This window comes from Eucyclogobius newberryi, unplaced genomic scaffold (genome assembly GCF_026437365.1).
Source record: "Eucyclogobius newberryi isolate DKJ021-1_F unplaced genomic scaffold, fEucNew1.0.hap1 SCAF_12, whole genome shotgun sequence".
Lineage (NCBI taxonomy): Eukaryota > Metazoa > Chordata > Actinopteri > Gobiiformes > Gobiidae > Eucyclogobius > Eucyclogobius newberryi.
In genome coordinates, this window is record NW_027315746.1 from 29,466,695 (window position 1) to 29,538,783 (window position 72,089).

The 72,089-nt window shown below is 40.3% G+C and overlaps 3 protein-coding genes across 6 annotated transcripts; 1 reads left to right on the forward strand and 2 right to left on the reverse strand.

Moving 5' to 3' along the window:
• Positions 1-10,503: 10,503 nt before the first annotated feature.
• Positions 10,504-46,986, reverse strand: kdm4ab (lysine (K)-specific demethylase 4A, genome duplicate b). 4 transcript variants are annotated; one of them, XM_072441865.1, is made up of 23 exons: positions 46,835-46,986; positions 43,032-43,194; positions 41,703-41,878; positions 40,813-40,927; positions 40,536-40,729; positions 39,633-39,682; positions 39,452-39,555; positions 39,235-39,372; positions 38,401-38,606; positions 38,105-38,274; positions 36,654-37,174; positions 33,878-33,979; positions 33,627-33,741; positions 32,925-33,082; positions 31,550-31,751; positions 31,190-31,269; positions 28,960-29,015; positions 25,426-25,534; positions 22,376-22,567; positions 13,520-13,690; positions 13,319-13,438; positions 12,559-12,651; positions 10,504-12,184 (listed from the first exon to the last, which is right to left on the reverse strand). In XM_072441865.1, the coding sequence occupies exons 2-23, from the start codon at positions 43,167-43,169 to the stop codon at positions 12,047-12,049; spliced, it is 3,348 nt and encodes a 1,115-aa protein (XP_072297966.1). In that variant the 5' UTR covers positions 43,170-43,194; positions 46,835-46,986; the 3' UTR covers positions 10,504-12,046. The 4 variants fall into 4 exon arrangements, with proteins under 4 accessions (XP_072297966.1, XP_072297965.1, XP_072297968.1 ...); XM_072441864.1 differs by having other exon boundaries at positions 33,627-33,744; XM_072441867.1 differs by lacking the exon at positions 33,878-33,979.
• A 3,793-nt stretch (positions 46,987-50,779) lies between these two features.
• Positions 50,780-56,992, reverse strand: LOC140356714 (protein ABHD8-like). The gene is made up of 5 exons (XM_072441888.1): positions 56,891-56,992; positions 55,076-55,741; positions 53,824-53,994; positions 52,806-53,022; positions 50,780-51,918 (listed from the first exon to the last, which is right to left on the reverse strand). The coding sequence occupies exons 1-5, from the start codon at positions 56,983-56,985 to the stop codon at positions 51,700-51,702; spliced, it is 1,368 nt and encodes a 455-aa protein (XP_072297989.1). The 5' UTR covers positions 56,986-56,992; the 3' UTR covers positions 50,780-51,699.
• Positions 56,993-68,833: 11,841 nt separating this feature from the next.
• Positions 68,834-71,055, forward strand: mrpl34 (mitochondrial ribosomal protein L34). The gene is made up of 2 exons (XM_072440433.1): positions 68,834-68,971; positions 70,522-71,055. Exons 1-2 carry the CDS (start codon positions 68,916-68,918, stop codon positions 70,832-70,834), a joined length of 369 nt encoding a protein of 122 aa, XP_072296534.1. The 5' UTR covers positions 68,834-68,915; the 3' UTR covers positions 70,835-71,055.
• Positions 71,056-72,089: the final 1,034 nt, after the last annotated feature.

Genomic DNA, 72,089 nt, shown 5'->3' on the forward strand with positions numbered 1-72,089 from the left:
ACACCTGAAGTAAGGGAGGCCGTCAGACTGAAGAAGGAGGCCTATCAGGCCACTCTGGCTTGTAGGTCTCCGGAGGTCATCGACGGGTATCGGCAGGCCAAGCGAGCCGCGGCTCGTGCTGTCGCAGAGGCAGAAACCCGGGCCTGGGAGGAGTTCGGGGAGGCCATGGAGGAGGACTATCGGTCGGCACCAAAGAAATTCTGGCAAACAGTCCGGCGCTTCAGGAGGGGGAAGCAGTGTCTCACCAACACCGTTTACGGTGCGGGTGGAGGCCTGCTGACCTCGACTGGGGATGTCGTCGGACGGTGGAAGGAATACTTTGAGGATCTCCTTAATCCCTCAGTCACGTCTTCCGAAGAGGAAGTAGAGACCGGGGACTCGGAGGCTGGCTCATCCATCACCCAAGCTGAAGTCACTGAGGTTGTTCACAAACTCCTCGGTGGCAGGGCTCCGGGGGTGGATGAGATCCGCCCTGAGTACCTAAAGTATCTGGATGTTGTAGGACTGTCTTGGTTGACACGTCTCTGCAACATCGCGTGGCGTTCGGGGACCGTGCCTCTGGACTGGCAGACCGGGGTGGTGGTCCCTCTGTTCAAGAAGGGGGACCGGAGGGTGTGTTCCAACTACAGAGGGATCACACTCCTCAGCCTCCCGGGTAAGGTCTATTCCAAGGTACTGGAGAGGAGAATCCGACCGATAGTCGAACCTCGGATTCAGGAGGAGCAGAGTGGTTTTCGTCCCGGTCGTGGAACACTGGACCAGCTCTATACCCTCCATCGGGTGCTCCAGGGTTCATGGGAGTTTGCCCAACCAGTCCACATGTGCTTTGTGGATCTGGAGAAGGCTTTCGACCGTGTCGCTCGGGGTGTCCTTTGGGGGGTGCTCCGGGAGTACGGGGTCCGGGGCCCTTTGCTCAGGGCTGTCCGGTCCCTGTATGACCAGAGCAGGAGCTGTGTTCGCATTGCCGGCAGTAAGTCAGACCTGTTCCCAGTGCATGTTGGACTCCGCCAGGGCTGCCCTTTGTCACCGGTTCTGTTCATAATTTTTATGGACAGAATTTCTAGGCGCAGTCAGGGGTCGGAGGGTGTCTGGTTTGGGGACCACAGGATCTCATCTCTGCTGTTTGCAGACGATGTTGTCCTGATGGCTCCATCAAACCCGGACCTGCAAACGTGCACTGGGACGGTTTGCAGCCGAGTGTGAAGCGGCTGGGATGAGAATCAGCACCTCCAAATCCGAGGCCATGGTTCTCGACCGGAAAAAGGTGGCTTGCCCTCTCCAGGTGGGTGGGGTGTCCTTGCCCCAAGTGGAGGAGTTCAAGTATCTCGGGGTCTTGTTCACGAGTGAGGGAAGGATGGAGCGTGAGATCGACAAGCGGATCGGTGCAGCGGCTGCAGTGATGCAGTCGCTGCATCGGACCGTTGTGGTGAAGAGGGAGCTGAGCCGAAAGGCAAAGCTCTCAATTTACCGGTCGATCTACGTTCCTACCCTCACCTATGGTCATGAGATTTGGGTAGTGACCGAAAGAACAAGATCGCGGATACAAGCGGTCGAAATGAGTTTCCTCCGCCGGGTGGCTGGGCGCTCCCTTAGAGATAAGGTGAGGAGCTCGGCCACACGGGGGGAGCTCGGAGTAGAGCCGCTGCTCCTCCACGTCGAGAGGAGCCAGCTGAGGTGGCTCGGGCATCTGTTCCGGATGCCTCCTGGGCGCCTCCCTCGGGAGGTGTTTCAGGCATGTCCCACCGGAAAGAGGCCCCGGGGAAGACCCAGGACACGCTGGAGAGACTATGTCTCTCGGCTGGCCTGGGAACGCCTCGGGATCCCCCCGGAGGAGTTAGAGGAAGTGTCTGGGGAGAAGGAGGTCTGGGAGTCCCTGCTCAGACTGCTGCCCCCGCGACCCGGCCCCGGATAAAGCGGCAGAAGATGGATGGATGGATGGATGAATCTATGGGGATATTTCTAAGCATACTCGCCATCACCCTGTGTCCATATCCCACTCTTTATTTACACTCGAAATAGGGCGAGGTTGGCACCGCGGTTCCGCTTAGTTGGTAATAAGCAGTCTGCCAGTAAATAATGATAGTACTTGTGGTGTGTTCTTGTTACGTTCTCACTTCCGGTTCTTCTGATTCTGTGTGTGAACCTGTATGTGAATCTGCTAATGACAACGAATGCAGTAGTTTTATGTCCGCATTTTGGCTGATTTGATACTTTGTTTGATACGTAAAGGTCATTTCTGTGGTGGACGCTGGGAACATTTTGATGTTAAAGTGACGTATGGCAGGTTTTTACGATTTTCTCATTTTGACTTCATTTGGTGTATTTATACCTGTTGTACGTATGAATGATAGTTTTACACCAATCGAGTAGGTATTTGTGGAGAAAACTTTGTAAAATCTGTGGACATCGCACTAGGGACACTCATTACAGTCAAAGTTTGTGCATAATTTACACAAAGAAACAGCAATTTTGATTCTCCAAACATGAATTCAACAAAATAAAGTCGCTCTCATATATTTGTTATTTGTCAAATTTAAATTTTTGCCCAGTGTTTGTAGGATATTTTCCTAGTGTCATGTCATCAATTACAAACAGGAAGTGGAATTATAAACATAAAAAATGTGCTATTCTGGGATAACATTTTGATGAAAATATCATGAAATATATTCATCTTAACTGCATTTGAGTTCCAGGAGTAATCTGACCTGTAGGGGGCACTTTAACTGCATTTGAACTTAAAGGAATAATAGAGGAGTTTTGGCCAATTTGAGAACTCAATTGACTGTTAGTCCCTTTTTTAGCTTTTTAGTCCCCTCCTCTTGTTTCCAAGACCTCGTTTCAGAAGCACGCAACAGCCTCGCTGCTACACGCGAGTTTGTTTATTAGTGCGACAGATCGCATTTCCCGTCTCCGCAGATTCCCGTCTGTTCTGAGCTTGAACACAGTCTTTCTCTGTCATCATTTTGTACTGTACATTGAAGGAACTCGCTAAACACACAGCGACATATCAACCAGGCATGCTCAGCCAGTGAAACGTGCTGTTATCCTGGGAACGAGGCTGCAGGTGTGCAGTAGCACGAATGGAATGATTGACATGTGGGAGAACTACTCGGCTGTCAACGCCACGAAAGAATTCAGATTGCTCGCCAAAAATCCTCAATTATTCCTTAAAAAAACTCTTTCCTGTATGAAAATCCTTTATAAGCGTTCGAATTGCAGTCTTTACAAAGGCTGTAGTGGCTGGATTATCAGGGATAATCTCCAAAGTCCGGAGCACCACAGTCTGAGCCCTGTCACCTGAGGAAGCTTTCAGCAGCTGGAGCGGCCAAAAATGTACTCAAGTAAAGGTCCTGTGTTCACCATCCTGTTATCACGCTGTTAATATGCTGTTATCACACTGTTACTATGCTGTTATCAAGCTGTTACTATGCTGTTATCAAGCTGTTACTATGCTGTTATCACGCTGTTATCACGCTGTTAATATGCTGTTATCACGCTGTTACTATGCTGTTATCAAGCTGTTACTATGCTGTTATCACGCTGTTATCACGCTGTTACTATGCTGTTATCAAGCTGTTACTATGCTGTTATCACGCTGTTATCACGCTGTTACTATGCTGTTATCAAGCTGTTACTATGCTGTTATCACGCTGTTATCACGCTGTTACTATGCTGTTATCACGCTGTTAATATGCTGTTATCACGCTGTTACTATGCTGTTATCAAGCTGTTACTATGCTGTTATCACGCTGTTATCACGCTGTTACTATGCTGTTATCAAGCTGTTACTATGCTGTTATCACGCTGTTATCACGCTGTTACTATGCTGTTATCACGCTCTTACTATGCTGTTATCACGCTGTTTATATGCTGTTATCATGTTGTTACTATGCTGTTATCATGTTGTTACTATGCTGTTATCATGCTGTTATCATGCTGTTATCACGCTGTTATCACGCTGTTACTATGCTGTTATCATGTTGTTACTATGCTGTTATCACGCTGTTACCATGCTGTTATTATAGCATAACATCAGACTTATATCTTAGAACTGACAATGGGATAAACAAATGACATGACACTTCTGTACCTGGTATATCTCTAGTAGTAAACAGTACATATCAGAATGGAATACTTGCGTCACAAAGCTACAGTGTCAACAAGGCGACCCAGGACAATACACCGCGCTGAGGGTTCAGAAAGTACATATTTGGATGATATTTCTAACCTCTGCAGTACAGAGAAGAAAATGTTTGTTCTATCCAAGAAAAGAAGACAAATGGGCTTTTTCTAGTTTTCTGTTGCTAGGTTTCAGACATGTACTCCATCCATCCATCCATTTTCTGCCGCTTATCCGGGGCCGGGTCGCGGGGGCAGCAGTCTGAGCAGGGACTCCCAGACTTCCCTCTCCCCAGACACTTCCTCCAACTCCTCCGGGGGGATCCCGAGGCGTTCCCAGGTCAGCCGAGAGACATAGTCTCTCCAGCGTGTCCTGGGTCTTCCCCGGGGCCTCTTCCCGGTAAGACATGCCTGAAACACCTCCCGAGGGAGGCGCCCAGGAGGCATCCGGAACAGATGCCCGAGCCACCTCAGCTGGCTCCTCTCGACGTGGAGGAGCAGCGGCTCTACTCCGAGCTCCCCCCGTGTGGCCGAGCTCCTCACCTTATCTCTAAGGGAGCGCCCAGCCACCCGGCGGAGGAAACTCATTTCGACCGCTTGTATCCGCGATCTTGTTCTTTCGGTCACTACCCAAAGCTCATGACCATAGGTGAGGGTAGGAACGTAGACCGACCGGTAAATAGAGGGCTTTGCCTTTCGACTCAGCTCCCTCTTTACCACAACGGTCTGATGCAGCGACTGCATCACTGCAGCCGCTGCACCGATCCGCCTTTCGATCTCACGCTCCATCCTTCCCTCACAAGACCCCGAGATACTTGAACTCCTCCACTTGGGGCAAGGACACCCCACCCACCTGGAGAGGGCAAGCCACCTTTTTCCGGTCGAGAACCATGGCCTCGGATTTGGAGGTGCTGATTCTCATCCCAGCCGCTTCACACTCGGCTGCAAACCGTCCCAGTGCATGCTGCAAGTCCAGGTTTGATGGAGCCATCAGGACAACATCGTCTGCAAACAGCAGAGATGAGATCCTGTGGTCCCCAAACCGGACACCCTCCGACCCCTGACTGCGCCTAGAAATTCTGTCCATAAAAATTATGAACAGAACCGGTGACAAAGGGCAGCCCTGGCGGAGTCCAACATGCACTGGGAACAGGTCTGACTTACTGCCGGCGATGCGAACACAGCTCCTGCTCCGGTCATACAGGGACCGGACAGCCCTGAGCAAAGGGCCCCGGACCCCGTACTGCCGGAGCACCCCCCCAAAGAACACCCCGAGGGACACGGTCGAAAGCCTTCTCCAGATCCACAAAGCACATGTGGACTGATTGGGCAAACTCCCATGAACCCTCGAGCACCCGATGGAGCTGGTCCAGTGTTCCACGACCGGGACGAAAACCACTCTGCTCCTCCTGAATCCGAGGTTCGACTATCGGTCGGATTCTCCTCTCCAGTACCTTGGAATAGACCTTACCCGGGAGGCTGAGGAGTGTGATCCCTCTGTAGTTGGAACACACCCTCCGGTCCCCCTTCTTGAACAGAGGGACCACCACCCCGGTCTGCCAGTCCAGAGGCACGGTCCCCGAACGCCACGCGATGTTGCAGAGACGTGTCAACCAAGACAGTCCTACAACATCCAGATACTTTAGGTACTCAGGGCGGATCTCATCCACCCCCGGAGCCCTGCCACCGAGGAGTTTGCAAACAACCTCAGTGACTTCAGCTTGGGTGATGGATGAGTCAGCCTCTGAGACCCCGGTCTCTACTTCCTCTTCGGAAGACGTGACTGAGGGATTAAGGAGATCCTCAAAGAATTCCTTCCACCGTCCGACGACATCCCCAGTCGAGGTCAGCAGGCCTCCACCCGCACCGTAAACGGTGTTGGTGAACCACTGCTTCCCCCTCCTGAGGCGCCGGACGGTTTGCCAGAATTTCTTTGGTGCCGACCGATAGTCCTCCTCCATGGCCTCCCCAAACTCCTCCCAGGCCCGGGTTTTTGCCTCTGCGACAGCACGAGCCGCGGCTCGCTTGGCCTGCCGATACCCGTCGATGACCTACGGAGACCCACAAGCCAGAGTGGCCTGATAGGCCTCCTTCTTCAGTCTGACGGCATCCCTTACTTCAGGTGTCCACCACCGGGTTCGGGGGTTGCCGCCACGACAGGCACCGGAGACCTTGCGACCACAGCTCCGAGCAGCCGCATCAACAATGGAGGCGGAGAACATGGTCCACTCAATGTCCCCAGCCTCCCCCGGGACATGGGAGAAGCTCTCCCGGAGGTGCGAGTTGAATATCCTACTGACAGAGGGCTCCACAAGACGTTCCCAACAGACCCTCACAATGCGCTTGGGTCTGCCAAGTCTGTCCGGCTTCCTCCTCCGCCAGCGGATCCAACTCACCACCAGGTGGTGATCGGTTGACAACTCTGCCCCTCTCTTCACCCGAGTGTCCAAGACACGCGGCCGGAGGTCTGATGACACGACAACAAAGTCGATCATTGACCTCCGGCCTAAGGTGTCCTGGTGCCATGTGCACTGATGGACACCCTTGTGCTTGAACATGGTGGTGACAAACCGTGGCTAGCACAGAAGTCCAATAACTGAACACGGCTCGGGTTCAGATCGGGGAAGCCGTTCTTCTCGATCACCCCTCTCCAGGTGTCACTGTCATTGCCCACGTGGGCGTTGAAGTCCCCCAGTAGAACAACAGAGTCCCCGGTCGGTGCACTGTCCAGTACTCCTCCCAAGGACTCCAAGAAGGCCGGGTACTCTGCACTGCTGTTCGGCTCGTAGGCCGCCACAACAGTGAGAGACCTGTCCCCCACCCGAAGGCGGAGGGACGCGACCCTCTCGTTCACCGGGGTAAACTCCAACACGTGGCGGCTGAGCTGAGGGGCTATCAGCAAGCCCACACCAGCGTCCAGCCCCTCTCGAGGAGATGGGAGCCCAAACTGTGCGTGGAGGTGAGGCCGACTATATCTAGTCGGTATCGCTCAACCTCCCGCACAAGCTCAGGCTCTTTCCCCCCCAGCGAGGTGACATTCCATGTCCCCAGAGTTAGTCTCTGTGTCTGGAGATCTGGTCGCCGAGGCCCCTGCCGTCGACTGCCGCCCAGATCTCTCTGCACTGGCCCCTTATGGATCCTCCTGCGGGTGGTGGGCCCACGGGAGGGCGGCCCCACGTCGCTCCTTCGGGCTGTGCCCGGCCGGGCCCCATGGGGTAAGACCCGGCCACCAGGCGCTCGCCATGGAGCACCCATCCCAGGCCTGGCTCCAGGATGGGGCCCCGGTGACGCCGATCCGGGCGACGTAAACTGCCTTGTTCTTGTAGTCATCATAGGGGGCTTCTGAACCGATCTTTGTCTGACCCGTCACCTAGGACCTGTTTGCCTTGGGAGACCCTACCAGGGGCATGAAGCCCCCGACAACATAGCTCCCGGGATCATTCGGGCACTCAAACCAATCCTCCACGTTAAGGTGTAGGTTCAAGGACACCTTAACGTACTCAAGTAGGAGTATTGTTACTTAATAATATGGTGACTACGGAGTGGGCCAAGGAAAACTAATGAGAGGTTAAAAAACAACAGTGCTCACAGTAGGAAAGGTAACACAAACTTTTACTGACGTACGTACGGTTACACTGTCAAACATATGATAAAAATATATATTATTAAGTAGGTGAAGTAGTTTTGTTAAGTTTTGTTTTTAAAACCTCCTTATCTATTTTAAATTTACAGATTTATATCTCAAAAATAGAAAACAAAGCATTTATATGGTACGTTGGTTGACACGAGTGTTTTAGGCTCAAAATGTAAATAATTATCGATTATTGACTTCAAGCAATGAATTAAATACTTATTCAATTTACAGTACAGTATCTCCATGGAGACAAGCAGGTGACGTCAGTGCCAAGTTACAGACAGGCATGTATTTAATGTATTAGTGTGGAACATTCCAGACGTAGTAATAAAAGCTCCAGGAAAGTTAAATGATCAGAATGAGTCGCGGTGAGTGAAGAAGTTGAGTTTAAAAAGCCTTTGCTGGTTTCAATTCTGTACAGAGTTGATTACAGAAATACAATAAAATTAACTAAATAAAACATTAAATAAAAAACACCTAGCCACAAAGGGTAACGTGTTTTCGGGGTCCAACTTCTTTTTAAATCCTTTTTAAATCAGTCCAACTGATTGTACGTACTTTTACACGTCTAACGTGTTTTGGAGTCCAACTCCTTTTTAAATCAAGGACATTAGTTTCAGAAAGTGTTTCCACTGTCCTCAGTGAACCGAACCGCGACCTTTGACTCAAGCAAACCATTGTATTTCCATAATAATTGTTAGTTCTGCCATGAACTGGTTGGCAATCAAAACCAATCACCTTAATCAATAAACTAAACCTAATCCTAAAAAGCGCAGCCACCAATGCAAAGTGGAGGTTTTGTGGCAGAACTTGGTTGAGGGGAAAAAATTTATATCCAGTGTGTTTAGTATGTTAGTAACAGCTGATTCCTATTTATTGACGCGCAGCATTCACGGCAAGAAGAAATACAGACAAGTTGTGTCTTGTTTACTTTAGCATTAGCCACACGTCTCACAATGCCATGAACTTAGAATGATTACAACTCTTTTTTGTGATTTACAGAGATCAGAATATTTTACTGTACGTCAGCTACGACTTTGATCTCATGTGCAACGTTCTCCTGGACCTGGAGCCAAAGCACGGAGACACACACACTAACCGAAGGTGAACCAGTGCCAGAGCCAAAACGTTCCTTAGGTATGTTTGGTTACCATGGTTATGAGAACAAATATCATGGTACAATATTCTCACTGTATTCACCCCATCCTATGAGTTCAGTAGCAGTATAAGGCGGTGCACGGAACCATAAGCACCAGTTTTTCATGTGAGAGAATAGAGTGTGGAGTGAAGAGCCTGAAGCCATCATCCTATCACTCAGTACCCCCTAAACCCCCCCACACCCCCCTGTGTACCCCCTCCCCCCTGCTCCCAGCTGTGGACCCTGAGGCATGCACATAAAAAGACTGAGCGCGGTTACAGGAGGCCTACTGCACAGGGTAGAGTTTCTCACCGACAAAAGAGACGCTTTCAATGATCTGTGCGTTTGTGAGGAAGACGGAGCGTATGCATTTACACGTACAATAAAAAGTATTCATACATCATTTGGCAGGGTTTAAAGTTACCTCAGTTATGTATATTTAAATTAATTCACTTTTCTAGAGGCTGTAATATTCCACAGTATGGCATTTCATTGTTTTTACATCTTGCATTTATTCAACTTCTGGTATTCAATTGCAAAAAAACATGGATTCGTACTGAGAGCGTGGCCACCTCTCCAGAGATCTGACCTGCACCTACTCCATACTGTGGAACATTCCAGGCAAAAGAGGGGAGGGTAGTAACTTTGGTTGGTTAGTTGGTTGGTTGGTGGTTAAATCCCAGCTCCGACTAGTGCATTCTCTTGTGTCTTTGGGCAAGACACTTTCATATACAAATGCGTGTAATGAGCACATTTGTCTCGCTTTTCATCATTCAAGTGCCTCTGACAGGTCGGACGACTCATTGAACTAAAGTGCAGTTAGGATGAATATATTTAGAATTTTGGTCAAAGTTATACAAATTTTATCCCACAATAGCTCAGTTTTTAAGTTTATAATTTCACTTCCTGTTTGTAATCGATGACATCACACTAGGAAATAACCCAACAAACACTGGGCCAAAACTCATCTAATGTCACATTTGTTTTTATTTGACGAACAAAAATATATGAGTGACTTTTTTTTGTTGAATTAAATGCTCAGTCAATAAAGTTGTTTCTTTGTGTAACTCATGCATAAAGCTTGACTGGAATGAGTGTGTGATGTCACTTCCTGTCATTTCGCACAGTTTTGTCAACGTTTTCTCCAGAAATACCAACCCGATTGGTGTAAAACTATCATTTATAATGTACAACAGGTATAAACACACCAAATAAAGTCAAAATTTGGAAATCATAGAAACCTGTCATACACCCTTTAAACTGCCCAGAGGTGACCACACATGACCTCAGTGGGTGGCTAGTCAGAAGATGCTTACCGCTCATAACTTTGGTGCGTAATAATGCAACATGAACTTTTGCGCAGATACTTTGTAGTTTACTTTGTAGCTTTTTGTAGGGAAGCAGCAAACCAACAACAATACCCAGCCCACGAAACAAAGCGCCTTTTTCTGCCGACTCGGGCTTTGCAGGTGCAGCTGGCATCAAGGCAAACGGTCAACTCTGCACAAAACGCTTGACCAGTGTATGATCTGATATGTAGAGAAAAGACTCTGTTTCCCCAAATACTTCTTAAAAATGTATTTGTAAATGAATACAACCAAACACACAAGTATTCAAATTCCCTCAAACCTTTACTGAAATCTTTAGTTTACAAAGTGTGTACATAGACAGTCCTTGGCTTTGGATCAAAACACTTGATCAATATTTCCAATTTGGGACCAGATAAGACACACTAGAACCACAATGAGATCTTAGAATATCGCGACTGAAAAATATATGACTTCAGTTCAAAAGCTAGAAGTGGAACAAGAAACATTAGCCAAGCCAGAGTTAGCATACGGGACGTTCACAAACGGAAAAGTGGAAAAATAATAAATATATTTGGGCCAAAAATAGTCAGCTTTTCAAAACTTGCCTCACTCTTATAAATAATCTACAGTAGTTATATTTCTCAATAGAAAAATCTAAAATTTACTAAAATGTGAAGCTCAAAATTGCGAAAGACAAAATATTTTCTTTGTAAAATTGACCTTATTTCATTAAGTGCTTCTGTTCAAATTTGGAGAAGAAATTGAAAAAAGAAGGAAAGGGCTTTCGCTTAAATAGCTATGGCTAGTCAGGCTAAGCTAATGACACCATGGTGGCTAACGCAGTACAACGTAGTAAAGTACACAGACTACTCAACTAAAATGGCGTAACATTCTATCAGAAACTATGGCTTAATGCTACAGTATATCAGCAAGAGTACATGATTGATTTTGATGAATAAACATGAGTTGTGAAGACATTAGCCTTCTTCTGGGAACACGTCGTTAGCGTCGTGACGGATTTAACGTGACAAGACATTTCTTTGAGAATGTTTTGAACGATCGCAAAAAGCTGGGACAGAAAGACAAATATACGGTCAAAGGTTTGGTTTTACAAAGTTTTAACCACTTGATTTAAAGGTGCACCGTGTAACTTTTTAGGAGCAGGTTCTGCCACCTTCTCGTCTCCATTTGCCTGGAATGTTCCACAGTACGGCATTACTCCATCGCTCACTGTTAGAATGAATGTTGGTCTGTGTAAATTAAACACCTGTAATTGAATAAATGAATGAAAGATGAAGTGTAAAGTCATACTGTGGAACATTCCAGACAAAGCAGTAATAAAGAGCGAAGGGAGGACCAATGTCTGACTATATATACCACTGCATCAACTTGTGTGTATTACTCACAAATATGGCATATTCTAGTACTTTTCTGGTCCAATATATGATTGTAGAGATATCTTTTCCCCCAATTCAATGCCCCATTTAGTAATCGCACAGGACAAGCCTTTAGTTGATCATTATTTTCTTTGAACATAGCTCTAGAATTCCCAATACTATAATATTCTGTCTGAGATGTCACTGCCAGTAAGCTGTCCTCTAAATATTCTCAAAAGCTGTAACATTTTGCAACAGTTTGAGACATTGAGACAGAAACATGATGAAAACAATAATCAAACAATAAAATCTTTTTCAAATAAATAGTTGCAAACAGTCATTGAGTTGTCTTCACTGCGAGTAGCTGTAGCGTTCATAATAAATGGCAAAGTCCTGAGCGGAGGGTGCAGACGGAGGAGTGACGGGGGCTCCAGCAGTGTCTTAAAGGGCCGGGGTCCAGAGGGGGCTCTTACTCCAGGATGGCTCTGTAGATGCTGGGCTCGATGTAGTCCTCCCTGTACCTGGAGTTCAGGACCCGCTGTCGTTTGGAGTTTTCCCTCACCTTGGGTTCAGTGAAGTGCTTGAAGCGCATGTCCGAAGCTACAGACTGGAAGACAGGCATCGAAATGACATAAGTATAAGGTCAAGAGCTTTTTTTTTTAAATCACTCCTGCTGCTAATTTTGAAGTCCTAGAAAGTAAAAACATTTTGAGTCATTCTCTCAAGTATTCCATGCGCTCAGACAAACTAAAAGTATGCCATAGGGAAAGCTGCATTGTACGTGGATCAAATGTGTTCTTAAAAGCATCAAACTGACCCTTTCATCTTTGATCATGTGACTAAAACAGCTCAGCTATAAGCACAGAACATACTATAGAACACTATCTCAAATATCCTCTTTCCAAACGTTTACTAGAGTTCAGCCCGGTGTGATGCAATAACCCTCTGTACACAGCGTCTTGTGCCGGAGGCTGTAATTACCATCCGAGACTTGACTCGTTTGGGCAGGTCCTCCTCCAGAGTGTAGATGTCGTCTGGCTTTGCACTCACTTGAGATCCATCCTCAAAAACCACCTGTGCACAAAACATGCCATCATCACCCGTAAAGTCAACGTGTTTGTCTTTTTCTTGCACACACATGTTTGCAGTGTGAGAAGTGGCCCTCGTGTCATGGGACAGTAACATATTGTAATGTTAAACTCTGTTAAACTCTTTGAACTAAATAATGTCACATCATTTGCAGACTTTGTCCTAAAGACAAAAAGCACCAGTCACAGTGGGACGCAGAGTCGTGCTCGTATTTTGAGGTTAATCTCTAAAAGGGACAGAGGGGAGAGGTTAATCCCTCTGTCCTTCCCCTCTGTCCTTCCCCTCTGTCCATCCCCTCTGTCCATCCCCTCTGTCCATCCCCTCTGTCCATCCCCTCTGTCCATCCCCTCTGTCCATCCCCTCTGTCCATCCCCTCTGTCCATCCCCTCTGTCCTTCCCCTCTGTCCTTCCCCTCTGTCCTTCCCCTGCACAAACCAAACTCTAATTATTACTATTATTTCAGACTAATATGTGATTATATATTCATTATATATTCATTCATTTTCATCATTTTATCATACATCATTTCTTAAAGTTTCTCTTAAAGATAATAGCTTATTGTCTTTTTCCTAAACACTTCCTTTAAACTTGTATGAGAAACATGTCCGGCACGTCTTTGAGGGCCGAACCACGTTATACAACATGAAGTTACCAGAAACATGGGATCCGAGTGTGCTGCTATGAACTTGGCCCCGTAGAGGAGTCCGTCTGTCCATCGGACTTGCACTGGATCTCCTTCATCGGGGGGCCCCATCTCCACACAGTCCCTGTCCTGAAACACAACAGGAGCTTTTACATTGTGTCATCTGTCAATCATTATTGCATCAACTTGAACAAAAACAATATTACTGACCACGATATCTTCAGGGAACAGATTGTCGCTGTACGAGCCGTCGTCGAACACCACCTCGTAGAACGTGGCCGTGGTGAGGGCGGACACTTCGCTGTGGTAGTAGCGGCCATTTTTGTGCTTACAGATCACCTTCTGCCCCACCTTCAGGTCCTTCTCGGAGCCTTTGGTGCGCTGCAGAGGGAAAAAAAACACAAAAGACTTTTAGTTTGGGCTGCACTGAAGCTCAAAATTGCAATTCGAGGACTGACATAGTAACAGACATCAGACAAATGGACTAAATTACATTCAGACTCATTTTGGTGTCGTAATTCTATATATTTTGTCATACTGTGTTGTTTGTGTTAATGCTATTTATTTTTATTATGTTATTATAATTTTTTATTTTTTTTTCTAGCCGTGTGGTTTGATTATATTTCAAAAAATAAAATGAAATAATTGCAATTCCAGTTGGTGGCAGTAAGTCTTTGCTCAGATGTTATTGATCCTGAGGTGGTTTATAATGCGCACTTTGAACTAAATCAGACTTTTAAAAACATACATCGCAAATATGATGTTAAATTGCAAAAAATGCGATCAAGATTGTTTATTTATATGATTTGTTATATTTGTGATCATTGAAGTTCTTTGTGGCCATCATTCTAATGGAAAGATCCACGTTAGCCTTGGTCTGGAAAATTGATATATTAAAAACAAGTACATTTTGTATCATGTTGGAGTATAAAAAGCTCTAGCCTGCGGCACACTGAACGCTGAAGCAGTTTAGTGGCTAAACACAGTAAAAGAAAGGTCTGGTGAAGGTGATGGACTGAACACGCAATGACCACAAAATGAAACTCTTTTAGGTATGTTTTTTGATAAGGAAACGATCCAGAACGGGTGGTTAAAAGCTCCAAAAAATGTACCGTAACAAAATATTGAAGTGCATTGTGCAAAATAGTGTTTATAGAAGTTTTAATATGACACATCAGCAAATCACTTCCTAAACACGCCGTCCCACGTTTCTGCTCCAGTCTCTGTGTGTGTCTCTTTGTTTGTGTGTCTCTGTGTGTGTGTGTCTCTGTGTGTGTGTGTCTCTGTGTGTGTGTGTCTCTGTGTGTGTGTGTCTCTGTGTGTGTGTGTCTCTGTGTGTGTGTGTCTCTGTGTGTGTGTGTGTCTCTGTGTGTGTGTGTCTCTGTGTGTGTGTGTCTCTGTGTGTGTGTGTGTCTCTGTGTGTGTGTGTGTCTCTGTGTGTGTGTGTGTCTCTGTGTGTGTGTGTGTCTCTGTGTGTGTGTGTCTCTGTGTTTGTGTGTCTCTGTGTTTGTGTGTCTCTGTGTTTGTGTGTCTCTGTGTGTGTGTGTCTCTGTGTGTGTGTGTGTCTCTGTGTGTGTGTGTGTCTCTGTGTGTGTGTGTGTCTCTGTGTGTGTGTGTGTCTCTGTGTGTGTGTGTCTCTGTGTGTGTGTGTCTCTGTGTGTGTGTGTCTCTGTGTGTGTGTGTCTCTGTGTGTGTGTGTGTCTCTGTGTGTGTGTGTCTCTGTGTGTGTGTGTCTCTGTGTGTGTCTGTGTCTCTGTGTGTGTGTGTCTCTGTGTGTGTGTGTCTCTGTGTGTGTGTGTCTCTGTGTGTGTGTGTCTCTGTGTGTGTGTGTCTCTGTGTGTGTGTGTCTCTGTGTGTGTGTGTCTCTGTGTGTGTGCGTCTCTGTGTGTGTGCGTCTCTGTGTGTGTGCGTCTCTGTGCGTCTCTGTGCGTCTCTGTGCGTCTCTGTGCGTCTCTGTGCGTCTCTGTGCGTCTCTGTGCGTCTCTGTGCGTCTCTGTGCGTCTCTGTGCGTCTCTGTGCGTCTCTGTGCGTCTCTGTGCGTCTCTGTGCGTCTCTGTGCGTCTCTGTGCGTCTCTGTGCGTCTCTGTGCGTCTCTGTGCGTCTCTGTGCGTCTCTGTGCGTCTCTGTGCGTCTCTGTGCGTCTCTGTGCGTCTCTGTGCGTCTCTGTGTGTGTGTCCTGGCTGATCTGATCACTGAGAAGGCCTTGGAATTATAACAAACGTGTCGGCAGTGCTGACACACTCGAATAAAAAAAAAACCTCTAGCTGTGATAGTTCGAGGGCAGAGGTGTAGTAAATGTTAACTTTAATGTCACTTTGTAAGTGACAAATTTGTCTTAGAATTAGGGCTGGGCGATATGGGGAGAAAAAATAAATACTTTTTATTTTATTCAGTCAAAAGAGTTTCAAATTTGTATTAAAACAGATATAAATATGAATTTCTTGAACATAAATACAGACTTTTAATCATTGCCATTTAAAACTCGCTTCAAACCCACGCTGATCACTGACAATTAGAAAGGACTAAACCTCAATTAAAATTCAATTCATTGCTCAGCCTCAACTCAGAACTCAGAACCAGTACGAGACGTCCTCAGGGGTCAGTAATAATCACTGTGTTCGCCAGTGTTTGTCTTGTGTTTATCAGGTGGACTGTCTCTGAAACACAGGGACACAGTGATCGCCTGGAGCCTGGTTCTTTAAACTCAGGTCACTTTTGTTTTGAGTATAGTGTAAAAGAGAAAATAAGAGCTGGAAAGCAGCGCTCTGATTGGCTGCGTTTGGGGCGGTCGCAAAGTTTCACTTCACTATCTGAAAGAAACTGTTCTAAAGAAGAGGTCATGCCTAAAAAAGAATACTTGAGGGTGTGACCAATGGGCCAAAGGGTTCGTGAGAGCACAGAACTGGTTATGTCCGGTGTTTGTGTGTGAAAAAGAGAACATTTTGACTTAATTTGGTGGGATAAAACCTGCTGAAAATGATGGTCTTACACCAATCAAATAGAAAAAGAATTGTTGTTGAAAATGACAGAAGTAGAGCAGAGTTCTAAAAAAGAATTCCATCCCATATTTGGCACAAATTCCATATAATTACATTTTTTATGACCATTTCAACATGAATTCAACTAAATTAATGTGTTTTTATAATTTTTAATTCATCTAAAGGAAATTTCTGTGACATTAGGAGTTTTGTCCCACTGCACAACATTGTTGCTAGTGAACAGTAAGGGACTTTCCTAGTGATTAATAATCTACATTCAGGAAGTCTGAAACTTTGACCAAAGACTTTATTTAAAAAAAAAAGTCTTTAGAGTTGTGTTTTTCCTGCATATTTGAGGAATACTGTATTGTCCTGGAACTGTTTTGAGTGCTCAGAAAATCCCTGTTTTTGCCCCAACCATTTATTCAAAAATAATTTGACTCCGGGTGGTAAAGGTAGGGTTAAAAAAAAAAAAAAAACACATATACATTCCAATCTGCTCCTTGTTACGGAGAAATACCAATATGAAGTTCTGCACGTCGTTTTGGATCAATATTGCCTTTTACAATGTAATGTAAAATGATGATCTATGCACCGTTTGTTAGAGTCCATTACTAAACCAGACCAAAACATGAATCTTCAAAACTGAGTAAGAAATGTTTGTATCATGACAACACTAAACAACAGCTGCTGGTCTCGCCATCATGTGCGACGTTAATAAATGTCCCCAGTAGGTTTGGGCACATAATGATATAGTTATGAGTTGTTAGGTTTTCAGGGTTTTGCCAAATTGGGTGCCAACTTTTCCAGAGTCTACTTTCTAGGACGTAATGATTCACAGGCAGAGAGTCGTTCCTGATGCAGTCTCTATTTTTTCAGACTTAAGCTTGGGTAAGTGACTATCACTCTATTCCAGTAAATGATTCAGTATTACATTTAACTGACTGCCAGTACATAAGACATATCCGGTTTTTGTTGTTATTGTCCTTGTTAACTCTACTATTAAAAGTGTTGATAGCGCAGCCGTTTTTCAGTTCTGTTTAAATAAACTATATTGTGGCAATGTTGAATCATTTATATTTGACATTTTTGTATCTTGTCAGCACAAACACTTTAGCCTTTAATTGTCACCGTATAGTAAAATGGAACTTTTAGTGTTAACACATATTAGCTCTGTAAAAGGTTCAGACTTTTCTAAAACTATTCAGGAAAAGTCAAATATTGTCCTGTTTGTATTGAGTACAGTTTTGATATTTATTTAGTATTGATTAGTATCTGGTGATGTTACAGGAAATGACAGTATATGCTTATCGTATGTGAAAATGTCAAATAGTTCAGTGACTTAACTCTCTCAGAACCTCTAAACGTGACTGAAAACTCTGACACTGCATTCCACTAATCGTTGGTGTCAAATTTGTGCAGATCCATAAAGATTGGCCTTCACTGCAGCAGTAAAACCCTCAGGCACCTCAGTCTATCACTCTTGCTCTCTCTTCATCACATGAGACGTTTTCATGTGTCCTCACAGTGGCAGGACTGAACATACTGATTTCTCAAAGACTAAAGTCATATCTCTTTCCAACTAGTCCTATAAAGACACATGTTTGGGCTGATGCACCAGGGTCCAGACATGACAAGTGTCTGATATTTATGTTTGGCCCCCAGACATTTGCTTTCACACCAGCTCCCTAAAGTCCAGACTATCAGATCAGATGTTCCCTGGCACTGGCTCTACTGTCGTCATGACAATGGTAGCGTAGGTAATATCGCATTTTTCCATGTTTTAGGAGCAAGATGAGGCTTTTGTGTTGGTGATTGGCTAAACAGAAGTGACCAATCAGAAGCAGCATCAGGCCGGTACCTAACATTGGGCTAGATCTGACACGCCGTCTTGTTTTAAAATGTCAGTATGAGTGGATTATATATTTAATATCATGACAGCACAGTGGTTATGCTCACGCTTCACAGCAAGAAGGTACAGAGATCAATTCCTTTCATCTTTTGCATGTTCTCCATGTGTCTGCGTAGGTTTCCTCCAGATACTCCAGATTCCCCTACCCCTAAACACTTGTACAACAGCATGCTGGTGTATGAATGAGAGAGTGTTGAGTGAATGTGGGACACCGGATGGCTGTAATATGTTCAGTAACATGTTCTGTTCCCACCAAATAAACTCTTTGGCTCCTTGTTGTGATGGGAGTGAAGCAGACGACGGTTATGGAGGTGAACGCACCCAAGTTCATAGATCGCTAAAAAGGCATCAGGCATGTGATGGTGCAAACAGAAGTCTACTACATGGTAGGTACCTTGTTTTCTTTAGCTTATTTACTTTTAAGTGAACAAGCACCGTCTTTTATTTAGTGTGTACAGTGGTGTCAAAGTGTTTCCTCTCTTACGGATTTCTTTTTTTGCATCTTTGTCACACATAAATGTTTCAGATCAAACCAATTCAAATATTAGTCAATTAATCAAGACAACAAGTTTCATTATTAAAACAAAATACATGGACCTGTGTGAATAAATAACTGTCCCCTAAACCTAATAACTCAGGGGTGTCAAACATACGACCCGCCAAACGTTTTAATCTGGCCCGCTGAACATTTTGAAATCATATTTTATTTATCATAGAACCGTAGTTACATCCGTAACCGTTTTTATCGCTAAAACTACACGTCCCACAATGCCGCTGGTGGCCACCCCTCCCCCGCGCGGCTCTTCACTGCCGTGTGTACTGCCGAGGGAGACGTGCTAAGGGAAGTAAGGCGCGCGTTTGCGCACTTTACAGCACTTACGCACCTCAGAGCAGAGGTTTGAACGAGGAAAGAGACGTCTGGTTTGGGAAACACGTGGAAGAAAGAAAGGAGACGGTTTTGTGGATGTTAGAGTTGTGCTAAAAGTGGACCTAATGTGGAGCTAACAACAAGAAAACTAACTTCTGTGATGATGCTCTGAGGAAAACATCCTCTACAAAGACAGATCAGCAGCCGCAGGTAAAAACACAGGTCAGAGTGTAATAAAGTATGAACATGATTGTGTCCACACTAATGTGACTGCGAACACAAACACAATGACCTCATTTTAGTCACTACATGAATCATTTGTCACTAAGATTAACTTAAACTATGAAAATAGCGAGCTCATATTGAGTTTGAGCAGAAACATGTCTGTGATATGAACATTTCACATCAGAAATCACATCAAAAGTCTCTGTTCCTGCTGCTGCTGCATGAATATGGGCTCAGTCTTTCACCTGCTGCAGATTTGTGCAACCACAGATTTGTCCACAACTATTACTAGGCTGTAAAAAAGCCATTTTTTTCTTATGGTTTTATTTTGTACATAATATTTGGCCCACGATTTGACAAAAGAGTGTGGTTTGATGGAACACTGTGGCTCATAACTTAACCTCCTTACTTAAAGGCTCCACGTGTGTTTGTTCTTAGTGGTGTGTCAGTTCAGGTGTACAGATATGTACAGATAACTACAGATAACTACAGATAACTACAGATAACTACAGATAACTACAGATAACTACAGATAACTACAGATAACTACAGATAACTACAGATAACTACAGATAACTACAGATAACTACAGATAACTACACAGACGTGGAAATGCTAGTTAGTACATTTAAAAGGTTTTTTAGATCTTGAAGTTTATTTTGTTATAAAGTCAAATACAATATTTTTCAGTTCTAAATACCTATGACTAAATGTTTATCTCTGTAGATCAACTCTGAAGATGTAATGCACATAAACTGAAGGACAGTGTTGGTGAAATTACACTTGTTTTTCTTAATACATTTCAGTTTATGAGAACAAACGTGTTTGTAATTTATTTTAATCAATCCAGTAATAGCTTTATATAGCCTACACTGTTTTTTTTTAAATTGTTTTATGTTTTACGTTATGTTTGGCCCGCGACCTAGCCTGAGCGTCGGAATTCGACCCCCGGCCCAAAATGAGTTCGACACCCCTGTAATAACTGGTTGGGCTTAGCAGCAGCAACAACAACTGCGTTTGCCCTAACTTGGCAAATGCTGGGAGTCTATTACAGCGCTGTGGAGGAATTTTGGCCCACTCATCTTTTGCAGAATTGTTGTAATTCATCCAGATTGTGCGTGAATCACAGCATGGCCTTTAAAGGTCATGCCACAGCATCTCAAAGACTCAGGTCAGACTAGACTAGACCACTCTAAAGTCTTCATTTTGTGTTTCGTCAGTCATTTAGAGGTGGATTTGCTGATGTTTTGGATCAAGCAGCAGAAGCCAAGTTCTCTTCAGCTTGAGGTCACGGACAAATTATTTAGTAGATTTAGTATTTAGTCTTCCAAGTCCTGAAGCAGCAAACCAGCCCCAGACCCTCAGATCACCATATTTTACCGTTTTGTAATAAGTCCAGAGTATTTTCCAAAAAGTCTTGGGGATCATCAAGATGTTTTCTGGCAAAATTGCGACGAGCCTTAATGTTCTTTTTGCTCGGCAGTAGTTTGCGTCTTGGAACTCTGCAGACCATTTTGCCCAGTTGCTTTTTTATAGTGGAGACATGAACTCTGACGTTAATTGAGGCAAGTGAGGCCTGCAGTTCTTTGGGTGTTGTTGTGGGGTCTTTTGTGACCACTTGGATGAGTTGTCGCTGTGCTCTTGGGTAATTTTGGTTGGCCGGACACTCCTGGGAAGGTTCACCACGGTTATATCCACCATTTGTGGATAATGGAGCTCACTGTGGTTTGCTGGAGTCCCAAAGCTTTAGAAATGGCTTCATAACCTTTTCCAGACTACCTTCTCATTTGTTCCTGAAGTTCTTTGGATCTCAGCATGATGTCTAGCTTTTGAAGATCTTTTGGTCTACTTCACTTTGTCAGGCAGGTCTTATTTAAGGGATTTCTTGATTGAGCACATTGTGGCTAGAGAAATTTAACTTTGGTGTGATGAACCAATGTAGAACTTAATAGAAGGGGCCAACACTTTTTCACAAAGGTAGGTGTTTTTATTTAGGCAAGGCAAAATAATATGTCTGTTTGCCGTAACCCGACCGACCCGCTATGAAACTAGCCGACTGAAAAAAATATATCAGCATTTTGTTGATAAAACGTCAAAATCTTTTATTTTTCAATTATTTCGCCGACTCACAGGCCGATCTTTCCTAAACCAAAGTGTTGAGTATTTTTATCACGGGACTGATAACGCACCGCATGTGAGTCTTCATTTTCAGTCCTCCACATGAGTTGTCACATTGCTTTTTACATGTTGGTTTGCCTCTGTCGGCGCCACTGATGTCTCCACAGGACATGTGCTTCTCTGTCAGGGTGTGAAATTTGACTTACGCAAATGCATTCTGGGATTGAAACATGCCCAGCAGCGTCATCACAACAAACATGGCGGCGCCCGTGTTCCCCGCATGTTCCCCCCGCTCGCCTTCGTTACCAAAATAAAGGATAGCGGCGTACAAAAGGTCAATTGTGATATCTTAAAATCGTGAGATTTAGTCTCCTGATCAGGTTGATAAAGACGTTTTCCGTCATTGACTGTTGAAGCCTGACCCCTGGTGGTCACTCCGATTCAAAAAAAATGACAAAAATTTGATCTTTTTTGTTGCCTTCAAGGTAAAAAAAAATAAGAATTTGCCTACCGACCGAGCCACTTGAAAAATGTTGACTCGGGTTACAGCAAACAGACAATTTATTTGGGGTAGCCTTATCTAAAAACTTTATTTTGTGTTGACTTTGACTAATTCAATTTTGGATGCTCTGAAACATACAAGTGTACGGTTTGTGATTTGAAGGCCAAATAAGGCTCATCTTTTACTCGGGATACCAGATAAGATAACAACGTACCTATCTGCCAAAAGCACAATGGTCCTCCATTGAGATGTACTTGATGTACAAAAAGTAACAGAGGGAACTAAGCAGATTGTCAAGGGCTGGACTGTTTGACAATTATGTACCCCAGTTTTAATAGAAATATTTCACAACAAAACATGTGTGAATGTGTAAAGGGTGCTGGTACTAAAACAAATGCACTCGCACTGGGCTGCACTTCAGAAGCAGCATCAGGCCGGTGTTAATGGTGTGTTTGGTCCTCACCTCTGGAGCTGTGGGGGCCCGGTGTCTGTGGCAGGTGATGAAGACGATGAAGGGCCAGTCGTCGGGGTGCATGAGGATCCCTGCGGCCTGAGCGCACGTGGGGTGAAAGGCAGTGGAGCAGCGCCCATGGGAGCACTGCACGCAGCACCCGTGGGTGTCTGTGGTCATCCGCGTCCGGCACAGAGCGCACTTCTGCAGAGACACAGGGCAGAGCAGTGAGCGCCCAGACACAAACAGATGCTAGATAAAACACACATGCAGCATGGCAAGCAGGAATGATACTTTTATTCGTTAGATCTTATTAAACCATATTAAAGAATATTAAGCTGACTTTGTATCTAGAGAACCATTTGGTTGGCCAGACCAGAAGGAAAAAGTATTTTTAAAGTGTTTCATGTTAACGTAATAAGTAACTCTACTGATTAAAAAAGCTTTAGCATCAATGTACATCAAGCTCTGGGTTCAACAGAACATATAAATAGTGGTGCAGACATTTTCTAGCATGCAGTGATAGAAACATTTCAAACTCGATTTTGAAACTAAGGTATTACCTCGATACTAATTTAAAGGGCTCTTTTTTTTCCCCCAACACAAAATAGTACTTTCTTTAGGTTACCATGTGGTCTTACACTATTTCTGATAAAGCTCATGATGATTCTAAAACTGTTCACATTTTGTGAGAAGTGAAACTGACTTAGTAGAATCACAAGGCGCCACAGAGGCTAGAGTCATTCCGTTTGGGGAAAGGATGTCGTCTGTGTAAACCAATGTGAAATGAGTAACCAGGGAAAGACTTGACAACACCACATTAGAAATAGTGAGGGCGGATACATTTTCTCAGACTTTTGGGTATCGTCTACACACTAACGAGGCTTTGAGAAGCCACAAAATTATAATATTTACAAGGTCTTGGAAAAAAGATGGGGTTAATCACACGCATAGCCTCCTTAACCTGTTACCATCCACCTATTTCGCGCTGTGCACTATGGTTGGACATACCCAAATGGCATTGCTTATTAAAAGAGGATCTTACAGCCCACATGCAAGTGTGATGCATCATTAGAAAGCTTAGGCCTTCTAGTTTCTGTAGATGTGCACATGAACACTGTCAGGGCTTCAAAACTCACACTACAGAAGCCCAAACATGAACAAAACATAATTTTTTTAGTCTCACCTGAATATTGTCAATTTGTAATGGTCCTGAGCATGACATACTTCATTGTGTGCATATGCTGTTCACTGTACATGATGTTTCTCTTATTGACAACAACTGTGTAAAGTTTCAGATCTTTAGGAACAGGCATTTTGGTGCTGTTGACCTTTTTGTATCAAAAAGTATATTCGGAACAAGTGATCCAAATATGTGCCAACTGTGCCAAACTGTTTTATTACAATTTTAGCTCCTATATGATCATAAAACATACATTTTGATGTTTTGTAGGCCACTAATACCCATTATAACTGCTAAAAACAACAAATTTTCCATATCGAGGTGAAAAAATAAATAAATAAAAAAGCGTGATATAATATTATATATATATATATATATATATATATAATATTATATATATATATATATATAATATTATATATATATATATATATATATATATATATATATATAATATTATATATATATATAATATTATATATATATATAATATTATATATATATATAATATTATATATATATATATATATATATATATATATATATATAATATTATATATATATATAATATTATATATATATATATATATATATATATAATATTATATATATATATATATATATATATATATATATATATATATATATATATATATATAATATTATATATATATATATATAATATTATATATATATATATATATATATATATATATATATATATATACGTAGAGATATATATGATATATATGATATATATTAGAGAGATAGAGATAGAGAGAGACACAGTTCGCTTCAAACGCTACTTCTTTTGTTCAAACGCTGCTACTGCTGAGATGTGCCGCTGTGTCATGCACTGTGTAGCGGCGCACACCTCGGCCTCTGTTTACAGTGTAAACTTTACACCATGGATCTATTATATTAAAGGTTTACACCCCCACCATCTCTGCGCTAGGCTACGTCATGGGGTGGGCGGGGGAGGCAGATCGCTCTTCGCAAGGGTGGGGGCAAATCTCAAACGCCATCTGCATTTCCGGGTTTGTGAGAGGGGCCCAAGATATGGGTGATATTTTATAATGTTGTGTTATGTGCACAACACTTATTTTTATCAAATATGCCCTTAGGGTAGACTACGAAACGGGAAACATAGCATGATATGGGACCTTTAAGTCCATACACATTGGAATTCTTGGGCAAGCCTCTCACAGGTTCAAGTAAAAAGCGCCTTTGAAACAAACATTCAAGAAATGTAAACTTTCAATAGATCATTCAAGTAGGTCCATTTAAAGTCAGCAGGTAAGCATATTACCATACATCAGTCTCAATGTGTGGGGTAGAAACGGTTAAGTGCGTTTGTGTCTCAGACTGTAAATCCCATTGCAGTTGCAATTCAATACTAAAAGTACCTGATTTCTTAAAAATGTGAAAAACAGAACTTTTCCATTCTTTGTTTTCCAAATGTATTGCTCACTTATCTAATGCATAATGAGCATGCCAATTATTCACCATGATAAATTTGGAAGTGCTTTTCACAGATTTCAGAGCCCAGAGCAGAGTGTTCCATCACAGTCAAGAGAACAAACATTAGCATGCTAATGGCGCACTTCCAGTTTCACGGAGAATAAAACACAGAGGCCTCTTTCCGATTTTACAATATGTATGGAGCAAAACGAAATTTTACTGAAGTTAATGTAAAGAAAGCACTAGAACTTTGACCCAATCAATACTTTAAGCCTATAGAATGATTTGATGCATGAAACCGCAACACTGGCTAATCTGTGATAGTTAACTAAGCTATCCATTGCATTTGATTCCACTTAGACCCTCACTTTCCCTCTAACATACAACCCAAACAAACAAAAAGGTTTGTGTGGCGTACCAGTCTGAAGCGGGAGAGCGGGATGGCAGACAGGTCGATAGGTCTCCTCTGGGTGATGTCGATGAAGCGCGCCTCAAGGACGGTGATGGCGCACAGCACATGCACCCACCTTTGGACACACAAACTCCACAGTCAGGACAAACGGAACAGACCACAGGACATGTGACTTAGGCAATGTGAATGCAACGAAACAAAAATGTCCAATGAGACTCTGTTGTAAGCTATTGCAGTAATATCAAGTCAAAAAAGGCATTGCTAATTCCTATACATGTTGGCATTGGGCTCTAAACAGGTTAGCACAGCGTTTCTCAAACTGTTTTATATCTACTTTGTTTTCTTTGCTTTTTTAGACAATTTTAATTACTTAAAGTATTGCATTGTCTTTAGCAGGTTTAGATCTGGTTTGAACCCAGTGTAGGGATTACTTGGTACAGGTTAGTACACTATCTAGGGATGTTTTAGCCCGTTTTAGCACAGTTTTAGCCCTGTTTTAGCAAGACTACACTGGGCTAGTCTCGCTACTTGAGAAGTCAAATACTAAACAAGGTGCAAAAGTTTGAGAGCCAGTTAGTTACCTTGAAACTTACCCTACATGTTTGTCTAAGTATTACATTTAAAGAGCAAATACTATGCATTATTTATAGTGTTATTGGCCTTTAAACATGCTCCTGAGCACCTTTGCTTTGGCGTCTTATGTTTAAGAACTAGACTTCAGTCAGGTGCTTCCCACATCAGGAATTGAGTTAAAACACCATCTACTGGCAGCAAAGGGGATTACAAAGAGGAGATTAACAAACCTAGCTTTCCCTCAACATGCACACTGTTGTAATAAACTCAATTAGATGGAAGAAATGCTCAGAACATGAGTAGAGATAATTTATGACCTTGAAAAGAGCAAAATATCTCATAGCTCTACCCATGATGTCATAAATCTGGAGGAGCTTATCAGAATTCATCAAACAAGCATGAATGAAGCTAAACAACTCCAGGTATGTTTTGATGGAACAATGTTATAACATTGTTAAAAGCTTAAATTTGACATAATGTGTTCTTCATATAAAATGTACCAATTGCTTATAAAATTGGTATCAAACATAACAATATTATGATATAGCCTATTCATGACATCTTCTACTCTGATATAAAAGGCTAAATGATGAAAAGTACTGTATTTTCCAGACTATATGTCGCACCTTTTTTCATAGTTCTGGCCGGGGTGCAACTTATACTTATATTTATACTCCGGAGGGACTTATATGGGATATTATTTGTTATTTTCACACTTGCAACTGCATTTCATACTCCAGTGCAACTTACACATGTTTTTTTTTCCTTCTCTATTATGCATTTTTTGGCTGGTGCGGTAAATAGGGTAAATAAATAAGCCCATAAACTAATTCCATTACATACTTTTTGGTTGCTTACTTTACTTTAAAGCAGAAAACCAACCTCCTCTATTGTCGCTTTGGGGCCTTGGCTAACCTTTGATCTGAACAAGCATCTGACTTCAACACAACAAACAGTAAAGAATGTCATGTCTTAATAGTCACAAAGCATGCATTATTGAATGGGAGGAAACAACATGGTTAGCTGCAGGCCGTTCCCGTTTGGTTTGCACGATCCAAGAGGAGCGTGTGCTAATGGCCTGGACGGAGCATTTAGCTGCAGGGGCTGGACGCACTACATGGATTTTACCTTTAAAAAGACCAGAGCAGTGATGGACATCAAAGATCCACTGGCTGAATGAACAGCAGGGAGAGGAAGACCAACAAGACATCTCATCTCCCTAAGTAAAGCACTCTAATGTCTTTCCTGTGCTTTTTTTATAATACGCCAAAGTACAAAAGTGCAAAGGCTTCATATATTATTGTCTGAGCTTGGAATGGGCCAGGGTGGATATGTTTCATACCGATATCCAATGTCATCATTTATAAATTGATGGAAAGTTCCCCAAATTGAAGTAAAAATTGTAATACAAATAAATACAAATACATTTTTGCTGATGTAGTTTAATTTGTTGTAGTTTTTATGATGATTGTAGTTTAATTTGTTGTAGTTTTTATTATGATTGTATAAACATACAGCCATCTATTTAGCTCCATTGCTTTTATTTCTGTAAAGAACAGTCACATGACAATGACATTTTAACAGAATTGAGGGTGTAATGCCTTTTTTCTGTCCGGTGGTGGGATTTGAAGCAAAATACAAAGAATCTATTGTACTATAAAGTTAAGCAAGTAAGGCTTTCCACAAGCATTACATAACTGCGTTTTGATTTGAGATGTTTTAACATCACACCACAGGGCACACACATATTTTTTTTTAATTTTAAGTACAATTTTGTAATTTTAATTAATGTATACTTTCATCCGCCAGCATATTTATTAACGTTACTCATTCGAGAATTTATTGATGTCACAACACAGGGTACTTTAGTGTTTTTGGTAAAAAATACAAAGAAATGAAACCTAAACTGTGTGTAATTTATAACATACGGTACGTTTGTGTTGAAATTTGGATAAATAAAAACCTAAACAGAAGTTAATTAAAACAATAAAGCAAAAAAATGGACGTTTCAACAAATACTCATTAAAATAGTAATGTATTTTTTCTTTATTTTTTACTTTAACATCTTGTTGTACGGGGGGGGGGGGGGGGGGGGGGGGGGGGGGGGGGGAATGTTACGCTGTATATCAGCACGTGTTATTTAGTTAAAGGCCTATAAATGCAGGTATATTTAGTTGGCCTTTGTGTCTGAATAATCGTAATAAAGCCTGTTTTACCCTTGAAGCCAGTAAACGTCCGGTATTGGCCACTTTTATGCCTCTACTGGATTACGGTGATGGTGAAATCATTGGCTCTGAGATTCAGGCTCACCCACCACTGTGAACTCTATGCCAAGGCTGGATGGCCTTCTTTGGGTGCAGGAGGTTCACATATTGGATGTTATTAGTGAATTATTGATTTTGTTAGCCAGTGCCAGTTTGAATAGTAAGACAATCATCATTTATTTATTTTCAGATAAAATGATACGGGGTCAAAGATGAGGTGAGGTATCTGAATCTCCTGCAGGCCAGTTTGACATTGGAACTTTGAAAACTTTATACATTCTTATTATTATTTTTGGAGGTGTGTGTATTTTACTTGAGTATAATCCATTTATGACAACTTTTTTTACCTCTAGTTCTTGCTTTCAACTCCTTATATTATATTTTTTTGCCTTTCTAAATCCACCTGTGTGCGCATGTTTTGCCGTGTGTTACTAACTGTATTGGACAGTCACAGGCTGTTTACTACATGGTCCAACAACGTGCAACGTGAGTACACAAATACTGGTATCTGTGGCAGTTGTTTGATTTCCATCCAACAACATGCCTTTTAATTCAGTTTATTTATCAATCTCATATAAAAGCATTTTTCTGACCTAGAAGCTAAAAAGCCCTTTAATATTTTCACCATTACATCCGCATTATTACAGACACTATCAGTATTTTCTTTGGAATATATAAAAATAGTGCGCCTTTATAAACTTACTTGTCATTGTTGGCTCTTTGCAGCGCTCCTCCTCTGAGTGAACACAGACAGCAGTCCTACAGGAGACACAAAGACTTACAGTTGGACTTTTTAAACTGAGCTTCCTGGTTTTAAAACTACTCAGCACACCTGTCTAAATACACATTTCCTCTGCTTCACTTTGGGGAATGGGACTTTTGCTTCCCCTTTTCTTTGGCGTGTGAGAGTGTAATTGTGAGAATGGAGGTGGTGGACACCTGGCGTGGCAGTTGTCAGGAAGGAGCGGGTAAAGAGTGTTGAAGCTCAAGTCAAGTGAAAAGAAACCGCTAGAAAATACACCCTCAGCAATTTGGCTTAGAACCAGGTGGAGAGGTATCTGACCGCATCATGTAACACACAACGCCTACGTGCTTTTGAAACAACTGTCTAGAGGGAATTATGGTGTTGGTTTGTTTGAAAGAAACTTTTCTAGTGGTTGTCTGCATGGAGATGGTACCGCTTTGGCTGAGACACAATGACATAACAAATATTCTTACAAGAAGAATGTTTTTACAAGGTTCTTTTAATACATATTAATGGATTTTACAAGAGGATTTGTTAACATCTAAATCCAAGCTAGATTTATTCAAAAATGGGTGAATTATTTTAGGCCAATGTACAGGACGTTTAAATTTACTCAATTACTAGACAAGATTTTTTTTCAATCTAATATGTCAACAAAATGAAGAAAGAAATTTAAACCAGGCTCTATCCATTTTTCAGATCTTTATGTCCCAAATATGTGCAATTTAGGCATTTTATAGACACTGAGTTTATGTGATGAAAAACTGTTATTTTTTTCTGACATTTATACAGGTAAACTACAGAAGCATTTGAAATTGACCACTCTAAATTATTATTTTTTCCCAATTCACCCTCAGTGTCTAACTTAAAAAAAAAAGATAGAAATATTTACAGGATAGGGATAATATCTCCATGGAGACGGGCAGGTGGCAGACCACAAAATTTAAACTTGTTAACATGTTGAAATATAAGATTTTCCTTAAACCTCAGATGTTTTCATTCTTCAGATTGACTTCCTGTTATAAAGAGAAGTGCCTCGTATCAAAGATGAGCATCCGTCACAACTGTACAAAGGAAGTACATACTGTCAGCATTCATCAGTTTTGAAATATTGGCATTGACTTTTTTGATTCCCTTTGTTCTAAACTGAGGAAGAGACACATTTGTATCTTTGCCTGTCAGACGCAGCGTTGCCGCCCAACAGGGTTATCACACGTGTTGGAAAATGGTCTTCCTTCTGGGTACATTGTTTAGTCAGTGTTTTTTCCCCTTCACCTTGACCGTCAAATGTAAATCTCTGCGTTTCCTCTGCTTTGAGCGCTCACTTCTGTTCTGAACAATAAACTGAGGAGGAAAATGTGAAGAATGTGGCCCATTCTTGGCTAATGCACCTGTCGGCACCAGCACCAGCACCAGCAGGGAAAGTCCTGTTTGTGGGATTTTAGTTTGTGGAAGCTATGCCATATATGAATTTGTCCTGTCAATCAATTAAAAATAATAATAATAATTACGCTTTCAAATATGACTAATGAAGATTAACTGCCTGGCACCCTCATGATAATTTTATTTAAATGTAACAACTTTGAGGTTTTGCACTTTTTTAATTGAATCAAATCTAAATAAATGAGCACATTTAAAAGCCCCACTGGCTACAGTTTGAGTCTGTACATTATATTCCATAATTAATACGTGTGGCCACATGTTTCAGGTAAATGTACTTGAACAATCAGCAGGTTTAGTGGGTTAAAGGCCCTTCATTTCCGCTTGTGGGTGTAACTGGCTCTTTTGGTGACAAATGTAGGCCTGGTGTCTGTGAAGTATGTATCTATCTTATTTGTTTCAGCATTAACAGGCGACCTTTATTTTGCTCACAGAGCATATGTTGTTCAACCGGAGATCTCTGCGGCATCTTTGGTTTGAGCAGCTCTCTGTTCATAAACATAAAGCGCCTGAGAGATCTGCGCAGGGCCACGTGAGGACTGATGGATTTAGTGTAAATGTAACAAAGTGATACCAGCGCTGCCCCTGAACCTTCCACTTTCTTTCAGGTAAGCCTCTTGTGTAATCTAAAACTGCACGTTTGGTCATAACAGAACATGTGATGTATACATTTTCTATGATGATAATCGCATGAGCTAATGTGTTGACTTTAACGCTCCTTTGTGTGCTTATTGTGAGTCTTGTGTACCTGTGTCATGGCTTTGGCCTTGCAGCGAGCACACTGCCAGTCATTCAAGTCTTCATCGTCTTCAGAAACACCATAACAGCCTACAAATCAATCAAAAATATAAACAGAGATGTGAAATTATAATAACTTGAATGAACATTTTGAAATTCAAACCAATGAACCGCCATCCCATCCCTGCAATCCATATGAATAAATACCTTCATGTAAATCCTATTATTTGCAAAAAACGAGACTAAAAAACTAGATCAGTAAGGATAAAAGCATCAGATGTCAGATGGATTCCTTGTGATATTTCTTTAGCTATCAATCGTTTCAGCAGGTGGTCTCTCTAGTGGCGGTGTAGAGCGAGCGCAGTCTTACCTGTGTGCACGCGGACACAGCAGCGCCTGCAGGTGACGAGGCGACTGGTTCCGTCCTCTGCGATGTAGGGGTTGGACAGCTGCCCGTCGGTGCTGTCGCTGCCCTTAGACGACTGAGTGTTGAAGCACATCTCGGGGATCAGAGGTTTGGACCACTGGCAGTTCCCGCGGGTCACTAAAGACGTGTCCCCGCCGCACTCCGACTGAAAACAATAAAAGCGGACATTCACATTACATTACTCGTATTGGAAAAGCTGATGTGGAGGTGATGTGATAGATTTTTGTGCAGTTCTCAAGCAGTGATTTATGGAGACTGGAACCACACTTCAAAGTTCATCTGGCAGACTACGATTAGGACTGGGCGATACGGCACACGGATGATTAAGCTCTTTAAAAACATTTGAATATGCCATCTATAACGTCTGTATGTCTATGGGTTTATAGTCCATTTTAGTAGACTGTTTTTTTTACTTTGCTATCAATACAATTTAATATTTATTTGTATTAATTTAATCTTACATCACATTTTTTTCAATAAATGATCCTTTTTTGGCCCAACTATGATCTTAATCCACTTCATGCTGAATCCACTGCAACATGAACTACAAGCATGTTCTGCTCAGTCGGGAGTTAACTTGTTTCATATTGAAAGTTTTTAGAGTCTGTGTGTGTGTCCAACACTCAGACAGCGTTGTCATGGAAACTCACACGAGGATCATCCAAAAGCAACTCGTGTACTAGGTCCTTTCTTTGAAAACAGTGGCAGGCCCCATCAATTTTCACATTGTCCAATATTAAAAACCCAAATTATTCCAATTAATTAAATTAATTAAAAGGTATTGCCAATCTAATACTCAAGCTTTGCACCCAGGTTCACAACAGAAATAAACCATGCAACATACTCAAAAAAATGAGCAAAGTACAATAAAAGTTTGTATGCATATTTTTAAAATAAATTCTATTCTTCTGTTCTCAGAAATCCCAACAAACATTAGCGTAAGGAAATGTAAAAGTAATAAAGTCGATGACTCACATTTTATCTGTGGAAATTATTTGAAGGAGACAAACCCACTTTAAAGAGTCTTTAACCATGTTGAAAATGGTCAGGCCTGCAGTTTTCAACCACAATTCATCAGACGCGTTTCTTTTAAGTAATTTTAGGTCAATTTGTACATGTATGGGTGTATGGATGTCAATTTATGAAGTAAAGTAAAGTATAATTTGAAGCTTATTGAAATTGTTCAAAATGTTATTGAATCAAATGTGTTTAAAACTGTCTAAGTAACAATGTCACTTTTTTTCTGGTGAACTCATAACACAAGCATCTGGCCTGTAGCCGTGGCGTTCTCTGGTGTGTGTGCGCCATCTGTTGGTACCTGGTGGTATGTGTAGAAGAGCAGGCAGATGGAGCAGTATGGAGGCTGCTGGCTCATCCTCTGATTGTACTCTCTCTCTGCTGTGGGGTTCTCTGGCCGGTGCTGCCACATGTCAAACAGCGGCTGGGCCCACTCCTCATTGGTTTTCCTGGGCAAATCTGTAAACACATCCAGGAGAAATGTAACAGACCAAGTAAAAGGCCTTATGTTCCTTGAGTAAAATGGACATCGTTATAATATATGGCAACACTGGACATCCAAGTGTAGGGTTGACATTACTTTCCGGCTTTTTTGTTAATACAATAAACTATTATATCAAAACACTATCTACCGGAGCGTAAAAGCAGCACAGTTTGGAGTGGGGTTGTAGCAGCTCATTATAACATATGACATGATTTAGTCAACAGAAATTAACTGCAAATAATGTTTATTCCACACTGGCAATTAAATAATAATAATAATAAAATAAACTACAAAATTACTAGCAAAAGTATTTTACACAAATCTGATCCCCAATTAAAGCTAAATATTGCGATGGTCCTATTAAACCAGTGTCACTGAAGAAACTGGGGCTGTCAGTAGAAGCAGTACTACATTACTGAAGCTTTTACATTCAGTGTCACATATCAAGTGTCTACAAAGACTCTACGACCAAATTAGTTATGACAAAAGCTAACTTTGTTCAGTTCTAGGAGTACATACTTGTCTCCTGGATGACCTCGGTGAAGAGCGGGTGTGAGGGAGGCAGAGAAGGCAAACCCATCTGCCGCTGCCTCCTCTTCACCACAGATTTACAGTACGAGTCCTCCTCAGACTCCTGCTGGAAACAAAAAGGGACAACAAGTGTTAAAACCATAAATAAGTCTGCCGTCCACAAAGCCAGTATTTACTTTGATGCCATGTACTGGTGTATCGCCTTAGTCGCAATGCGTTGTTCTCATAATCCTACTTACATCATGAGAAACCACCTCAGTATGAGCACAAAGCGGTGCTGTGTCAGTGACGGTGTCTGCCACAATTACAATGTCACTGTCCATAAGAGGAGACTGGCAGCTCTGTTTGGAGAACAACAGTCAAATTAAACTGATTTCACTTCCCCTTTGGGTAGGGATGTCACGGAGATCAATCGGCTAACCAGGATGATACCGGTCAATTTGTAAATAGGAGGGAAAATAAAGAATTGAATCGTGACGCTTTTTTAACCTAAATGTAGTGTTTTGTATCCGACTGCTTGAGCCACATTAATAAAAAGGCCGTTCTTTGGTCTTGGTGTAAGTAATCAAGAATAATAGTGAATAATCATTGCGTTTCTTCTCACAATGGTTGTGGGTCAAAATAATTGATAACATGACATCCCTACTTTTGTCCAATAATAATAGCAATAGTAGGGTTAATTTGACAGATATTTAGAGCAAATATTATTAGTAAGCCAAGCAAAGAAGATCCACCAGTACACAGTGAAAGGCTTTGTGATATGAAGCATTTAGTGCATGCAAAAGAGAAACGGCCTCTGAGAAAGAGTGGTGCTTCTACAAGAGTGTGCAAGACGAGTGACCAATGTATGCACTGCACTGGGATAGAATTATGCTCCTCACACATGTATTCTCTATGCTAGTTTAGTGTTTTGGGAAGGTTCCATATAAAAAAGACTTTGTCCAATACAACTGCACTCGGCCTTCTGTCACATTTACTGTAGTCCTTAAAATGTATTTAGTGTGTGGGTAAATACACGACAAAAGGGTCCAAAGTCACAAACATACAGCACTTCTCTATTTATATATTTTAAAAGGTACTCTAGTCCATAAAATAAATTACATGGGCTGCAACATAGTAGAAAAAAGCTTCAGTTGTAGTCATCTGGACTCAGTTTGAAAAAAATAGACGTTTCGACTCTCATCCAAGAGTCATTGTCAATACAAGAATTTAGATCGAGAACTCCGATATTAATACTGTTCTGTGGTAAGACCCGCCCATTGGGAGGAGCCTTCCTGTAGTAGAAAGAGTTGTTTGTTTCAACAGAAACTTCCCCCTTGTATCTACCGAGCTAGCCTATTCAGAATGGGCTGCAACATGTATTTTTCCGATTAGTCAAACAATGATTGAGACTCTTTAAAACAGGGGTGTCAAACATCCGGCCCCCGGGATGTTTTAATCTGGCCCGCCAAACATTTTGAATTTCATATATATATTTTTTTCGTTCATAGAACCCTAGTTACATCCGTAACCGTTTTTATCGCTAAAACTACACGTCCCACAATGTCGCTGGTGGCCGCCCCTCCCCGCACGGCCCTTCACTGCCATATGTGCTGCCGAGGGAGAAGTGCTGAGGGAAGTAAGACGCGCGTTTGCGCACTTTACAGCACTTACGCACCTCAGAGCAGAGGTCTGAGCGAGGACAGACGTGTGTGGTTTAGGAAACACGTGGAAGAAAGAAAGGAGAAGGTTTTGCGAAAAGTGGAGCTAATGTGGAGCTAACAAGAAAACTAAACTAACTTCTGTGATGATGCTCTGAGGAAAACATCCTCTACAAACCTGGACAGATCACAGGTAAAAACACAGGTCAGAGTGTAATAAAGTATGAACACGATTGTGTCCACACTATTGTGACTGTGAACACATGAATCATTTGTCACCAAGATCAGCTTAAACTATGAAAATAGCGAGCTCATATTGAGTTTGAGCAGAAACATGTCTTGATGTGATTTCAGATATGAAATGTTCATATCACAAAGTCCATGTTCCTGTTCCTGCTGCTGCATGAATTTGGACTCAGTCTTTCACCTGCTGCACATTTGTGCATCAGTCTCCACAACTATTACTAGGCTGTAAAAAAACTATTTATTTCTTATGTTTTTTTTAAACGCTCCACGTGTGTTTGTATTTAGTGGTGAGTCAGTTCAGGTGTACAGAGAACTACACAGACGTGGAAATGTTAGTTGTTACATTTAAAAAGTTTTAGTTTTTTTAGAAGTTTATTTTGTTAAGTCAAATACAATATATTTCAGTTCCAAATACCTATTTAACAATAGATTAAATGTTTATCTCTGTAGATCAACTCTGAAATTGTGATGCACATAAACTGAAGCACAGTGTTGGTGAAATTACACTTGTTTTTCTTAATTCATTTCAGTTTATGAGAAAAAACGTGTTTGTAATTTATTTTAATCGCTCCAGTAATTGCTTCAAAACAGCGTAGGCTATACATATGTTTTATGTTTTACGTTATGTTCGGCCCGCGACCCAGCCTGAGCGTCGAAATTTGGCCCGCGGCCCAAAATGAGTTTGACACCCCTGTTTTAAAACATTATCAACCAAATAAAAAGGTCAAAATATGGTGAGTGAAGTTTTCAAAATTGCTACTACTAAACTATATCATTGATGAAAGTCTGTATTGTTTATTTTGATATGTGTTTTAGAATCTGTATAGTCCAGTGAATAATTCTCAAAATCCGACTATGATTATTTTTTATAGTCTACTAGTCATGAGTTGTCGATTTATCGCCCACGTATTTAAATTATTTGGATTAAAAATGCCTTGTGTTTAAATATTCTACATTATGGCTTTTTGAAATTAACCCTAACCCAAAGATAAATTAGAAGGAGAGCAGTTCTTTCTTACTAGTGCGTTGTTATCAAAATTCAAGGAAAATGATGAATGTGTGCCATGTTAGATGACCCCACCGCCGCCCACAGACGGACCGTTATGAGCGTAGTCCTAACACTACAGACCTTTCTCCTGTTCTTGTCCACTTTGACTGGAGTGACCCCGGGAGAGGACGTGGCGCTGCCGGACTCGGAGGACTCTGTAGATATTCTGCTCTCGTTCTCCTCCTTCATTTTGACCTCTTCCGCTGGTTCCGGCTTCACATCGGCCGAACTTCCCTCATTGCTCTCCTCTTTGACTGTGGCTTTGCTTTGCAGTTGCTGCGGCTGGTGCTGGTGCTCCCTGGCGTAGCTGTGCACGTGGAGCTGGGCGGGGGGCCTCCTCTGTGCGTCCTGGGTGTAGTTGTGGACTTGCAGGATGTCTTTCGAGCTGAGCGGGCGGTGGAAGAGCAGACTGGCCACGCCCATCTTGCGTTTGGTGGGTGAGGCGCACAGAGACAGGTGTCCGTTCCTGGAGGAGATGGATGGAGGGCGGGTGCGGGAGTAGTGTGGGGGCTGGGAGGAGGAGCTGTTGGTTTGGAGGAAGCCTCGGTGGAAGGGGTCCAGCAACGTGAGCTTGGTGGGGGTAACAACCAGCTTTGGGGGTCCTGGGAATATCAAAAATGAATTTTAGTAAATGGGCTACCAAACATTTTTGTGACAGGCAGTGAATAAAGTCAAAAGAACCGTTGACGAAGACTACATTTTAGAATGTGCCCAGGGAAGTTTGTTGTATTAATGAAAGTGACATGCTCCACTGAGCAGGACAGCAGTGTGAAATCTTATCTGTATGCTGTCTTGTATGCACTGTTGCTCTGCTCTGCATCTATCCATCTATCCATCCATCCATCCATCCATCCATCCATCCATCCATCCATCCATCCATCTATCTATCCATCCATCTATCTATCTATCTATCTATCTATCTACCTACCTACCTACCTACCTACCTACCTACCTACGCACACACGTATCTGTTTTCCTGAGATTTATACTGGGTAATATCGGTATTGTCAAAAGCACCAATACCAGTTAATATTGCAAATATTGAGCTTCGGTAATAGAAACAGGAAGGTTAAAGATGAAACAGGAAGGTTAAAGATGAAACAGGAAGGTTAAAGATGTGCTGCAGAGCAGGTGTTTGTCATTTTTGGGTCTTTTATAAATAAAGATGAGATTAAAGGCAAAGTCAGACTTTTTAAAAAAGGTTAAAAAAGTTTTAGATAAAACTTATCTTTAAATATATGCGTGACTAATTCACTTAGGATAAACAATGTGGATTTTTCAGAAATTATTTGACCCATTTTCTTCCTAAAGAATACACTTAGACATGTTTACTCCATATGACTTTAGTGTGTTTGGTTTAAGGAAGGAGAGAAGAACGTCTGATTAGAACACAGCAGGAGGAGCAGCAGAACACAAACCTATGACTACCTACTTGGTCAAATAAGGGTTAAATAAAGTGTATATTTTTTAAATACATTTCAGTACCAATCAAGATTCTTTGTAGTATTGTAGTACTCAAAACTCTGCACTACCTTTGTTCCTCTTGCCGTCCTGGGAGACGTTTCGAGGAGGAATGAGGCTCAGTCTGGGACGTTTCCCGTACTCCTGATCCTCGTCATCCAGGTTTTTGACATTGGGAACCACCTCTTCTGGAATTTCAAGACAAACTCTGTGTCGCTTTGTCTCGATCCTTTGAGTAGTACTAACATTTGGTAGATGAGGGGAGAAAATGGCTTAGAAATCAATAAATACTGTACACTAGAATTTATATGTGTTCAGTCGGTCAATGTGGTTGTCCAATTACTTTATCATAATCTTAAAAACTGACCTCTTGCAGTCCCCGTTCTCCTCACAGCCCGCTGTAGTTCCCCCAGTGGAACTCTCCCCCAGGAACTCTCTGGCCTCAGGAGTGGGTCTGGAGTGGTCGATGGGCACCACATCTCGCCCGGCCAACCACTGGGCATAGCGCTCCGGCTGGTACTTCTTCACAAACACATCCATGGAAATCTTCACCATGTCTTTACGGCACGAGCACTGGAAAGTCAATTCAATTATGTTATATTCTCGCTTTAATATAAAAAACAGAACAGTTCATTTTAAACTCTGGTCCAGTTTAAAAGCACATTTTACATCTTTCAGAGCCCAGATCAGAGTTAACAAGCTAACAAAAATGTGCATGTTAACAGTGCGTTAAAAAGAATACGATGTTGTATAATTAGACGCAAACAGTACACAGTGGCCTCATTTTGACCCCAAGATATCAATACTGCGGGAAAACATTTTCAGGCTATACAGAGCTCCTGAATAAAAGCTGCGCACACAAAATTCACAAAGAAAATCGAACTTGTCCATATACGGGCCGCACCTGTTAATAAACCGCAGGTGCCCACGTTGTAACATGAGATATTTGCACATAAATAAACGCAGTAGTGATGCATCTAATTAGACCCGCCGTGTCTAATTAGACTAACCCTAAAATAAAATTTGGAGACTCAAAAACTAAAGTGCTGCCATGTCCCTGCATTTTCAACTCTGCTCTACTATTTGCAATTCTCAACTTTAATTTTTCTTCACAAACTGCTAATCGACTGATGTAAAACTATGATTAGATATTTACCACTGAACTCTCTGCCCTCTAAAACGCTGTGCACTTCTTGCTTACCAAAATGGCTTGCTTGCCATACTCGATCCATCGCTCCGTGGCAAAGTTAGTGGACTCGGCACAGTTAAATCCGTGGTTGAATCCGGCGTGATACGCATAAGGAAACGTCACCATGAACTGACCGGCCTCCTGAGTTATCTGGAGAGAAAAAACATTTACATTTGAACACAATTTCAGTGGATTGTATTGTTTAACATGTTATAGTTAATATTTTTACCTTTTCAAATGGAATGCCATACTTCTTGAGTATTGATGGAGAAATCAGCGTCATCTTGTGTCTCAAAAAGGCTTCACAGTTTTGGGAACTGCCAGGAAAGAACCCTAAAAGAAAAACAGATGATATTTGAATTCAAAGGAATAAGTGATGATGGAAGTAGTGGTAGTGGTAGTAGTAGTACCTTTAGCCAGCCGCTCCAGTCGTTTGCCGTGTTCTGGAGGAATGGAGTACCTACAGAACAAACAACAAAAACATTCAAAAAAGGTGTGGGACAACTACTGTATTTTAAGTGTTTGCATGGTTAGTAGATGAATTAGTTGATCAGACTTTTTTATAGTTAACTGATCATTTTATTGGGATTATTAAAGACTTATATGGACAACAAAAGACAGAAAGTGAGTAAGCTTGAGTTTTTGGAGAGAGAGATTCATTTAGTCTCTTTTTTTCACCAAGTTTCTTTTCGGTGTGCAAAGTAGTTATTGGGTGATTTTTTGCAATCTTATGATCAGAATCAGAAAGGGATCATTGACAATAGCAATAAACCCTTTCTGATTCCGATTCTGATCTTTAGTGTGTATTTTGGGTCAGATATACGGTCTATGGAAATACTTTACACAAAAGATTTGAGTCAGATATTCTTGTCCAACCTTCACCAGCTTGAGTTCTTGGAACACTATTCATATAATCCATCCATTGTACCTTTTTGTCATTTTGGGTTGAGCAAAACATATACAAAAGTGCCAATATTTAAACATTATTTGTGAATGGAAGTGGGCAATATATTAACATTTATATAATAATGTGAATGTTTTGAAGATTTCAAACTTTAAAATAAAAGGATGTTTTTGCCCTTTTGTGATTCATTTTACAGACATTTTACATTTTGTCTAATTATTAAACCTCAACAAATGTGTTTAAAAACATGTTTTAAGTCATTTATGTTGGATATACATGATACCAGCTTTTTTTTTGAGTTTTTCTTTCTTTTTTCTCACAGGAAGCCTGCATTACCGCAGTGACCTAACCACAGCCCTATATCCTGTAACCCTCGGTCTGATGTTGTAATGTTGTGACTGCGACTAACCAGGACTTGGGCTCTCCGAAGTGCAGGTAGTTGATGCTGTAGAGATCCATGTCCTCCGTGTGCCAGGCGAACGTGGTCTTCCACATGCCAAAGTACAAATACGGAGTGTTGACGCCCTCGATGGTGATGCCGCTCTCACTCTCAACGGTGTCCAGAATGGTGCCCAGGTTACAAATGTTCCACTCTTTCACGTTCTGCCGAGAAGATGTAACATTAGAAATGTTTGGGTACAAAGGATGGATGGAGAATGAGAAAAGAGAGAAAAGTATCAACACACAGGATCATAGAGGGATCCATTGACGTCTGCTCCGTAAATGGGAGGGTTGAATGTCACGTTCTTCCAGTACTTTCTCTCCAGATCTTCAAAGTCATCATAATTAGGGCAACAGAACCTATTCACACACGAAAAAAGGAAATTAGTTCAACTCGGCTTTTTTATACACACAGGTCTCATTTGATGCGTTGTTCTTAGACACAGCTGTTATAAATAAAAGGGGTTTTACATTGCTAGATGCTCAGCTCAACAAAATGGAGGCCAACAAAAGATTCTATGGTCAGATTCATATATTTCTGAAAATAAAGTAAGTTTTAAATAACTTTAAAAATCACATGACATGTACAAAAAGGTAGAGTATTTGTCCTGACGCACACAACTGTTTCCTCTAAGAAATGATCCAAACTAAATATAGACTGTGGCTATGTTTACAAGCACACCAAAGAGCTGATCATTATCTGATTTCTGGAGTTATCAGATTACTGAAATGTGATGGTTCTACCTGATGTGAGTAATCTGAGTGCTTTCTGATAATTCACAGCTGTGCAGGTTTTGACATGAAAATCTCCAACAACAACGGCGTTGTACAGCCCTTCTACGTACGACAGACCTTTTCTCTGTGCTTCACTTGAAGCCGCCATGTTTGATTTGTTTGTGTACAACCCACACGCAGTTTTCAGCGCATACACTTTGTCTTTGCGTTACTTTTCAGCAGCACCAAGGAACTTGGCATATGTATTACAAAGTTTTCAGACATCTTGTGTCTACAAGTGTGACTGCACACGTTTAAAGAAACGGTTCTATGTTAACACATAACCTTTGCCGTTTTGGCTCTGGATGTGGCCTGAGTGTGTACATTTTGCTGGTGTTGATGTATTCTTTAAAGTTCTCACTTTTCACTGTTGGCCATCTTCCTGAACTCACGCAGAGTCATGGCCTTCTTCTGGATATTGTACTGAGTGAAGAGTCCTGACTGGCCAGTTACCACCTGCTGTATGGGAGCAGGGATCATCAGCTCATCAATGTTCTCATAGGACGTCCGGGGCTTCCACTCTTTTGGAGGCACAATCTGGAGAGGAAATTGAAAGACAGGTTTGAATACACAACACTTCATCAACAGCAATATCATTTTAGGGCTGCAGCTATCGATTATTTTAGCAATTGATTAATCTATTGATTTTTTCTTCGATTAAATCGATGAATCGGTTAATTTTTTTGTACAATCTGTAAACCATTTAAAAGCATATTAAATCGTTTTTTAAATAAACCTTATAGTTCATTGTAATAAACAAATAGAGTTTCTGCCTAAAAAACACATTTTATTCTTAATTTCACAAAAGTTTGTCCCCAAAACAGCAACATTTCACTTCACCAGTCCAAGTGTTCTGTTTGAACATAAAGAATATATAAAGAAAATATATAAAGGGCTAATTAACTTGTCACCAGACTGTTTGTAACAGTTACAGTTTGAATTAATTTGCGTTTCTGTCACATAACTTAAAATAAGACATTAGTTTGTAAAACATTGTGTGTGGGACAGTGAAGCTGGTGTTTGGAGCGGTGGCTCTACATTTTGTCACTTTACGGCTTTGGCTCTGCGTCATCGCGGACTTTCTGTTTCACATCAGATTATTATAACACAGTCGTGCTCCTCCTGCTGTTTCCATATAAGTGTTGACCGTTTCAAGGCGCCGCAGACGAGCGTGTGGCATGTTTGAAATGTACGAGTGTGACTGGGAAGCAGAGTGTGGAGCGCGGGGTCCGCGGTGAGGACGCGGGTCCTGGGGCGGGCGGCGCGCGGAACTAGTGGTGGTTGCTCGCAGCAGCTCGCGGCAGCGTTCTCTTTTACACAACAAAATTCTTCCCGGTCGCACCTATGATAGATCCATGTGTCACACCTATAATAGATCCATGTGTCACACCTATAATAGATCCATGGGTCGCACCTATAATAGATCCATGGGTTGCACTCGTGAGTTTAAAACACACCGCTCTCTCTGTTGTGCTTCAGGAAGAAGCTCCGTGGCAAGCAAAAGCGCCACAAGTCGTTCCTTGCGCTCCGCGCGCCACAGATTCACGTGTTTTTAATAAAATATGTAAATTAAACGAAGCATCGAATCAATAAATAATCAAAGCTTTTTTGTAATCAAATTATTCAATTAACTCGAATAATCGTTGCAGCCCTATATCATTTTATCTTGAATAAATAAGTATGGACTTACTTTGGCCAGGCCAGCTTTGTGTGCTCCCTGGGACTCCATGTATGCAATGTACCGGTTGAAGTTCTTGAACTCCTCCAGTGTGGGGTGAAAGGTCATGATCCCCTTGGTGGAACCATGGTTTTGCGGTGGCGCTTCCATCGCGACCACAAAACAAAAGGCTTGTCTGCGGACAACATATAACAATATCAATTATATTATGGTTATGGACAGTAATGCCTGTTTGAATGTAATATTGGACACAAATCCCCATTAAATTTCAATGGACTTTTCAACATTAAGATCCGAATCTCAGAGAGATTTAATCTGAGTGTTCACTTCACGGTACAATGTTATTTGCAGTTCTATTTAATCCTTACTGACCGTCAGAGGTGGTGTCATCCAAGATTCATAGAACCATAGTTAAATTAATAACTTTCATTTTGTAAGGTTGTCAATAAAAAAAAAAAAAAAAACTATACTAAACCTTGCAATAAAACTAGATACTCATTTGAACGAATGTTGACATTGTGTGATGTAAATCACATAAAATGGAACAAATTCAGGACTATTCTGGACTTTTCCTCCCACAAGCTCCACAATGTTCTGGTCATCTGCAAGAGAGACCATCACCATCAAACATCTGAACTCTGCTGTCAAATCCTCTTTGTAAAGTAATTGTGCCATATTCACTTCATTTATAAAACTGTAAAACATTTGTGAAACATGGAAATATGGTGTGAGGCTTTTGATCAATTTAAAGATGAATTTATTCCATCTTCTAGGGAACACTTTATTGTCCCAGTAGGGAAATTTGTCCTCTGCAATTGCTTTGGCCCATCCTTCAATGCCACTGGGGCAACCCGCCAGGAGCAGTGCAGTGCCCGGGGACACATCTCCAGATCTCATACTAGAATTGGTCAGGAGAACAAAGGCTGAGTATTGCAGAGCACGTCACAATACAATACAAGGTCCAAGATATGATACGAATTCCGATACAATAAGCGTCCTGATTCATGGATATCCCTTAGAAACGGTTTTAAAAGTTTACTAAAATTATGTTTTACTTAAGTAGATTAATAACGCATTAGAATTTCATGCTCACACTGTCTTCAGTATCAGAACAAGTGTCCTATGATGAAGTCACATGTTCAGCTCCTCAGATTCAGCCGTGATGCAGCAGTCAGGTTCGGAAGTGTAGAACTCAGCAATTACTTCATGTTGTTTAAAAGTATCACGATACGGCATCTCTACACGTATTGCCCAGAGATCCTTAACGATATCGATATATTGAGAACAGACCCGGTCAGAATCTAGCTGGAGAATTTGTGTTGATGGTGGAAAACGGAGCCCGGAGGAAACCCACCCAGATACAGGGAAAAACATAGAGGCTCTTTTACCACACAAGCCTCGAAATTACGGGTCGGACAGGGACAATGACCGACGGAAAAATCAGTTTTGACCGACTCAAAAATAAAGTCTCTGAACATACCGACTGATGCAAATTTTTTGCCGTAATATATTTTTAATTGGCAAAAACAGCGCGGTGAACATACCCAAAGCGATTCCTATGCACAAACTGGGCGCGCTACACTACAGTCGACGATTATTGTTGTAGTTGTACAGCGGCGGAAGCAGCGTAGCCCATGTGCGCGCTGAGAAACTGGCAGCCAAACACCAAGCTGCCGCTGTCAAACACAAACAAAAACCAGCGGCTGCAAGGACATTCAAGACGATCACAGTAAGGAAATTGTCCTGGGGGGGCGCGTGTGACCCCATTTTGATTTTCTAATGGCCCATTCACTCAAAGTGTCCAGTTTACATTCAAAGTCTATGTGAATGCGTGTTTTGAATAATCGTAAAATTTCATTTCATAATTGTGACTAAAATGAATATTGTGACATCCCTAATAACGAAACAAACAAAAGTCACCCAAAAGCTAACAAGATGAGGAAATATGACGAAGCATATGTAGCACTTCCCCCTGTCTACTGTGTCTTACAATGTTGGCAGCGACAGCACAAAGCCAAATAAATTACACATCAATAAAACACACACTGACTGATTCAGAATTATTGACAGGTACCAAATTATTGGTACCTGTCATGTATACAGGGACGTCAGGGATTTTTTCAAGGCTTGATACCATCTGATAATAAGACAAACTAATTGTATTGTCATGGTCACAATCTATATCCGAACTAGAATAAGATCACATGGAAAAATTAAAGAAACCACTGTAATTTTGTTTACATTTACATTCTATGGTGAAAAAAAGAAAGGTGCTAATTTTATTTTCTTATCAAACCTTTCCTTAATATTGCAATTGAAATAATATTTTTTTGTTTCTTCCTCTAAATATCTCCTGAATGTAGTTACCATTGCTCTCACATTCCATTTAGATTGCAAAAGATTGCACGTTGGCTGCAGTGAAATGAAGCAAAGAACCTTGGTCTATGAAGTTCCCTTTTTAGCCTTTGCTTCAAAAAACAATGTGTATAAGCAAAACAGCTTGTGATTGAATATAATTTGCCAGCCCAAAATATAATCTATAATACAATACAAACAATAACTTATTAATAACCTACAGTTGAGCTCTGTATGCAGCAAATGTGTTTTTTTTACTCCATTCACATAATAAGCCAACTATCATCAATCTACTTACCAAACAATAAATAAACAGGCAATACAGTATTAAAGGTGTACTGTGTAACCTGATTGTCTCCATGGAAATGATTATTTTTCCTGGAATGTTCCAAATTTAGTGTCCCATTAAATATGTGTCAAACTGAACTGTACAACTCCATTTGGACAATTTTGGTGATTTTATAATGTTACTTCATAGTTGGACAGGAGCAGCAGATGTGACATATACGTTACCTAGCAACCACACAAACAAGGGCCAATATCAAGGTTAATTACACAATAGTTAAGCATTGCCAAATAATATTACCTGATAACACCTTTATTCTAATGAATTTATGTTAAAACGGACAGAAATGTGTACTGCATGTAAATATGATCTGCATCTCGCCACTTGACAGTTGTAAAAGTATCATAAATATTTACGACAGGGACCATTCCACCAAATAATTATGAGTTCACTTTAGAACCTGCCATGCGCTCTTTAAATTACGAAATGTAGTACTTCTTCTTACAACTGATAAAAATGTATGTTGACCCACAAAACTACAATGACGCGCGAGCCCGAAGGAGTGGCTGTGATTGGCTGGAGCCGCGTCTCTTTAATTAGCCCAGTGCTAACATTAGCTCACTGCTAACATGAACCCAACTGAGACACGGGGCCATGGGAGACTCACTGACAGATCCTCCAACAGTGTGCTAAATGTCCAGTAACGGGTTAATTTAAACACCACTCCACCATTTTGTGCTGTCACTGTAAAAACTAAAGTGAAAGCAAGACATAAAAAGTCTTAAAAGTTGGAGTCTGGCTATTTTCTGCATTTGCAATGTTACAGTTACACATATCGTCCAACGAGCAGCATTTAAAGTGATTCTGTTTGCTCATATAGTTGTAAGCATTAGAGCAGCTCAGCATGTGTTTACACCAGCGGAACGGAAGAAGTAGATATGAAAATTAGACGGACACCAATCCCCAAAATATATAGAGATAGCTGTAACTTGTTTGTGTGCACAGTATTATGTCTAGTATTTGGATTATAAGTCAGTTACACAGCCTCCATGAAATAGACGCAACCGCATCGCAGCAGTAGCATTGGCAGCTAGCACTCGTGCTAACAGCATCCTGATCACGTTTTGCAAAGATAAACGATGACCCTGCTCCACTTAAATACATACATACTCACCGCCGTCAGATGGCTAAATTAGGACGTGCAATCCGCGATGCAAAGAAGCTAAGCCAGGCGAGAAAACAGTAGTAAAGAGAGCGTAAAGTGGTGCCGTTTTGTCCGTAATCCTAATGCTAGCCTATCCTCCATTAAGCGCCACTACGCATGCTCACGTACGGCTAGTTTTGTTTACCGCAGACGCATGGGGCACGTTCAGCCAATCAGAGTCTCCTCAGAAGCTCACGCGCTAATGAAAGCGCCTCTGGATTTTACGAAACGTCTGAGGAATAAAGTCTGGCGGTAATGCAACACTCGGATGCCAACCGCCATAAAACAACAACAACAACAACTGTAATGTATAAAAAAAGAGTAAAAAGTAATTTTAACCATTTCGAAGCATACTTACTGTGTACTCAAGTAACAAAAGCACTGAACATGGCAAAAACATACTAAATTACAAGTATAAATAAGTCCCAAAAAGTCTGCATTTCAATGCAGTTTTCAGAATTTTAGAGCGGTTTTGCATTGATTCCAGGGAGACTACGGTGGTTTTACATATCTTTGTTTAGTTTGTATGTTTTGATTAGTGTCCATTTTGTAAGAACAGATTATACCCAGGGATTCTTAAATTCTTCCAAATGACTCAACCGTTTGTCATTTACCACCAAGTCAGAGCCCAAAGCTTTTTCATCGTCCAGACTTTGTTTGGTTGCTTTTGTGTATGGTTCATTATGTCTATAGATAATCTTATGATATCATGTGTTTGTCGTTTGTTAATGAATCCTGTCTGATCATTGTGAATTCAATTTGGAGTATTTGTTCCATTCTTTTAGACATTATTGAGGTGTAAGTGCAACAGTCCACGTTCAGAATAGAAATGGGTCTATATGAGGCACAGTCAAGTTGGTCCTTCCCTTCTTTGGGTATTGGCGATATGATGGCTTCTTTCCAAATCAGAGGAATCTGAGTTTGTTCCCTGTTAAAAGCTGTTAAAGCAGAGGGACAAGTGTTTATTTTATAGCTTTATTTATTGTTCTTTAATCTCTTATTTGTACCCTGTATTTCCAACACTGTTATTCACATAATTAAAACAAAAAAACCCACCTAATTTTGTTTTGTTCTGCAATCATGACGGATAAATTGAGAGTATCAAGAAAATAATATATGTAATCTTCTTTATCATCTGATTCAAAAGCTGTATTTCATGGATTGGTTAAAAGTACATTATTCAAATTTTTTTTTAAATAAATCTCTGCCTGTTATTTTCTAAGCTTACAAGCTAACAATTTAGATAATTTAGAAACACTTTCATAATATCTTGTTTGGTGAAGTAAAGTATCTTTACGTTCTTGTAGCGTTTGAGGAGTCTTATCAGATCCACTGGCCCACAGGTTGGCGGCGTCTTCGCAGCTGCCTCAGGTGAATGCTGCATTTGTATCCTTGGGCAAGACACTTAACGCCTCATCCCCAGTGTCTGCGTACACTGGTGTGAATGTGTGTGTGTGAATGGGTGAGTGGTTCTTTGAAATAAAGTGCTTTGAGTAGAAAAGCGCTAGACAAATGTTTATTTGAGATCTATCGTACCCATGTCGACCTCTGGGATTTTTTTTACCTTCAGTGCATCTGGAAAGTATATCTACATTTTGTTCTGTTACAGCCTTGTTCTAAAATGCATTAAACAGATTATTTGCCTCAAAATCCTATGAAAAAATATGATTGAATATGTTGCAAATTTATTACAAATGAAAATCAAAAGCACATCTGACATCTAGATCTGATGACAAGGATCTGATTACCCCACCAGAAGAATCTTTCTGTTGCAATAAAGTGCTATTGATTTTAACATTTGTCTGATTCTTTACTCAATAATCATCAGCATTGGCGTGTTATCATTGTTTTTTTCGGGTTTGTTTTACATTTGATTGTTGTTCATTGAAGTTTTTAACTCTTTCCTTTATTATTGATAATGAAAGTCTTCTCCTTTTCAGTATCCTGTCATCTTTGCAAATTCATGAACAGAATGTTACTCCAAAATATTGTCTCTCTTTCTGACAATTTCCTGATCACTCATGTTATCTTGTTTGATCATCATGTGGAATCATCTCCATCTCAACAAGCATCTTGGAATCTCAACAAGCAAACTTTATGAAATTCTTTGAGAATTTCGATGCAGTATTTATTATGGCAACCTGTTTTTTCTCAAAATCGTCACTTCCAGAACAGACAACAACAAGAATATAAGTAATATTTTTACGCTTAAGTATAACAATGGAAAAGACGCACTGATAGACTGTGAAGATTTGTTTATTTCATGCCAGGAAAGGCACATCGAGACAATAAATCCAACTGTTTCCATAGATATAATGTTATATGCATCTACATTCAGGCAGTGCATATAATCGGATTTTTATGAATAAATGCAATAATAACATTAATACATTTGGATTTACCACAACAGGAGGAGAACGGGCCGGAGCACTGACAGTATGTGTTTGCACATTTTGAGAAAAGAGAGAAGACACCTTTCACGCACCATGGAAACACCAACAAACAAACAAATGATACATCAGCAGCACTTGGTGGTCTTGAAAAGTCCATAGTCAGTTCCAGCGCGTTTGTTGTCCATGTCTTTCCTCCTTGTACATATTTGTTGCATAAAACCAGTCCTCCGTAACAGACCAGTGTCGTGGCAGCTCCTTTCTCCTCTTCTCCTCTTCAGCAGGACGTCCACTTTTGGTTAACTCAAATTTGATTACACGCTGGACACCAGAGTTTCGGTCATGAATCCACAATGTATGAACAACACAAAAGTATTGTACTGTCCGTGTGCGGGAGCTTATATTCAGTGTGCTAGCATCTGCACCATACTGTCCCATTATGAGACGACGTAACACCCAATACTTGAATGTCTTTCAGTGAGCTTATAGGTTCAGAAGAATGACAAGGAAATATTGTGTTTTGATTGCGATACGTAATGGCGTTTATCCTTATGGCGGCCTATGTTTGAGCATAGACGGTAGAAATGAATGGATTATATTAATATATTAGTTCTTTAGTTCCACTGTTCGCTTAATCTAGACTATATTTTATCCACATTTGTAATTTCTTAGAGAGAACTTCAGTACCCCCGAGGGTGTAGTCTAATTTTATACCTAGATAAGTCCTTTTTTGGACCTGGTTTAGATCTGGTGGGACTCGGAAAACCAAGTCTTTTCTTTACTTTGGAGTGAAAAGAGTCATTGCATTAAACATATAATGCTTTATATTGCATCCGATACCAAGTATGGCAAGTATTGCAATATGGATATAATGGTGATGGATGGATACCATTCAGTTTTGTATTAAAATGCATTGAAAATCTATCTAAACATGTTGAGCATTGGCATTGAGATTTGATTCAATTTGAACAGATTTTAAAAAAAGATAAACTAAAATATAAACAATTTACCCTTAACAAAAAATTATCTTAGATGACTCCATGAGAGTTTGGCAATAATATAACTATAAAGCTAAATATTCTGTTTAACAACTAGGGATGCTTTCAAAATATACGCTTTACTTAAATACCTTGCTTGTAGTTGTTGGCAACTAGTAGTTTATCTTTCAAATAAGACAGTAATCATTTGCAATTTAAAAAAATCTATCTAAAAATTCAACAATGTAATCCCGCATATCGGGATAACATCGGACAGAGAGATCTGGCTATCGTTACATCCATAGTAACCACTGCTTGTGTGAAAGTTTTAATTTTAGAAGTAATATTTTAAACAAGCACTTGGAACTTCAACTAATTTGGTATATTAGTAAAGAAATACAAGTCACCAGTCACGCGTAGGCCGAGACAGGTTCTGTACAGGCTCAAATACACCAGTGGCACACAACGTTGTTTAGTAGCAAGCAAGTGAGTCACTCGAGACTAATTATAAATATTTTCAAAAGCTTGAGTGTTATATAGTGGGAAGAATCTCCAGATAGCTTACAGAACAGTTTAAAAATCCTCTTATTTATGTTAGATACGTATATATTTACCATACTAGTCACTTCTAATATGTAGCTACAGTAGCAATAGTAGTTTTGTCAGTAATAGCAAAAGAAAACTGAATTCTGTCAACCAGTTTCTTAAAGTGAATACGTTTTGCCATTCATTCAAGTAGCTTCTTCATGTTGCTTTTTTTTATTCCATCCATTTCTACCGTCCACTGTTAGTTGTACAATACTTGGAAGAACGCATTTCATTTTATATTTTAGCTTTACTCTGTGTTGTATTTGGAGTCATGCAGGGGCTTTGGATACTGACGTGAGTACTATTCATGAAATAGCAGTTAGAAATTATATATATAGTATTTATTTTTGCAACCACTTCAGCTATAGAGTACCATTATATTCTCATGCATGAATGAAGTTGCATTGTGCTTGACACCAACACACTTTTAGGTTTGGATCGGGACTATAAGTTATGAAAATAAATATCTGCAATGTACAAATAAATCCACCAGAATTGACAATATTTTTTCATTTTTTACAACAGCTTATTTTTTTTTCTTTGCTTCACAACACCGGTCGCAGAATATATAAGATGGTAACTCGAACACCCTTTTAGAAGACGTCTTACGCAAAATGTCCACGCAGCACAAATCAACATCGTCACATTTTTTCTCCACATTTCAATTAGCACAAAGCTGAAACTATGTAATTTTGTGTCCCTTTCCCCAGATAAATAGTCCACACTGCAACTGCGTCAAGTCCAGCCGTCTTTCACATCACCCAATGGCCTTCCTCATCCCAAAAGACAAGGCGGGGCTTACGACAGCAAACAGCCAATGGGACGCCTCAGACATAAATGCCAAAAATCGATTGGTGAAGAAATATTTTCACCTTTTTGGTTATTTGTCCCCGCCCTTTGAGATTCTTAGTGTCTGGAAAGTGTTACTGAGGGGCAGGGCTTTCGCTGTTGTGATGCCGGTTTGGTTCTGGTTCTTGCTGGACAGGTCCGGTTCCCATAGAAAGAACTCGTGCAGCAGCGTGTTGACGGTGTCGGGGCACTCCATCATGACCATGTGACTGCCCTCCTCGATCACTTTGAGGAAGGCGAAGAGCAGGATCTGAAAAGAGAGGGCGAATAGTTCAGGAGCAGGAGAAGACAGTAGACCTATGATATAGTTATTGCCACGTCATTTTGGGACGGGGTGCAGAGGGTGCTTTATTGTATCATTTAAAAAAAATAAAAAATAGTGCAATGTCTTATGGAAATTACAACTGAAAATAAAGAATAAATAAATAACAAGGACACACTGCTGAATATGGTGGGAAAACTACAGTTTGCTTATTTCACCACTAGATAATGTTCTTCGCATATGTAAGAAAATGTATTTGACTTGTTTTTAATTTCTAAAAAACATATCGAATTAATATAACAAAGGGTTATTCACATACGTGCTTCTCTCTCCTATTAATCATTTAATATGACAGCAGTCATGTGTTCGTAGAGTTAGTTTTTTTAATTTTATATTAGACTTAAGACACAAAAACATATTATTTAAGACTTAGAAACATTGATATGTGTACGTACGCGGTCTGTATGAGCCCGCATTAGGCTGGACTATACATATTGATGTTAGAATATTAATTTATTCATATATAATATCATATTAAACAAAAACCTACAGACAGCTGTAGGTCATAATAAATAAATAGTGGGAAGAAACATGCCAATATGCCAATAACCCTTTGTAATAACCAAAGATTATCTGCTAACTATTGCTTGAGAAAGTATATTCAATACCACCCATTTTCAGCAGTGTCTTCTAGTTCTTTATTTGTATCATCAAAATGTGACATCTGTAGACCTGAGAGTTAGACATAGTGTTTTGCATGTGCAGTTGTCTCTTCCCCCACAGGCAGTGCAGCCATCCGGAATAAAGTGAACAGGGATAAGAATATAAAGGTACACACGGCATGGAAATCAAACTCAGAAGTGTTTTCTCTGTACCTCTGCCATGCGCTGATCCTCCTCCATGGGCACAAACTTGTCGCACATGCCATGCACCAGCAGGATGGGCGCGGTGAGCTCAGCGTGGTACACCTCGTCCCCCTCAGGCCAGTACTGACCGCTCATCATGGCCCTCAGCACAAATGGCGACACGTTAAAAGCGTTACCCTGCTTCAGCAGCTGCTTCTCTTTGGCGCCTTGTCGAGCAAAGCCAGCCCTGCAGGTCACGACAAAAGAATGTTTTAATGACACAGTTATTTACTTAAACTGTACTTTTAGGTGTACTTAGATCATGTGGTCAGCATGAGGTTAGCATGTGTGCTAATTTGCAGTGCTAATTGCTAACGCTTGTAATCCACACTGGTCAGTCCTGTTTTTTTGTAGTAGCAATGTTTGGAAGCTAATGCTAACTCTCCCATTGAAAATACAGTGGAGCTAATTCTGTTCTGTACTGTTTACTAACAAAAAGGGTCTATAAGGGAATAAAAATACTATATTATACTATAACAAACCATTGCTTTTAGCTTGACTTGTTCCAATTCCTTGTCTCCATGGGGATGTTATTGGTTTGCCTGGTATGTTCCACAGTATAGCATTCATTTATCTATGAAACAAGCAGCTGACACCACCACATAACTGGTCAAATCTGTGCAGAGGCGAGCACACGAACAATAGTATTCATGCTTTTTATGGGATTTCATTTGCAATAAAAGCTCTAATCTAATCTAATTGAATATATGCAGGATATATAGTAAATAATGCCATACTGTGGAACATACCAGGCCAAGTAATAACATCTCCATAGACAAGTAAAGGAAAGTTATACTGCAACATTAAATTACATGAAATTTACCGTTAAGATCATACTGAAAAAAGGATTATTCCTATTCAAAATTCACAGGCTAGGAACTTGCTTTAGTGATTCGGTGCAACATACAGCGAAGACCAAAGCAAAAAGAAAGTGGTTTTAATAAGCCTGAGGACCTTTCTATCTGTAATATTCTCATGCTTGTCTTACTTGAGGAAGCTCCAGGCCAGGCAGGGCGACAGGCAGTGCAACACGCAGGAGGGCAACTGGAAGATGGAGCACAGGCTGGGCTCCAGGGCTGTGGGTCCTCCTCCGTTTATCATCACCACCTTATGGACCAGATCTGGGTACTCATGAGCCAGGAACGTGCAGAAGGACACGCTGTAGGAGAGAAGAGGTGAGGAGAGGAGGAAGTCACACCACAGGGAAAATGTGAGCCAATGATCTGCAAAGAAATACACGTGCGGTGTACGTGTACTTCACTACGACCTCTACAAGTATGCTCTGAAATGCAGTGGTGGAAAGTTCTGTACTTAATTATCTGCATTTTACTTTTTACAGTAGATACTTTTTTACTTTTACTTCACTACATTTGAAATCTGTGCTTTATACTCCATGATTTTTTTGAAAAGAACTGCATATTTCTTTGCATATTCATGGTGACATCCTGAAGGTTTTGAGTTCAAGTCCTGACTTTGAGAAACAACATATACATATAAAAAGTCTAGAAATATTGAGAAATTGATCAATAAGAATTCTGTATCAAAATCAGCACATTTCACTTTTAATAGTAAAGTAGATTTGTAAAGGTGTCTACGTTCAATCAGTTATGCAACAAATAGTTGGAAAGGCGACTAAATCAGCACCATAATTAAAGACAATTTAATCATATCTTTAATGCTTTATAAATACATTTGACATTGATATTTGATTCTTCTTAAGCAGTTCCTATTTCATTCTGCTCTCAAATGTTAATGCTCCTGGACATGCCGTGAACTAAAGATTTTAGAAGAAGAAGAAGAAGAAGAAGAAGAAGAAGAAGATGGTAAAAGGCTGTTATCTGGACACCGTTTTGGAAATCAAATTCAAAAGCATTGTCCAAATAACTTCCTTTGAAACCTTTTCTAACGTAGACTACTCCTGGACAAATGAGGAATTACACCGACTCAGTAACGAGGGTTTCAAAATGTTAATATTCTTGATTTCTGTAACTGAAAATAAATTAAATTATCATGAGTCTCAACTTACCTTCAGATATGTTTTAGTATTTAATTATCTAATGAGGAATTACAGAGGGATTAGTATTTTTTCCATTTATTTTATTTTGGGCGCCAACTTTTGTCTTCAAATTAATATTGCCTTAAAATGTTTGGTCGAACTCTTCTTCTTACAATTGACACGTGCCGCTTTAATTTAATTTAGCCAACGTATAAAATGTAAAAACGAACATTCCACCACTCACCCATAGGAGTGTCCGATGAGGATGTTGCGTTTTCGTCCGTATCTCTTGAATATCGCCCTTAGGTCCTCTGCCAGGGCGTAGAAGGTGTAAGCGGCTGCTATCTGCGGAGCTCTACTGGCCCCGTGTCCCGCCAAATCCGGGGCAATCACCTCGTATCCAAGCCGCGAGAAGAAGTCCAACTGGCTTTTCCAAATATCAGACGAGCCCCCCACACCATGAACGAAAAACAAGGCAACATCCGAGTGGGTGCCTTTGCAACTGGAAATGGTCCTCTGCGAATCGATCAGGACGGTGCGCTTGGGCTTGCGTCGGCGTCTTCGAGGTGGAGGCGCCGGTTTTTGTTCGCCGGACACTTGCGGCGGCACTGGGTCCGGCGATGAAGGCATTTCTTTGTAGTCGGCGAGTTCAACTTCGACCGTGCTGCAAGGTTCCAAATCTCCGTCCTGGCATTGCAAGATTTCAGAATGCAAAACGTCGCCGAGGTTTTCGATGACGAGCTGGCCGTCGCGGTAGACGGTGATTTTCCGCTTGCAGTGGACGATGTTTTCTTCGTCGTTGTGGTTTGGTTTGGGGTCGGTTTTGACGGTGGGTGTCAGCTGGGGGCGCTCCGGGACGATGTGGCGAACTCGTAAGACCCGGCCTGGTTTGACCTCCACAAACTCATACCTATAAGGTCAAAAAGGTTTTAGGTTTTTATGATAAGACTAAACATTCATTGATTGAGGGTTCCAACAAGAAAAGTAGTTATTTTAATAGTTTTGACTGATTCATTGGAGTCAAGATAAATGCTGATGCAACGTCTGGTAAAAGCTGCTAAATAAGAGGACAAACTAAGACAGAGCAGTTAGTTGTGTATGTAACTAATACAGAAGCTACAGACACAGTCCCCTTTTCTTGTCCCATCAGGCACGTTCACTAAGAATCATGGGAAATCTATAAAAAAAAACAGCTTTTCCGGGTGGAAATCATCATGAAGCTGGAATCCTCTGGAGCTGTTTCATCAGAGGTTAATGAAGTGCCATTTGGCTGAAGTGGTTCAGAAAGTGGTTCGACTTGCTCGAGCTCGAGTTGAAGCTCCATTGCCTGGGACAGTTCAGAGTTATGGATCGGTTCGTGTTGGAGCTTATTTTACATTCAAAGCTTTCAGTGGATATTAAAGTTTAATTTTAAGTTATACTAAAATGCTTGAACAGTTATATGTGAAGATGAGTATATAGTTATATATGGTTATGAGCGAAGAGGAGTATGATCTGGAGTGTCCGACTAGAGTGCAGTAGGATGGGAGTTTGAGGCCTGCTCTTGTCTGAGGTTTGAGAGTTAATGTATCCATAAAGTAGAGGCCAAATGTATTATTTAATTTTATTAATCCACTTATTTGTGTGTGTTTTTTGCTCTAAAATACGGTTTTATTTGGTTTATGTCACTGTACACTTTACACGCATTACAGTTGACTGACCCTGACCTGTTGACTGACCCAGACCTGTTGACTCGGATGCTCCTCAACTGCCTAGAGGAGCGCTCAAATGAACATCTACAGTCTGTTCGTTCTTCTCTAGGTATCTCTATCTTTTTCCCACAGGGTTTTTTGTAGTTTTTCTTGCCGAGAAGGAGGGTGTAAGGACAGGGGGTGCTGGGACACTAATGAATTTCCTAAATTCTTGTGAACATTGTTTAATCTGCTTCTTCAACAGCTGTTGTTTATCAGATATTTTACAAAAACAACGTCACGTCAGGTGCAGGCCCTTTATTAGAACAGTTTTATTTGGCAGGTGGTGGAGCAAGAACTTCATCATAGTTTTAGTGTCATTTCCATACCCGTCTGAGGGCTGAGAGGACTCCAGCGGCAGGACCAGGCCGTCGGTTTTCCCCGTCAGACAGCACAGGATGCTCTCTGTGATACTGGTCAACATGCTGCTCACCTGGACACACAAGACACGGCTGGTTAGACATTTAAAACAAACCAGGAGATGTCAATTTGAATTTCGTACATGGGAAAACGTGTGCTGTATATTATGTTTGAGTTGAAATGACTGAATCTTCTCAGTTGAGGATCAAATTGCTCAAAATTCTAGGCTGCAGAGTACGCCATGACAACGTTAATGTATTCTCCAAATTAATTTAGTTTAAAATGATTCAATTGTGATTGCAACTTTTTGATTTTGGTTCAAAGTCCCGAGGTTAGGGACTGTTTGATGTGTGAATCCAGTTTGTTTTTTGTACACTAAATATGACAGAAGACTTTTAAGGGGAAATACCCCGAGGGTCTCATCACCAACCCGACACAACAGAGCGGCGTAAGAGTGAGGAAGTGAGGATTAGGAGAGAGTTTTCACGTAGGGATGTTACACCCCTCAAACTGCCCTTTAACTCAGACACAAAGGCAACTGGGAAGCTATTTATCAAGCTAATTCCCAAAGAGATACCCTCCACCATTGGGACTTAACTACAGGTTACAGGTATCGAAAATAATGATTTTGAGTAACTATTTTCGTGGTATCCAGAATACAGTTACTTTCAGAAATCTCTAACAAACTGTAAAACATACAAAAAGCAGTTTAAAAAAAAAAGTTACATTTCTATGCTATGTAACATAATGTAACTTTACTTGGAAGTATTCTAAGTATTCAGAAAACAGTTTAGATCATGTGACAGAATGCGTTACAAAATACATTTTAATTCAGGTTTTCTGTTTAACAATATTCCCATCACTGATCGTCCAAAGTGAGGAACTGCCAAATAAGAATCGAGTATATAGTCTAGAATATGAGAAAAACAAAACAAACTTGCTGTGAAATAGTTCCTAAAATACTATTAAGTGATATTTGTGGTCAGTTTTACAGTTCATTCACTTTTCATACAATATTTGAACCTCAGCTTAAGGCACGTTTTAACACATTTTTGATGAGCTGCAAAAGAGAATATTGAAACACATTTTTAGTCCATATTGCTCACCCTTATTCCCGATCGATCCTTGTGACAACAGCTCATTAAACCAGCGTTTCATAATCATTCCAGAGGCTAATTAAAACGTAATCTTCTCCTTCCTGTATGCGTGTTTTGAAATGCCAGGTCTCCACAGGAAACCATCTCCGCGTGGTGCCATTAAACCCGGCCGGAGAGGAGTTACCTAGCAACACGCTAACATGGCGGTTCACTTCCTCCATCAGAGAAGTGGAGCGTGAAGCAGGCAAACACTTGCGCACCGCCATGTTAGCAAAAAACATGTCGTCTGTGGAGAAAGGAGGAAGGTTGGTCTTTTGGAGGAGATATTACTTCCTTGTTAATGCTGGATTTGCTTTCTGAGCCGACATAAACAGTTATGCTTCAGGCACATTACATAACTAGCTGGAATTAATTATGTATTACCAAATAGCTAACATTCTAAATTCTGGAATGGAGGCAAAAGTGAAATAGATCATACCGCAATTTCAACTTGGATTTGCCTCAAAATATCACAAAATATGAAAAATCAAGGAGATTTTGGCAAATGAAAATGAGTGATAACAGATTCTGGTTGGAGACATTTATTAATATATATATTTGACATGATTTGTCCATTTTAAAAGGAGATTACGATAGACACTTAACATTTTTAATGAAGGCAAGGTTTTAATTGACAAATACTGACTGACATGTTGCACCCACAATAATGGCTATATTACATACTTCACCACAAACTGTACTTTTTATGAAGCTCAAATTGTATTTTTCAATTCTTAGTAATAGAAAATTACATTTCTATACTGAAAATTAAAAACTGTTGCTTATTATTGTTGAGTTGAAACCATTGGTAGTTAGATCTGATGTCAGTTAATGAATCCATTCTTACATAACATTTGAGATGGTTGATTATTTGTGGGTTTTGTGCAGCTATTTTGAGGACTTTTTTCCCATTCAAAAGATATTTAGTTGTTGATCGCTATGGAAACAATCCTGATCCTTTTGGTCTATACGCTATAGTGATTATGTTTAATGTCCCATTGATAGTTTTGCTATTTCAAATGTTTTAAAAGCTGCTTTAGGGAAACATGTTATTTATTGCTTAGTAGCCTGTGTGAGACCTTGGCCCCATTATGAGTTTGTCCTTTTCAAATGTGAATTATTATTATCAAGAGGAAGCAGACAAGGACAAGGCAGGCTGTTGCTAGGAAACCAGCCGCAGCAACAGAGATGGGCAAAAAAATGCTCATTTCACAAAGAAAGACATCGTTTCGTCCCTGTTTTCTATTAACCTACATGTGGAAGGCGCTGAGTAAAGACGTTTGCAAAGTGTACGGTGGAGCAATAACAGCAGTGTGCTATGAATATTTCACCCAGATGTTTTTGCTCATAAGAAATGCATGACTTTTGCTCAGTGAGAAAAGCTACTTAGTCACAGAGTCAATATGTGAAGGAGTAAGTCAGCTTTGAGTGGGCAAGTCGTCAAAAGTCTCAGGAAAATTTTGCTTAGACCGCTAGTGAAATAGTTCTAATCTAAATTACTTTATGTTTCCAATTAATGTTTTTTGGAAAAGTGTGAATTCTTCAACAACAGATACAATTCCAGATTGCTTCCAAATGTACAATGTATATCCATATTTATTTTCAAATTGTACATGGGATATTTCCTCATCCTAAATATCCCTCTAGTGGTTATCTTGGTAAATCACTATTTGTTGCATTAGAAAATGTTTTTAAGACGTGTTGGGCTCACTTGTGTTGGGTTTTTGGAATCTAAATATAGAAAATTATGCTGAAGATGACTAATTACTATTACCATAATATTCAGTGAACCTAATTTTCTCTCTTTTAAAAAGATGATTTAAATTTACATTTTAAAAAGTGCAGTCATTTTTATATATATGTATGCATTGGGTTGGAGTTGGAACAGAAGAACCAAAGAGCCACGAGGAAAGGGTCTTAAGAATTCACTCATCTTTGTATTATTATTGTATGTTACAGTCCTCTATCAATTATTTGATAAAGAAAATAATATCAATTGAAGCAATTATAGGCTCGTATATTCAACTTTACTGATAAAGAGTTTCATTACTAGTTTACTGGCCATATTCAATATTTATGTCAAACTCTGGACTTGAATACATGCATCAGATGAAGTATGTGACGCAGACGTATGATGTGCATATGAACTTTGCTTTGGTTAGGATTAAAATGTATAAACTGTATTCCCAAAATATTGTCTGTGCATCTTGATATTGCACATTTTAAAACTTTAATATATATATAATTCGGGGGGGAAACATGATCAAATCAAATGTTTCAAGTGACCAATTGTGCTTTGTTTTTAAGTATAAATGACAATGATCTGCTTTAAATCCATGCATATGTGTAAACAAGCTGCATCTCAATATAGTAAAGATCTGACACACAATAGTCACATATGTTCACAAAAATATTAAAACTTTTGTAATGTTGAGGGCAATATGTCTTTAATGAGGTTTAAGTATCAGACAAATGTCAAATGACTGAAATCACTTTTGTTAACAACAACAACAACAACAACAACAACAACATTATTGTTGTTGTTATTGTTGTTATTGTTGTTTGGATCTTTTTCATTTTTAAACATCTCTTTTCGTACTATATTTTATTATAAATGACACAATCAATATTACATTTTTGCATCTTCAAAACAACATTTATAAGATAGATTTCTGCACAATGTCAATACACAACTATGAGGTACATTTTGAGGTAAATCGTGATGTGATGGATGGGATTTAATTAAAAACAATATATATTTATACTGTGATATGATTGATTGTCTCTTTGGAATATCCTTTCTTTTGTCACAACCTAATCATTTCCATAACTAAATATTTCAAATATTGGATCAACAACTCCAGTCAGTTGATGTTTGATATTGAGCATCAGAATTGCATGTTGGAAGTTTGCCTACGACATAGTCTGCTGTTTATGATCTACATAATAAGATTTAGATGTGGCTGTGTTATGGTAATACTGTATACTAAGATAATATTCCTTTAGCTTAATATAGTACAAATATATGTGGTTTAGGATTTCTCAAATACTACTAAACCTCAAAAATAAGAGTTGATAAATTCATATAGTAAAGGGTTGGAATCACTTTATAGTATCTAAATTAAGAAACTATTTTCTTAATAAACAAATAGTTTATTAAGAATGATTCAGGCTTATTAAGTACTGTACTTCATTAGGATGTTTGGGTTTGAGTATTATGTAAGTAGCCTAGTTACTAAGCAAGAATCATTCTGAATAAACTTTTCCATGGCTATTTAATGAAGGTTATTATAGGGTCGCCGCATGTTTGCTGTCATGTTGAGTATGATAGTTTTTCCCTGTTTTGATATGACAAGTCATTGCACGGTTGCACCAATACACATTCAAAGACCACTCCAAATTACACCAACAAAAGTCTCCAAATCGGTGCCATAAAATTACGCACTTCGACTTTTACGCATTTCGCCTCGGTCACTCGGCCATGTTCCAGCCCTCCCCTGCTCCACTGCGGGAGAACTGGGTTGATACGTCTGTGCCAAAGTATCCTACAACAACACCAACGCACACATAGTACACTGTGGACTGCCTGCAACCGTGGCCTAGTGCGCTAAAAACCACAACAACAACCTAAAAAATCCAGCGTTTTCACACAAACACCATTAAATCACCATTGTGACACATTGCTTTGACTTTTTATTGCCTCAAGGGGCCAGACTAACGGTCTGACCCCCATCCATCAAGCAATTAACCGCAATGACACGCTGCGCATTTGACGTTTGCAAGGGCACAGTCAAGAGGTGAACTCCAAGCTGCAAAAATGCGTGTTTTTGCAACGCGTGAAGGGATAATAACGTGCAATTCGTGATTTGGATTAGTCTTTTGACAGAATGGATGCTTTTGCAAATGTGTAAACACAAACGCAGCTCATTCGTCATAGATTTCAACCCAGCTTTTTACACATGCAGCTTTTGCAGGAATATCGTGCGTAAAAGGGCAAAAAATGTGAATGAAATTGTGCTGGCATTGGTGGTTTCTTACCTGGGATAATATCTATTGTCGGCGTAGAATTCTGCAGAAAAATGGACTTCCAGCAATGAACTAAAACAAACGCTGAACGCATGAAAACCTGCACGCAATAATTAGCCGCGATGGACTTTTGCAGATGCCCGGTCCAAACAGATGCTCAGTGCGCCGTTTGCGTTTGGAATCGAAGCCCATTTCGACCACAACAAGCCACTGTCCTGTGCCTCAGCATCGTCCACACTGCGCACCCGCCCAACCCAACAGGCCGCTCCGCTCTGCCCCGTATCCGCAGCGGAGACGCGCTCTCCTCGGGCGGGGTGGCGGTGCCGTGGTGCTGAGGAGGCTCCGCGCGGAGAGGGAAGCCGCCAATGGGAGCGCGAGGACGGCTTGTTGCTAAGGCTGGGGACGGCGGGGGGATTCCGGCGCGGGGAGATGCGTTGTTGTGTTGTGATGAGTACGTTTGAGCTTGTAGATAGACACCGGCTATCGATGAATAGATATTTGGTGGATTTAAGTATTTGTTGGTATAAATATATTGAAATTAAAGAAGGAGAATTGGCACATAAGGGGGCAAAATGGGCGTGGATTTAGAAATATGGACTTTAATTTGATCCTCCCTTCCCTTTCATTCTTGTTTCCTTCCTTACTTCCTTCAGTTCCCTCAGTTTCTTCCTTCCTATCTTTCTTTCATCCTTACTTTCTTGCTTCCTTCCCTCTTTCATTTCTTCCTTGTTTTCTTTGTTCACTCCTTTCTACTTGTTATCTTTCTTACTTTCTTATTTCCTTATTTCTTCTTTCCATCCTTGTCTTTACGTTTTTACTTCCTTTTTTGTTTACATTCATTCTTTCTTCTGTCTTTTTTCCCTTCCTTCTTTCAGTCTTTTCTTCCTTGTTTCTTTTCATTTTTTCTTTCTTTCTTTTTTTCTTCCTTTCAATCTTTCTTTCTTTCTTCCTTCCTTCCATCCTTTGTTCTTCACTTCCTTCCTTGTTCCTGTCCTGCCCAGTTTAAAAGTCTATCTACCTTTCAAAGTCTATCTGTGTTTTCCAAATATGTCTTCCTTCCTTCATTGCTTCCTTCTTTCACTGTGTCCTTCCTCCCTTGTTTGCTTCTTTTCGTTCTTGTCTCCTTCCTTTTCTGTTTTGTTTCTTCCTTCAATTCTTGTTTCTTTCCTTAATGTCCTTGTTTCTTTGCTTGTTTCTTTAGGTTTGTTTCAGAGTTTGAATCTTCATTCCTTTCTAATTCCTTATTTCACTTCCTTCACATCCTTGTTTCTTTCCTTTTTTCACAGTTTCCTTTCATTACTTCCTTGTTTCCTTCTATCCTTGTTTGATATTTGCCTATCTTTCTTCCTTCTTTCTTTCCTTATCCTCTTCCTTCCTAGTCTCCATCCTAGTCTCCTTCTCAGTGCTGCTGTCTGGTCCTGTTTCCTGTATTTCCCAGTAGAAGTGCTGAGTGGCTGAGCTCCTGGTTTTAGAAGCTCCTGTGTCACATTAGATAAACTATTATATAAACTCTATTAGACCTTGCTGAGGGGGTTTCTACAGCAGAGGAGCGAGTCAGCAAGATCTGACTGTGATTGATAAAGCACAGCCTCTCTCCAGCACTGCAGTGTCCTCCTATAGGACATTCCTATAGTTGCAATATTAAAAACACGACCTGCAATTTTTCAGCGGAGCCTCTATAGTCAAATATGCGCATTTAGTATGCTAAATGCTTAGTTTTACATGTATTTCATGTAAAAACTATTCAAAGTACTTTTCTAAATTTTGTGAATGAAAACTTTGCTGATAGGAAAACATTTAAGATGCAGTCAACTGTTTAAAAAATTATATTTTTATGGTATTCTATATTGATCCTGGAAATATGTCCTCTGCATTTGACCCTTCCTTCAGTGCTGCCAGGAGCAGTGGGTGCTATAGTGCAGCTCCTGGGGGCACATCTCAGATCTTGAGATAGCCTTGGTCAGTGCTATTGTAGGTGGAGGATTTTACCTGCTGTGCATATTATGGGTTGGTCAGGGTCATCCAGACACAACGAGAAACATGGACTGTTCCTGCTCTGAGGCAAGAGTGGTGTATCCACTTAGCTGTGCCATCATCTTCCAAATGTAGTGGAGTAGATATGATACATTTTGAAGTAAAAACTATTCAAGTAAAGTGCTGATTTTAAAAGTTCTGGATGGGACTCCTGGACCGCCCGGGCCTTTTTGCTTTCAACTGTTTTAACTATGCTGGGGGAAGTATGGCAGCTTGAGCACTATCCTCTTCTTCTGACTACTTATGCTATCAAACAATATTTATTTTTTAATTCCACTTGCAAACTGTTCACCGCCTTCTTTTTCTTTCTCTCACTCCTGAGGACCTGTGGACCCAGATGCCCCTCTCCTGGTGAAGTGGTCCCTGCCCTGTGTGGACGGTCCCTCATCTGCGAGTGGGTCCAGCTCCAGTCTCCCTCGTGTCCGTCTGTGAGAGTCGGATCTCTCCTTCACTGGAACTCCTCCAGGTTTCTACGCTTTTTTCCCAAAGAGGTTTTTTTTGTAGTTTTTCCGGCCGAGAAGGAGAGTCTAAGAACAGAGGACCCTGGGACATCGTCCCTCGCCACCACAGACATTGTCTGACTTCATCGCCACCACAGACATTGTTGATTCATTTCTCACTGTGGCCCTCAGAGGCAACTGTTGTTGTGATTTTGGGCCTTACAAAAATAAATTGATTTGATTTTGTGCAGAGTTTGCATTGTTTCTCAAAGTTTCCTCAAATAAATGCATTCACGTTCTAAAATTTGATGATGTCGTAATCTGAGAGACCAATACAGGACGAGGACCAAAACAACTCAATGAGAGATTATCTGTTAAGAAATAGTCAAATATATGATCCAAAAATGCTTAACTTCTCAAACTTTGTACAGCTCAAAGTAATTTCAACTGACATCACGTCCTTGGTGTGGAAAAATTGCATCACTTTTATAAGCTATCGTGAAAACAACAATTTCCCTTTTTAATTTATTCATATAGAGAAAACGTTTCATTTTTTGCTTTTGCATTTTTTCCTTTTGCATTTTTTTGTTTGCGTTTCATGTTTATAGTCGTGGTAATTACAGATATCCATCCATCCATCCATTTTCTACCGCTTGTTCCCTTTCGGGGTCGCAGGTGACTGGAGCCTTTCCCAGTGACTTCGGGCCTTAGGCGGGGTACACCCTGGACAGTGGCCAACTCGTCGCAGGGTGTACCCCGATATATTAATCATAAATTAGGACAACAAATCTGCACACCACATTAACTCCTAATCCTAATTCATTAAATGGATACTCTTGACCGTATAATGTTCCTGGATAAATTAGATAAATGCAGCATAAATGGACTGGCGCACCAGGGAGTAACAAGTTACTTAAGAGATAAAGATCAGTTTATTGAAATAAAGATGAAGTCAAATGTGCGTAGAATTGGCTGTGTAGTGCCTCAAGGATCTGTTCTTGGGCCTATACTTTTCTTAATTTATTATGTTTATTAGGTTCTTTTTTATTTATTTATTTAGTTAATGATTGTGTCTGTATCTTCCGTATTAAAGTGCATTTTATTTGCAGATTATACCACCTTGTTTTAGTCTGGACAAAACATTAAGAATTTTCTAAAGGTTGTAGATAATTTAAGAAAGTTAAAATGTTGTTCTATTCTAAAATTTGGTTCTATTTTACACACGTAAAACAAAATGTATGACATTTCGTGATAGAAAAAAAAATCCTTGAAGCATCATCAATCATTTTAGAGGAAGAAATGCAAAGGGAACAAGAGTGAAAATATAAAAATAAAAATACCAAAAGTTATTGCTGTGTTACATAGAGCAAAAGAGTAATTAAACAGGAGTGCGTTGTATTTGTAATGAATTCACTGGTTGCTCCATATCTGACTTATTGTATTGAAGTATGGGGATGTGCTTTTAAAACCTACGTTAACCCAATTTTACACATTTACTGAAAAGAGCTGTGAGAATAATCAGTGGAAGAGGATAGAGATTCAACAAACCCAATTATTTCACAGTTAAAGATGTAGAATTCAAAAAATTGGTAGAATACAATATGCCAAAGACTATGTATAAAGCAAATCACAAAATCTTACTCAATAGTTTACTACAAAAGATAGAGAGAGCTGTTGAATCCAAAGGAACTGAAGTCTTTAAAAAACAGATTTACAACAACAACAACAACAACAACAACAACAAAATCTATTTCAAGAAATGGTAAAATCAAAACCTCAAATAGTATTCAAGTGTTTAAATGAAATGTAAAGCACTCCATACTGCAAAAATATGACAAGAATAATGAGAATAACCGCTGTTATTTAAATTAAATGACTTTCATTTAACATTATTCATACAAGTTGCATGTGATAGCTGTATTTACGACTGAAACACTGAAAAAACGTTGTCTTTCTGCTCCTTTTCATTCACACAATTGAATGTAAAAGAAATGAAAGACATCTTTTCTTTTTATATTCATCCTGCATGAATGAAAAAAACAAAAACGAAACCAAAAAACAACCTATGTTTCATAACTATCCACTTTCATAATACTTCAGCTTCATGCAGCAGTGGTGTTATTGTGCCTGCTGCAGCGTGGGTCTGTTTGGGACGTCCCATCTGTGCCTGGCTCCACACTGACGTGGGCGTGACCAGGGCCGAGTCTATGTCACTGCTGCTCCAGTGTCAGCACAAGCACAGTGCACAGCAAGCACGAAACAAACACTATACCTCATACAGAAGAAAAGCTTTATGCATGTGCAGCTATGGCGTTCAAAGAGGCATGACATGGTACATCGAAAGCCTATGTAAATGTATATTATTCATAGCTGATATCTTTGCAAATACGGCCAATCCACATTAAACAAAAATGGCACAAAGTTAAACATTATTCTCATCTCTGTAATAATCAGTAAACTGGATTTATACTAAAAATGCAAAAAGTGGTGTATGTACTGCTGACAGATAAAGCTTTTATTGACTCAATCTGACTATATTCACATTTTTCCTTCAAAAAATAAATAAAATCACCCATAGATAATTATAGTTCATATTATCATCAACAACCACATTTAAAGCTCTGATATGCATTAAAATGTGTAAAAGTTTTAGGGTTTAGGCTAAGGTTAGGCAAGGTTCTGATCAGTCTCAAGGAAATGAATGAAATGTGGAATAGAATGCAATATCCCAGTAAGACGTGTGTGTATATGGTTACTGACGTTATGAATACATGAGCAAAATCCCCTTTCAACTTTCATGCTTGCTTCGGCGTCAAGGTGCAACATAAAACAGTGTATTATACTAATAGTTTAAAAAAAGTATAGACTGTACTAAAGTATATCCACGGTGGTGATGGGGGAGTCTGTGATGGTGAGGGGAGGCTGGAGGGCTGAAGTCCACGATCATTTGATCATTTGATCATCATTGCGCTCCAGGTTGTTACCGCTGCACCAGGACACCAGCCGGTCCACCTCCCTCCTTTAGACAGACTCCTCCCCGTCTGAGATGAGCCCGATGAGGATGGTGTCGTCCGCAAACCTGATCAGTTCTACGTTTTTTTCTATTGAGACGTAACGGCATGTATGGGCTGAATACTGGTTTGTGTGTAAAATGTACTTTATTTGAATATGCACTAATGTGGACTGTACAATGATGTAGATTGTGCAGTGATGTAGGCTGTGCAATATATCTTTGTGTATTTGAAATATATTTGTTTTACTGTTGTATTGTGTGTATTTTTGACTCCAGTCCCTTAGCACAATATATGGAAATGAGCTTTTGGGTACAATCTAATGTGTTCACAATCATGATGTACACTGTCCCAATCAAACAGATTAGGAGATGATTGTTTACATTTGTGGCAAAAAACCTAGAATTATTCCTACAATTTTACTTTCAAAATGCTCATGATTCATCAAAATGCACGGCACAACCCAGTGGCCCACATAAACGGAGCCAAACACAGGAGTGGGCTGTTCAGACGTGCTTATTTATGCCTCCTCCTCACACGCTGGAGGAGAAGAGAAATATCACACAAAAAACGCACATGCCTCCAGGGCAGAGAATGAATCAAATCAACACAAAATGCTGCTCCTCCATTTTAGCTGTGCAGTACGTTGGATGGACTAATTAGTTCTATGTTGTTCCGTGTACATAGACCCAGTAATTACAAAGATATTGACCATAAACCAGGTCAACAAATAAACACAAATAGTTAAACAGCAAATTTGACCATAACATTCTGACCTGTCTCCAGCTTAGTTTGAAAGGGGACACATTATGCTAAATCAGGCATAGTATGCCCACACTTAAATAGCTTTTTATGCTTTCTATCTCTTCCTATATTGCCTGCAAGTGTTTTCACACAAATAAGACTCTGAGTAACATATGTAGAGTTCCAAAATGTCATTTAAAAAATACATCCATTTATATGATATTACAATGAACAAATTGTAAAATAATGATCCATTATCTTATAGTTTAATACCAAGGGAAAAAGCATTATAAGTCTCCTTTAAACTAGAGATTTTAGAATTTCAGAAATGTCGATATTCTATCATCCAAAATGACAGCTTGTTGTGAATTTCGTGACTTTGCACATTTCAAACCAGCAGATGTCAGTAACTCACTACATAGACTAAAACAGTAAGCCAGAAGCGCTCTGGACCAATCACATGTCTTCATTAGATCAGAACCAATCACGTGCCTCTATCAGGACTCAATGCGCACGCGCACGTACAGCACGCACGGCATGTCTGTTTGACATTCAGCCTCTGCTCTTTTTCTCATATCTGCCTCAAATCTATGAAAACTAAACATGAATATTATCCGATCGTCTGTTTCTAGGTTGTGCGGGATAGCCAGACTGCAAAGGTAATGTTAAATGTCATTATTCACGTAAGAAGTTACGTTATTTTGAGCAGAAAGTGGTTAGCATCTGGTTAGCATGGGGTTAGCAGCTAAGTCGCCAAAGGCCAGAACTGCAGAATGATTGTTTTGAACTTCAAAATCTGAAATAATTGTTGCAATAATTGATCTGTACATAATATATCAATAGTAGTTGTGTGACAAAGTGATGACACATAATAGCATCGTAAAAATGCATGCTTATTTTTAAAAACACAGTCTTAAATGCCTTGTTTGTGGCATTGACATGGTTTAAAACGGGGGAAACTACATAGAGACCGTTGCTCTATTCCAGTGGAGGAGACGGGGCAAATATCTGTCATTAACATTCTTAGAATGCAATAAGGGTAATTAAGGGAATTATTTAGAGTAGGATCCCCACAACAACACCATAAATAGTCATGTAGGGGTGGGTGAAATTGACACAAATGAATACCTCAATATTTTTTACGATCATTTTGATAACGATACTCTGACAGTATTTAACAATGCATCACAATGTTGTAATGTGTTCTGTAAATGTCTTGGTTGAGGTTAAAATTTCACACAAAAAGCGAATAAACCATAAAAAGTAAAAATATGCCTCTTTAGTCATTTTATAAGGGACAATACAACCGATATTTTAGTTTTGCCGAAACAAATTTGCTTATATATCTCCCACCGCAATTATTATGTCAATTTATTGGCCGATACATGGTGGATTATTATCAATCCGTTATTAATTATTAAGTCATTGAGCATGTTTGGGACCCTCTGGCTCGACTTATACGACAGCATGTACTTTTTTATCTGATGTGGTCCAGATAAATCCTTTATTTCCCAATAGGATAATTAGTTGGGTTGAGTGAGACAAATCACTATCAATCGAGTTATAGACCTGTCACAATAATCACCACAAAAAATATTATTCTTCAAAATAATAATAATAATAATAATAATAATATACTCCATGTTTTGGAGGTCAAGATTTATAGTGTACATTTTTTTGCACTAGTGGGAAAATTAAAGTTATTTCTTTGTTGTGATTTGGACTATGCAGCAAACTGATCCTGCTTTGGGGCGATCGTGTCACTGGTTGTGGTCTCTTGTTTATTCAAACTCTGGCTCTTACATTTTTGGCGTTAAATGATTATTAATATGATGACAGCAAAAACAAAATTTAAAAATCTAATCATGGTCCCTCTTAATATTTACAGATTATACGGTTTGCATGTCAATCTAACGATCTTAAAAGTCCAGAAATAGACTAATAATTAGATTTTGGGTGTGCATGTAAACAGTACTTTCAATATCTTTGCTTATTGTGATATTTTCTGCAACAATATATCACATATCAAAAATTTCTATCGTGACAGGATTTAAGATGAATTGACAAAATGACTAAGTATTGCACTTCAAAACGTGTTATTGTAGCTAAAACATGCCATCGGATATTGTTACATCCATTATACAAGAAATAATCAGACTTTTCATGAACTTTTTACGTACATTTCTAACATATCCCCACTTCTTCCCAGTCTCTCCATGGCTAGTCCAACCTTCTGTGGACACACTCACCTCCGGCTCTTCAGCGGTGGATTCCTGCCGAGAACGAAGCCAGGCTTCTCCAACGCCGGCCCACTGGCTGCTCACGCCGAGGGGTCAGCGATCTTCAGACAGTTCCCTTGGCAAATCCAACAGGTCCGAACGCGCAAGAGAGGAACCGAGTATCAACCGAAGAACATAAAACGCAAGAGGACGCACGGCTGGATCAAGAGATGCAGCACGCGCGGAGGTGTCGAAGTGTTACTGCGGCGGATGCTGAAGGGGAGGAAGTCACTGAGCCACTGAAAGGGTCTGCTGCTGGAGAGACATTTGGAGAGGAGGCTGACTTTGGGGACAATAGAATGGTCATACATATTGTCCAGGAGGCTCCACAGAGGACAGATACTATGGGGTGGGTGTGTTTTTTGAATATTCATGAATAGGGGGAAAGAATGTGGTTAGTGACAGAGATGGTTTCAGTATCAATGCTATGAATATGTTGAATAAATGAGATGTTTGAACTCACAGTCACAATTTTTGATTCGATTTAATTTGTTCTAATTCAAAACTAATACCGTACTTTGAGAGGAGACATAATGCTTTTTTCATAATAACAAAAGTACATTTTACATTTTGTTTATTGTTTACTGCAATATTAATCTGAAACAGCTGAATAACAGAATCAGGTTCATTGACTTCCTGTTCAGAACTGACAAGCCTCTTTATAGTGACATTTTACTGTAATAGGCAGCGGATTGTCATTTACAGAGATGTGGGCGGGAATAAAATTATACAGTACATTGAATTAAATTACTGATTTACAAGTTGGACTTTGACTAACAAAACTACTTTAAAATTTAAGTTATTGTACAAAAAGCCCACAAGTTCTCACTGCAGAATCTTAAAAATAAAATGTTTTCAATTGGGACATGATCAAGCATGTGATTTAATACTGGGGTACACAGGGGTATTTGTAATTAACTCGCTTCACCACCTTTGAAAGGAATTTGTAAAAAGAATTCAAGGGCAGGTTCTAGAGGTGATTGTTCTGGGCTGTTCAGAGAAAGTGCTGAAACGATGTTTTGCTTCTGGAGCGGGCTGAACACAGAGCACAGAGCTGCCCTCTGCTGGGTAAAAGTAACGTTGCACTTAAAACAAAGGCACGTTCATGTTTTTCATTGGTTCTAGATAATAAATATAACGAAAAATAAAATACATATTTTTTTTCTAAATCTTTAGTGTTGTTTAGTGCTGCTCATCGCTCCATGACTTATTTTTTCTTTTTGTAAAAGTTCCTCCATTAGAGCCACTGGTCCAAAGTGGATCTTTTGTCAAAGTTCTTTCCTCTCACCACTGTTGGAAATTCTTGTTCCTGTGGGTCTGGGTTCCTTTGGAGAACTTCACCGGGAGTGCTGCTCCAAGTGTCCTTTCTAGACAAAATAAATGTGTGATTAGACTGCGCTTCAGAGTAATAGCAGATTCCACAGACGTAAGGCCTTCTCACGTGTGATGACTGAAGTCTCCTTTTGGATCAGGACTTCCTTTGGTGTGGACAAGAGCA

Excerpts from the sequence above, each read along its gene's own strand:
- kdm4ab (XM_072441864.1), bottom strand. The coding sequence starts at position 43,169 with ATGGAAGCGCCACCGCAAAACCATGGTTCCACCAAGGGGATCATGACC. Across the intron at positions 38,607-39,234 it reads ATGGCAAGCAAGCCATTTTG|TGCTCGTGCCGTAAAGACAT; the intron begins GTAAGCAAGAAG and ends TTGACTTTCCAG. Across the intron at positions 29,016-31,189 it reads AGGCCAAAGCCATGACACAG|GACTGCTGTCTGTGTTCACT; the intron begins GTACACAAGACT and ends TGTCTCCTGTAG.
- LOC140356714 (XM_072441888.1), bottom strand. The coding sequence starts at position 56,985 with ATGTTGACCAGTATCACAGAGAGCATCCTGTGCTGTCTGACGGGGAAA. Across the intron at positions 53,023-53,823 it reads CTGGCCTGGAGCTTCCTCAA|GGCTGGCTTTGCTCGACAAG; the intron begins GTAAGACAAGCA and ends CGTGACCTGCAG. Across the intron at positions 51,919-52,805 it reads AGGATCAGCGCATGGCAGAG|ATCCTGCTCTTCGCCTTCCT; the intron begins GTACAGAGAAAA and ends CTCTCTTTTCAG.
- mrpl34 (XM_072440433.1), top strand. The coding sequence starts at position 68,916 with ATGAATATTATCCGATCGTCTGTTTCTAGGTTGTGCGGGATAGCCAGA. Across the intron at positions 68,972-70,521 it reads GGGATAGCCAGACTGCAAAG|TCTCTCCATGGCTAGTCCAA; the intron begins GTAATGTTAAAT and ends ACTTCTTCCCAG.